This window comes from Prunus dulcis, chromosome 7 (genome assembly GCF_902201215.1).
Source record: "Prunus dulcis chromosome 7, ALMONDv2, whole genome shotgun sequence".
NCBI lineage: Eukaryota > Viridiplantae > Streptophyta > Magnoliopsida > Rosales > Rosaceae > Prunus > Prunus dulcis.
The window spans coordinates 9,817,285-9,888,193 of NC_047656.1; the positions used below are offsets into that span (position 1 = coordinate 9,817,285).

Consider the following 70,909-nt stretch of genomic DNA (forward strand, 5'->3'; position numbering starts at 1 on the left):
TAACCCCAAAATTATATTTAAAAACGGAAAGCAATCAGCTTTACCCCTTCCAGTGGACTTTTCAATCTCTATGAACTACATCCCTCTTTTCTCATCTAGCTTTCCATTTACAGCCCATATCCTTGCTTTCATTTCTATACAAAGCATTACTCATCTTCTATTCTGAAATTTTCTGCCGTGAAAACTATGATGACTGGCTACCAATATGGATCAATCGCTTTCCTTTTTGGGTTTTGGGCTGCTGCTCTGCTCCTCTCTTGAAGGCTTAATTCAAGGTTTAGTTTTCCTTGCTACTGTTTCCTATTTTTCTTAGTTTCTTCTTCTTGTTTTCGATGTTGGCATGTTGCTATCACTACTACATTTTACACTTTGCGCGACGAAGAGAATTTCGTCGCGCAAAATACATTGTAGTCCCACAAATTTTAACGCGACAGAAACTTCGTCGCGCAGAATCTGTCGCGCAAAGATCGTGAAAAAAGAAAGACTTTGCGCGACCAAGTCTTTTCATTGGTCGCGCAAAGTAACTTTGCGCGACGAAAAAATTTTGGTCGCTCAAAGTAACTTTGTGCGATGAAAAAATATTGGTCGCGCAAAGTAACTTTGCGCGACGAAAAACATTAGTAGCGCAAAACTTTGCGCGACGAATGTTTTTGGTCGAGCAAAGGTTTGCGCGACGGAAAATATTCGTTGCACATAGTTTTGCGCGACGAAATACATTGGTCGGCAAAGTCTAAAAAAATTTATAAAAAAATAAAAAATTCCCGCGTCCCATTTTTGGCACCCGCCCACATTTTAGAGTTTTGCTCGACGAATACTAACGTCGCGCAAATATTTGCGCGACCAAATATTTTTTGTGTTTTAAATTTTTTTAATGAAAATAAACTAATTTAATAGTTTGCGCTACAAAATATTTTGTCGCGCAAGGTTTTTGACTTTTTATTTTATTATTTCTTTAATATTAATTTCTTCAAATTTTTACTTTTTAAATGTAATTTAATTGTATGATTTTTTAAAAATCACTTTAATTTAAATTGATATTAATTTAATTATATTAATTTTTTCAAATTTTTACTTTTTAAATTTAATTTAATTGTAAGATTTTTCTTAATTACTTTAATTTAAATTGACATATTCAAAATAAAATTACACATGAAAAATAGTGATCAAATTATCCAATAAATATATATAATATTCAAAATGTACACATAAATTAACAAAGTACAATAATAAAATCCTAATACACCCCCTTGAGAATTAATAGAGGTGATTTTGACAGGGTTGCTAGGAGAGAAGAAAGACGACCTCCAATTGTTGATGAGGCCTCCATCTACAATCACGAAACCCTCGACATAATCGAACTTGTGGGTGGAGGTTGCCCGTGCAGAGAGATGAGGAATTCCTGATCTTTGGTAAAAGCCGAAAAGTTGGAATACAGTACTCGGATCCACCTCACCTGTTTGACAAGGGCAGCAAATAAAGCAATAATAAAAAAATAAAAATAAAAAAAAGGAAATAGAGAAAGAGACCATGTTAGTTAAAGAAGCAAAGAGGACACGTCAACAACATTGCCAGCTATAGAATACCCGTTTGAATAATGGGTTCAAAAAGCTCCAATTCATGGACCCATATTCGATCCCTTCGAAACCCCCTTTGGTAGGTCAAGCTCATCATACCTTGCTTTTGAGGACTTGTTTTTGTCCCACCATGGGAAGGTGGAACCCAACCAAAACCCATTTCTATTGAAACAACTAATTATAATAATATGAGGGGGAAGAGGGAAGAGAGAGAGAGAGATACCCTTTGGGGGGCAGGTTCGAGAGCAATTCTAGCCCTAGTGATGATTCCAAATTGCCCTAGCCCACCAAGAGAGTGAGTGAGAGTGAGAGATGAAGAGAGAGATGAGAGATTAAGTGAGAGGAGTGAGTGTGAGAGAAAGGGTGGGATTTGGGGAGAGGGAAAGAGAGAGGAGAGGTAAGAGTAGTGAAAGAAATTGAGGAAATGGTGGAGGAGTTATTTCAGTTTTTAAAAATCGTATCACTTTGCGCGACGAAACATATGTTGGTCCCGCAAAGTTTTGCGCGACGAATACAGGAATATTGGTCGCGCAAAGTCTAAAAAAATTATTTAAAAAAAAAAAATTCCCGCATCCCATTTTTGGTACCCGCCAAAATTTTTAACTTTTTGCACGACGAAAAATACTTATTGGTCGCGCAAAGTCTAAAACAATTATATAAAAAAATTCCCGCGTCCCATTTTTGGTACCCGCCCAAATTTTTGCGCGACGAAAAACAAAGTATATTGGTCTCGCAAAGTTTTGCGCGACGAATACAGGAGTATTGGTCGCGCAAAGTCTAAAAAATTATTTTAAAAAAAAAAAATTCCCGCATCCCATTTTTTGTACCCGCCAAAATTTTTAAATTGTTGCGCGACGAAAAAAACATATTGGTCGCGCAAAGTCTAAAACAATTATATAAAAAAATTCCCGCGTCCCATTTTTGGTACCCGCCCAAATTTTTGCGCGACGAAAAATATATATTGGTCGCGCAAAGTTTTGAGCGACAAAAAATATTGGTCGCGCAAAGTCTAAAGTTTTTTTTTTTAATTTTAAAAACCCGCGTCCCATTTTTGGTACTCGCCCAAATTTTTTGAGTTTTGCACGACGAACTGTTGGTCCCGCAAACTTTTGAGAGATGAAAAATTGGTTCGTAGCGCAATATTTTTTAAAATAATTGTTATGAATAATAAAATATAAAAATATTTTATTTTATGATTTAAAATATAATTAAGGTGAAATCTACTTAATAAATGTATATACTATTCAATTTCTTAAGTGTTATACGTACAAAATAAATAAATAAATAAATAAATATATATATATACACACACATCATTCAACGATCCAACCATAAGACTTGTTTGTATATACTTCAAGATCGTATACCCCAAAAATCGCAAAAAAAAAACATCCAAAAATCTAGTAATGGGACAAAACTTTTCGATAGTTATAAATGAAAAATCACGATTTAACGGTTATTTTAACTCCGATTTTGATGATTTTTTTTTACAGCTACACTCCTTGACCCTATATGAATACAATGACTGAATTTGATCTTCAATTTAAAACATTTGCACTAGTGGATGCCACAAAATCTTATGTTATATTTAACAAAAGTATAAATAAACTCTTAATTGTTAGTGAATATATTGTTTTGATGGCATATGCATTCTACGAAACTAGTTTCAACGATCCAACCATCAAACTTGTTTTTTTATATTTCGAGATCATATACGCCAAAAATCGGAAAAAATAAACATTCATAGATCAAGTAACGGGACAAAACTTTTCGACGGTTATAAATGAAAAATCATGATTTAACGGTTATTTAAACTCCGATTTTCATGATTTTTTACAGCTACACTCCTTGACCCTATATGAATACAATGACGGAATTTGATCTTCAATTTAAAATATTTACACTAGTGGATACCACAAAATCTTATGTTATATTTAATGAAAGTATAAATAAACTCTTAATTGTTAGTGAATATATTGTTTTGATGGCATACGCATTCTACGAAACTAGTTTCAACGATCCAACCATCAAACTTGTTTTTTTATACTTCGAGATCATATACGCCAAAAATCGGAAAAAAAAAAAACATTCATTGATCAAGTAACGGGACAAAACTTTTCGACGGTTATAAATGAAAAATCATGATTTAACGGTTATTTTAACTCCGATTTTCATGATTTTTTACAGGTACACTCCTTGACCTTATATGAATACAATGACTGAATTTGATCTTCAATTTAAAATATTTACACTAGTGGATACCACAAAATCTTATGTTATATTTAACGAAAATATAAATAAACTCTTAATTGTTAGTGAATATATTGTTTTGATGGCATACACATTCTATGAAACTAGTTTCAACGATCCAACCGTCAAACTTGTTTGTTTATACTTCGAGATCATATACGCCAAAAATCGGAAAAAATAAACATTTATTGATCAAGTAACGGGACAAAACTTTTCGATGGTTATAAATGAAAAATCATGATTTAATGGTTATTTTAACTCCGATTTTGATGATTTTTTACAGCTACACTCCTTGACCCTATATGAATACAATGACTGAATTTGATCTTCAATTAAAAATATTTACACTAGTGGATACCACAAAATCTTATGTTATATTTAACAAAAGTATAAATAAACTCTTAATTGTTAGTGAATATATTGTTTTGATGGCATATGCATTCAAAAAAACTAGTTTCAACGATCCAACCATCAAACTTGTTTGTTTATACTTCGAGATCATATATGCCAAAAATCGGAAAAAATAAACATTCAGAGATCAAGTAAGGGGACAAAACTTTTCGACGGTTATAAAGAAAAATCACGATTTAACGGTTATTTTAACTTCGATTTTGATGATTTTTTACTGCTACACTCCTTGACCCGATATGAATACAATGAAATAATTTGATCATCAATTTAAAATATATTTTTTGCTAACAAAAACCCAATCCAAACAACAAGAATATATTTTTCTAATAAAAATCCGATCCGATCTAAAATAATAAATTTAAAGCTACTTAATAAATATATATACCATTTAATTTCTTAAGTGTTATGCATACAAAATAAAAAATAAAAATAAATTGGTTTAGGTGACAAAATGTTTGGATTACATCATGCAAAGATTTTAAAAAATAAATTTTTTTATTTTATTTATTTTTATAAAGATTTTGAGCGACGAATTATTTTTCGTCGCGCAAAATTGGTCGCGCAAGACTTTGAGCGACGATGTATTGTCGTCGCGCAAAAGTTTGTCGCGCGAAGTGACTTTGAGCGACGAATTATTTGTCGTCGCGCAAAATTTGGTCGCGCAAGACTTTGAGCGACGATATATTGTCGTCGCGCAAAAGTTTGTCGCGCAAAGTGACTTTGCGCGACGAATTATTTTTCGTCGCGCAAAATTTGGTCGCGCAAGACTTTGAGCGACGAAGTTTCAAGTTTTGTCGCGCAAAGAGGCTTTGAGCGACGAATAGTTTTTCGTCGCGCAAAATTTGGTCGCGCAAAGGGTTTTTTTTACTAGTTGTTGGCAATCATCATCATTACTCTTCAATTAATTAGGTAGTGGGCTCTACCATTTTGGGCTCTACATTCTTGACTTTACAACAGACCCCCTTTTTTTTTTTTTGAGATATTTAGTGATATACTCATTCTTAGCACTAATATTATAAATAAACCCTACACTACTGAATTGCTATAAACAAACCCAAAAAAAATTCAAAAAATGACAGCTAGCCTTATTGAATTTAATATTGATTATTAAATTACTTTGATGCCCTATTAAGTGTTTTGGGTATTTTTATGAGATTTTGGGGTTGGACTTGTTTTAAGAAATTGATGGCAATTTTGTAATTTATAAGAAGTTAAAACCCTCTTTGTTATGTTGTAAATGCGTTTTGGGTGTGTTTCTAAAGTCCATTTCATATAGGGTATTTTTATAATTTGGGCCCCTATATTAGGTATAATAGTGAATCTCCCTTTTTTTTCTTTCTATCTCTCCTCCCTATCTCCATGCTCTCTCTCTTGCATCTTTCTCTCTCTCATCTCTCTCTCCTTCTGCTCCCATTTCTCTCTCTCTCTCTCTCTCTCTCTCTCTCTCTCTCTCTCTCTCTCTCTCTCTCTCTCTCTCTCCTTTTCCTTTGTTAATTTCAATTTGGGAATCTAGGGTTTCTGATTTTCATATTATAATTTCAGTTTTTTTAGATCTTAAAAATAGTTTGGATTTCAATACCAAACAAATTTTTAGATCTTAAAATCATTATTTGAAAACTCATGTTTTTAAAAAGAATCATAGTTTTTGAATTTACTTTTTTGAGTAGGATAACAAACAGGGCCTAAGGGTTTTTTTTTTTTGTTTTTTGTTTTTTTTGTTTTTTTGTTTTTTTTGGTGGTCCTTCGAGCTGATGATGGCATTGGAGGAATGGCCTAGGCAGGGTTGTGCTGTGTTAGTTTGTTTCTCTGCTTGTTTCGGCTTCAGTCTACCTCTCAACCAAAAGAACAAGGGGAAAAAAAAAATGATAGCTAAAGAAGAGGAGGTAAATCATTGACTATTTAGTCAAGTGATATTTAGTTTCTACTTTGTGGGAAGAAATTTTATATTCAATCGCATTGTATGGATGAAAGTTTAAGCTTATGCGTGTCTACGTAAATATTTTTTTTTTTTTTAAAAAGGAAATTGAAAATAACAAATTAACAACAAAAAAGGCCTTTTCTTTTTGTGGAGGCCAATGACTTAAGAAACTTGAAATTAATGGAGTAGCGCCAAATGGCTCTCTGCCAAACCCATGCTTGCACAATTGCATTCACAAGCATTAACCCTTCTCGTTAATATTATTTTTTCTTTGTTTTTCTTCGCTCTTTGCCAAATCTAGATCTTTGGTGTTCTTAGTTTTGCTCAATTCGTCAAACTTTCAATCCAATTCTTAGAGAAGAAAACTTTCAGGTTTGGATTCTTTGGCATTAGGCTTTGGGTCAAAATCAATTCATGTTGCTCTACTTTCGCTTGGCTAAAGCTATGTTCTATGTATGACTGCATTTCAAATGATTGTTGGGAGAATTTTATTTCTTTGTTTCTATGAGTTGAAATTATTGGTGATCTATGTCTGCTTTATTATGTAGTTTTGACGTCTAAACCCTAGATACCAAAGCTAATTGGCAAATTCAATGTCATGTACTTTAACTCACTGTCCAAGCCAGATTCTAGTGCCATTGAAATTCTAGTATAGGGCTGCCCTATGTCGTGGTCTCACCCAAGAATTACTCTATTTTCATTTTGAGCAAGTGATTTGTTGGCACACAAACAAATCTTATTAATTCCTTACTACTAGGTTACAAAAAGCTGTAGCCTGTTTAGCAGTAGTATAGATTATTGCATGAAGCCCTTATTTTATCAAACAGAAGTATATAACTGCAAAGTGGTAATGAAATTGCTGGCCAAATTTAATCTTCCATAGCCGGGGGAGCCGGGGGAATTACTTGCAGCTTGGGAGTGGAGCACCGCACAAGCACCGGTTATGGAAATACGTCGAGGAGTCAAAGCTCTGCAACTTCCCACCCACTGGAATCTGACCACACTTACCTGTTGTAGCTCACGTTCAGGTACTGCAAATCCCCTTGGGTCAGCCCCACCGGAATACTGCCTGCGATCTTGTTATGGTTGAGATCCAAGGAAGTCAAGCTCTTCGAAAACTTCACCTTTGACAGATCAAATTCCAGCAAGTTCCTCGACAGATCCACAATCTGGGTTGTCTTGTTCAATCCGAAGAGCATGGATGCATCACCTTCGAGCTTGTTCCGGGAGAAGTCTATGGTGCTGACGTCCAGTTTGGCTAATGAGGTTGGTATCTTGCCTGAGAGCTGGTTGTGGGAGAGATAGAGAGCTGAAAAACTGCCATGGAATTCTCCGAATGACTTTGGAATAGGACCTGTAAGCAAGCAAGGCTTTAAATATGGATGTTAACAGAAAATCGACACAAGATTAATTATACGAAAATTTGGAAGAGACCTGTGAGCTTGTTACGGTCTAGATGAAGAACCTCTAGGTTTGGAAGCTGAGAAAGTGAGCTGGGGATGGAGCCTGTGAGGTTATTGAATGAGAGTTCAAGAAAGGTGAGGTTCTTCAGTTGGCTGAGGAAGTCAGCGACAGAGCCGGAGATGTTGGTCCAGCTGAGGCGCAGTAACTTGAGGCTCTTGAGTTTTGCAATGGAGGGTTGGACTGGGCCAGTGAGATTGGGTTGCTTGTGGAACTGAAGGAGTTCAAGATATGGCAAGTCTCCGACCTGAGGCGGGATTTGACCGGAGAGTCCGCCGGAGAAGAGGGTGAAGGAGTTGACGCGGTTTGTGGTGGAGTCACAGGTGACAGAGTACCAGTCACAGCAGTCTCTCTTTGGTTTCCATGAGGACAAGATGTAGGGATTGTTGAAGGCTTTCTTGATTTGTAGGAGGACTTTCTTGTCTTTCGGGTTGCAGAGCTCTGAGAGAGCTGGGTTTAGGATGGTGGAGAAGAGTAGGGTTAAGCAGAGGAGGGTTGAGAGCTTGAGGTCCATTTTTTGGGTTTTGGATGAGAAATGTGATTGTGATTCAAAGAAGTGTTGCATATTTATAGGTATTGCATTGTGCTGATAAGTTATAATATTGACGAAAGGTTTTGGAGTTTGGTCACGTGGCCTAGGCCTTATAGGAGGCATTAATGGATATCACAGAAGTACCATGCCTTGCCCCATGTAGTACATTCAAGTTCTTAAATATCGAGGGTTTCGGAAATATCGGTGGTTCAAAAATTGGGAAATATCGATAATATCGCGATATGTTGACTATTTACAGCTGCCATTTGAATGAAAATATCGCTACCAAAATTATCGCAAAATTATCGATAAATTGACGATAAATGAATGGAAACATGCTAAAATATCGCTCCCCCAACAAAACGAGGCGAAATTATCTGTAAGTACATTCAAACATGTGGAATCCAATAGAACATGATTTGAATGGCCAATTTAATAGAGTCTCTCTCATTTACTAAAGGCTGAATTCAGCATAATATCCTCATATGATGTTACTATAATTCACTTATATATAACTACAATTGGAAAAATAAAAATGTGGAATCCATTTGAGTGGCCAAAGGTGGAGTGCCAAAACTGAGGGCCTAATATATATATATATATATATATATATATATATATATATATATATATATCCACTCAAGACAGTGAGCCAAATCTATAAAACTTTAGGTTTGCTGGCTGCAGCTTATGTTGTGCTGAGAACTTCAACAAGTCAAAAATGAGGGCTGTCATTCAATTGATTGTTGTTTGTACCCAATTTTAGTAAATGGTCTAATGGTCTGAAAGAATATTTTTAAAGAGAGCCGGGCCCAGTAGCACTTGTCTTTTTCTTTAAAAACAAAGGGTCATCATTCTGATGGGCTTTTTGGAAGAAACTAATGAAAAGGCCCAAAATTAGGAGGCCCATAGATTTATTTCGCACTAAAAGATAAAAATAGATAAACGTGTCTTCTAAGCCCTCGTGAGGGACTGAAGGGGATTATCACCATTAATGATGACTTGACCTCCTTCTTGCCCAGCAAGAAAGCAAGTCGTACATAAACCACCAAAACTAGAGAAAGATCAAGTTGCCAGCCAGATTTACGAGGGGATCAAATCAAAAGGACCTCGCAAAGAACCAACGGTTCCTGCCAGAAGCCTTCCATCATTCCCTCTATGAACCAGTTAAGACCAACGAACCAGCAGCTGACTTTCAACCACAAGCCAAGTGTCTTTTCGTAGTTTCCATCATTACGGGTTATGTCTTAGTCTATAAATAAAGAGGTTCCACCTCAAAAGAAGAGGACTCTCTCTCCAAAACCAGACGCAACGTCTCAAAAACTTGAAAAAGCTCAAGATAACAATCTGCCTTCCTTTCTAAATAACCAGTTGACAACTCCTGTGTTTATCTCTCTCGTCGCTCTGTCATCTTCATGGTATGATTTTCTTTCAAAGTGATCTATTTCAATTTATTAATCATCTAACTAGATTGAGAAATCTCCAATTTCTTCTTTTCCTACTACTTGTAATTTGAATTTGAAGATTGATTAGATGGATTAATTAAAGAAGGTTCTGCTCTTTATTTTCATTCACACTCAGACTGGTTGAAAATGGTAGGAATCATCTTAAAATATCCCATTTAATCACTTAAGAACGAACCACGGATCATTTAATATAAAATCGAATTCCCGCCTTCGTCCTTATAGAAAATTCAAAGAACCAACGTTCAGGCCTGAAAAGAAATCTGGGATCCGAATAGAATAGTGACAATAGAAGGAACAGGAGGTTGAACCATATCATTGGGCCCGAATTAACTATTAATAATCCAGCCCAAGGACGACTTAAATATTGAAACTGGTTGTTGAAACCCAAACAGGGTCTTACTAACCACGATCTTGGTCTCTTCCCTTTGCCTGCCCAGGTATCTCTCACCCTTGATAGGTTGATATACGCGAATGAAAGAATATTGAAGTCCTCTTAGTTGAGGCATAGAAAAGAATCAATCCATGCCAGTACCCCCCTTGGAACACAATGGCTTGAGAAGAAGTCTAGAAAAAGACGCGCGAAACTCACCAAAGTTCATCACAACACTTTTCCATACCAGGTCTATTGGGCTGGTCTCATACCCAATAGTGGCACGCCAACGCAATCACCACGAATCAGAGTCAAGAGGTATCGAGGAAAAAGGGCTCCAACCGAGCCCGCTAGTTTCTGGCAACCTAATTTAACTTTCGATTTTGTTGAGAGATTGAAAGAGTAATCCCTGCGAGCCAAGAGACATCCAATCGGGGCATTGGTGTTCATCCAACGAACTCTCCTTTCCTCCGAGCAAAGTTGACCTCCGCGGGCGGCGAAAAGGAACAACGAACGAGAAAAAAGGACCACCAATTGTATATCTCTAAATCTCAACTAATTTAATTGATTATATGGTATATGAAACCTTGGTATATATCCTGTGGCCTGCGATTTATGACTTAAAGCTTTCTTTCTGCAATGCTTTTGCATTTCTTTTAAGCAAAAGCATTTCTTTTAAGCTAATTAACCAAAATTCTTTTAGCTCTTGATTTTTCTTTGTCTTTTATTTCCTTAGGGTCCGTCTGGTAACGTTTTTGAAGAATGTTTTCTGAGAATATTTTCAAAGAATGAAAACAAGAAAACGAATTTGCATTTTCAGAGTTTGAGAATATGTCTATTAGTTTAATTAGAATACAGTCTCATAAAACAACAGTGAAAACGTGTATGGCAACATAACAATGAAAAATATATAATTTAACCCAAAAAATAGGATTTTTTTTTTTTTTTTAAGGGCTGAAATTATTATAAACAATAAAAAATATATAATGTAAAAAGTAAAAAATTCTAATGTTTTTTAAAGGTAAAATTATCCTATCTATGTTCTTTCTCTCTTTTTTTCCTTTTTTCTCCTTTTTCTTTCTTTCTTCCTCTTCTCTCCTTTATCTTTCTTCTTCCTTCCCAGGCCCCCTTTTTTTTTTTTTTTTTCCCTTTCTTCCTCCTCTCCTTTCTTTTCTTCTTCCTTCCCCAAGGCCCGTTTCTTTGCCTTTTTTTTCTTCCTCTTCTCATCCTCTCTTTTCTTCTTCCTTCCTAGGCCCATTTCTTTCTTTTTTTCTTTCTTCCTCTTCTCTCTTCTCTCCTTTCTCTTTTCTTCTTTCTTCCCAGATCCCACCTTGATGTATTGTATCTGTCCCTACTCTCTGTATAAAATAAAAAATAAAAACATTCATTTTTCTCTCTTCTTGGTTTCTCTATTTAGTAGTTTTCTTGCATCAATCAGGTGCTGGCAGTGCCGGCACGATTGACTGGAATGGGTAGACCAGTCTAAACTCAAGGTCAGTAGTGGCTGTTGATGACGATGGATTCGGATCAGAGGAGATGGTTTCTACAATGGTGCTCCTCAGTTGATTAGAGAAAGCGAGATAAGGACAAAATGAATTTTCGTATCTTCAGAAAACAAAAACGTTGAAATTGAAAACAACATTTTATCGTTTTCAACTTTTGTTCACAAAGTTGGATTTGTTTTCAGAAAACATTTTGTGAGGGAAAACGAAAACGATCATTAGCCCAAAAACAGGAAATGCAAACGAGAAATGGGCTCTAAAAACATTACCAAATGGCCCTTATCTTTTGTTTTCAGCCTAAAATAATTTACTACTCTCACAAAGTCACAACATAACAAATCAACAATATGTCATTTTATATGAAAGAACAAGTTAATAGTTCCAAGTAGGGATCATATGGCCCAAACGGAAATTTTTCAATTCAAGCTAGGCTTTTATGGGTTTTTATTTTTATTTTTCTGGGTTCAAAGGGATCAGCCCGGGCCTGCACATCTGGCCGAGATTGAGTGAGCTTTCCGGATCTTGCTGGTTTACCCACAGGCCTAGACGGCTTACCCATTGCTTTATTGCCTTATTTTCATCCCAAACATTTAAGTAAATATCTTGTTTTTTTACTTTAATTTATTTTTAAATCACTCCATTTACTTAAATTTACAATGTAAATATAGAAGTACCCCCATTTGGATTGAATTGAAAATACTAGAAAATCAAATTCCCAACAAGTCAAAATGTAAAAATCCGGTTTAGTGTAAGATACAGTTTATATACTAATATTGATACCTCAATAAGTCAATGTATACTTTCTATTAAAATCTCAAAAAATCTTGTTTAATTACTTAAGATCGGGGTTTATATTCCTAATTACATCTAAAGTGATTCATATAACCATGTTGAATTCTATTCAATCTGTACAAACAAGTTAATAGTTGCAAGAGCACATGGGCCTAACTTCGAGTTCTCAAGTGAGCAGAGAGACTGTACTGAGAGAGTCGTTAATAGCTCTCAAATCAATTACAGAGCTATTATTATGGCCAGATCGAACCCCTCAATACACCCATCAACATTCGGCCAATTTGGGCTCAGTTGGGCTTATGTCTTTTTCACACCCAATTTTTCTTAGTTTTGCTCAATGTCGTCAAACTTTCAATCCAATTCTTTGGTTAGAGAAGAAAACTTTCCGGTTTGGATTCTTTGGCATTATGGGTTTGGATCAAAATGATTTCCTATTGCCATACTTTGTTTGGTTAAAGCTATATTCTTTGCAGGCATGACTGCATTTTTAAGCTTTTTCAACTTTTAAATTGGTTCCTATGATTGTTGGGCAATCAAGCAGAGAATTTTATTTCTTTGTTTCTGTGAGTTGAAGTTGGTGATCTATACATGTTTGCTTTTATTATGATTGTTGACCCCTAAACCTTAGAAGTTCGATAAATGCTACATTTTTATTTTTTCATGGTCAGCCTGAGGCCAGATATGCTATAACTCACTGTCCAAGCCACTTTCTAGTGCTAGAAAAATTCTAGCATAGGACCACCCTATGCCGCAGTCTCACCCAAGAATTACTCCTAGGGTTATTGGTGCAAAACCCGACTCAAGTACATTTTGCGACCACATAAACTAAATAAAGTGTTCTATTGAAAGTGCGGAAAGTGTTCATTTTTTTTTCAAACGAAAGGAGGTTATTATTCTTTATTTTGCAAATTTTCTAACATTAAAGTAATGAAACGCTTGATTATAGATATGATATGGTACTAATAGAACACTTTATTATAAGTTGAGCAGATAGCTAATTCTTTTCTAGCTACCAAAGATTCATGAAGGACAAATCATGACTTCGTGATGGCAACAAGTGCTGCAGACTTATGTTGCCAGTTAAAAGTGGCCTCTTTATATCTTCTAGCAGTCTATCTTTACGGGAAAAGAAAACCTCCATCGAACCTTTCACCGTTCTTTTTCTTTTTTAAGGAAAAACAAAAAGCAGCAGAAGATGAAGGTATTGCTCAGACTCTTCTGAACAAAGCATTAGTGGTTCAGCACAATATGCTTCAAGTTAATAACAAAGTGTCTTAGCTGCAGTGGTGGAGCTAGCTTTATTTCTCTTGGGGACAACGATATAAATTTATTACATTGAGGGCAAAAATAGGAGAAAAACTTCGCTATACCGGGATACCACCGTGGCCAACGTGAGGCTCCGCCCCTGTTTAGATAAATTATGTTATCTCCAGACCTAACCTAACCAAGAAATAATTCTTGTATATAACATATTTCTCACAAAAACCGGTCTCTTTTGATCATGGGACGTGGTTATTATGAGAATGATGTTGTGTGCATACACCCGTTGCATGTAACATGTTTTGCAAACGAACTGAGAAGGGTCCCTGAAATTTCTGTTTAATCAACGGAAGAAAAGTAACATTCTCAGTCAGAGATTTATACATTTATTAAAGAGAATAAAAGAAGAGAATAATGGGCAAAGGCATCTTTGTGTGCAAGGTGACTTGCCCTTAAGCTTTCTTTCTGCAATGCTTTTGCGCTTCTTTTAAGCCCACCACAACTGCTTTAGCTCTTTAATTTTCTTTTTCTTTTTTTTCTTTTTTGCTTTTTTTTTTTTTTTTTCCTCTTGCTTTGCTTTGCTTTGTCTTAGCTTTGCAGGAAGAAGAAGAGAACTGCCACAACAGTCCAAGTGATGCACTTTGAATAAACCTACAAGAATGCCCTGGTCATGAATGCTGAAATCTTCAAAACAAGGAAGGTAAAGGGAAATCTGGGTTGTTCCTTATGAAGTTTGACAATTTTATAAAAGAACCCAAAAAAAAAAAAAAAAAAGGGGAAAGAATCTAGGAAAGTGAAGTTGCACTGTCACTACGTTTTGAACTTTGAAGTCTAAAAGACAATCTTTGTCCACTCAAGTAGGGCATCTATATCTCTTTCCAGAAATATGGAATTTTGGACAACTAATCAACCCTCTTGTTTTTCTTTACAGTTTTTGAGTGGCATTACTTGGTCCATTACAAAAATTAATGCATAAAGAAATAGTAAATACCTTCACTCACACTTCCTGGCTCCATGCATCAGTTATTCTCAATCAAATCATGCCTTCAAATATAACAAATTCCTTTTTAATTCAATGACAGCAGCCAAAAAGGCAACGCCAAACTGGTAGTGGAGGTGGCAGATGCCCAAAAAATGAAGGATTATCTTATCTAACTTGATTGTAGTGGGTGGCTCTTAAAACCAGAGAAACAGAACTCAGAGCACTGTACCTTAAGCCTTAAGAATCAGAACCTCCTGTCTAATCTCAAAGATCTCAAGTTCCTCATAATCACAACAATAAAGCCGGTAAAAGTGCATTTTCAAGGTTGGGAATTTCTTTCTGAGGCAGCAATCCTTGGCATTGAAGTGTTTCTTGTATGTTAAAGGCGAGAGGAACCTCAAAATCTATATTTGAATAATAGAGTTCATCTTTTGCAGCATACCTGCCATAATTATTACTGATGTAAAAACTTTTTTCAGGGGCTAGAGCTTCTGGAGCTCTGAAGGATACTTAACCACCGCTCCAATCATATTCCAACTAAGCAAGATACAAGAGGGGAACAGAAGACTTGTTGAAAACGTTGCTGCTACCGAATATATTACAGCAGACGTTTCATTTCCAGAAGAGAAGCATTTAGTCTTGGACCAATGAAGTCACAAGCAGCACCTAACCAAGAGGACTACAAATTGAAGGACACGAAACCCCATCTTGGGGAACGCTGGCCATATGGAGGAATACGCGGTGGGGGAGGGTGGATTAGCAGCGAAAGAGCTACAAGCACTTATGACCTTGTTGAGCAGATGTTTTATCTGTATGTCAGAGTTGTAAAAGCCAAAGATCTTCCAACAAACCCTGTGACAGGAGTCTGTGATCCATATGTAGGAGTGAAGCTGGGGAACTATAAGGGCAAAACACAGCATTTTGAGAAGAAAACAAACCCTGAATGGAACCAAGTGTTCGCTTTTTCAAAAGAGAAGATTCAAGCTTCCATACTTGAAGTTTATGTCAAAGACAAAGCGATGGTGGCAAGAGATGACTATGTGGGGAAGGTGGTGTTTGACATGAATGAAGTGCCAACTAGAGTTCCACCAGATAGTCCTTTGGCACCTCAATGGTATAGATTAGAAGACCGGCAAGGCGATACTAAGGTTAGAGGAGAGGTTATGCTTGCAGTTTGGATGGGTACACAGGCTGATGAAGCTTTCCCAGAAGCCTGGCACTCAGATGCTGCTTCAGTTCATGGAGAGGGAGTTTTCAGCATTCGGTCCAAGGTTTATGTCTCACCAAAGCTGTGGTATCTCAGAGTTAATGTCATTGAAGCTCAGGATGTGCAGCCACATGATAGAAGCCAACCACCACAAGCTTATGTCAAGGCTCATGTTGGAAATCAAACACTTAAAACAAAGATATGTCCAACAAGGACAGCCAATCCCATGTGGAACGAAGATTTGATGTTTGTAGCAGCAGAACCTTTTGAAGAACATCTTGTACTTACAGTTGAAAATAAAGTGAGTGCCGCAAAAGATGAAAAGGTGGGAAAAATAAGCCTTCCCCTGACCATCTTTGAAAGGCGCTTGGATCACAGGGCAGTCCATTCTCGTTGGTTCAACCTCGAAAAATTTGGTTTCGGTGCGCTGGAGGGAGACAAGAGGCATGAACTCAAGTTTTCAACCAGGGTCCATCTCAGAGTCTGTCTTGAGGGTGCTTACCACGTACTAGATGAATCGACCTTGTACATAAGCGATGTGAGGCCTACTGCTAGGGAGCTATGGAAGCAGCCAATTGGGATTCTTGAAGTCGGGATCTTAAGCGCTCAAGGGCTTCTTCCAATGAAGAACAAGGATGGTAAAGCAACAACAGATGCTTACTGTGTAGCCAAGTATGGGCAGAAATGGGTGAGGACCAGAACAATCATTGAAAGCTTCAATCCCAAGTGGAATGAACAATATACATGGGAGGTCTACGACCCTTGCACGGTGATCACATTGGGAGTTTTTGACAACTGCCACCTCGGTGGAAATGAGAAACCAACTTCTGGCAGTGGAGGTAAAAATGATTCAAGAATTGGCAAGGTAAGAATCCGGCTATCAACCCTGGAAATGGATCGGATTTACACAAACTCTTATCCCCTTCTTGTTCTACAACCAAGCGGATTAAAAAAGATGGGGGAACTCCAATTAGCAGTAAGATTTACCTGTCTCTCACTAGCTAATATAATTTACCTCTATGGCCACCCCTTACTGCCAAAAATGCATTATCTGCATCCATTCACTGTAAACCAGTTAGACAGTTTGAGATATCAGGCAATGAACATTGTGGCTGTGAGACTTGGCAGAGCTGAACCACAACTAAGGAAAGAGGTTGTGGAGTACATGCTAGATGTAGATTCCCACATGTGGAGCATGAGAAGAAGCAAAGCTAACTTTTTCAGAATTGTCTCTCTATTCTCTGGCCTAATCTCCATGAGCAGGTGGCTTGGCGAAGTTCGTCACTGGAAAAACCCAATCACTACAGTTTTAGTCCATTTCCTGTTTTTCCTACTTATCTGCTACCCGGAACTGATCCTGCCAACTATCTTCCTCTATATGTTTCTCATCGGATTATGGAATTTTCGTTTCCGTCCAAGGCATCCACCTCACATGGACACTAAACTTTCATGGGCAGAGGCAGTTCACCCGGATGAAATGGATGAAGAGTTTGACACCTTCCCTACTTCGAAGGCTCAAGATGTGGTGCGGATGAGATACGACAGACTACGGAGCGTGGCAGGAAGAATTCAGACAGTGGTTGGAGACATTGCAACTCAGGGGGAGAGGTTCCAGGCTGTGCTCAGTTGGAGAGATCCAAGAGCAAGTAGCTTGTTTGTATTTTTGTGTCTTATTGCTGCTGTGGTGCTCTATGTGACACCTTTTAAGTTGATTGCTCTGGTTGCTGGGATGGTTTGGCTAAGGCATCCTAGATTCCGAAGCAAGCTACCTTCAGTACCAAGCAATTTCTTCCGAAGGCTGCCATCTCGTGCCGATAGCATGCTCTGAGAATCATATACAAGGGGGGTAGATAACCAAATAATAGAGCATGCTAATTCCTACATCCGGACTCTTTCTATCTATTTGAGTAACATGGCTTTCTAGTATTTATCATTTGATTTGATTGTTCTGTAACATCTGTGTTTAGAAATTAAATTCCCTGAAAATAAGGCAAAATTTATCCTGTGTTGCCATCTTCAGGATTTCCAGTTCTGCGTAGCCAACCAAAAAAAAATCTAGATGTAAATTTGCGGTTTTAATTTGCACCAATGTAACATGCCAAGAAATATTCACAAGAAACTAACTGGTGTTGGCTTCCATATTGCTTTAGGCGTGTATCTGGAAATTGATTTGACGATGACTAGACATAACATGAAGATATGTTCAGGATTTTCGTTACTCTTTTTGGAAAATTAATTTAAAGTTTTACAAAAAAGCATTCATTCTGAGCTTACGTTACTCGAGTGGATGGGAAATGACCACAAACATTGACAAAGGCCAAGATCTGTTTATGATTATATCAACTGAACCACGAAAGTCTTACCATAAATCAAAATGGCCAAATGCAAGTAAAACCAATCAACACAAAATTTTGGATATTCTGGTAAAATGAAAATACAGTCACTGATAATCTGCGATAATGGTCTAAAACACGAGCTCATGAGGCTTCATGCCTGACTTAAGAGAGAATCTCGCCGCCAAGTATGCCTTCAAGTCTGGGACAGCCTCAATGGACTTTATCAATGAAGCATCAACACTCTTCTGATCATCCTTCTTTCCTTGCGGGATCACATTCTTTTCCTACAATTTGTTGGGAAAATATTAATTATAAAGAATCAAAAATTCCAATAGAGGCCGGCACGATGATGGACATTATTCTCCACTAATTTACATACTTCCCAACAGCAAACTTGAACATAACAAGTAGAAGAAATCAAGCTAGTAGCTAACAGATGAGTGTTTTGCATGGATAAAAGCAAATGAAAATGTTTGAGAGAAACCAAAAGTATCAATAAGGGGGAGGAGCGAAACAATTTCAAGGGGAACCTATAAATAACAGAAAATCTGTATGAGAATAGTACTTTATTTCATGGTATTTGAAGCCATGATAAAAATAAGACACAAAATTAGAAAACCATGATGGCACTGCCATACAGAACGACTTTAAATTCCATGCAGACAGTAGTTATAATGGAAGAGGAGTACAAGTGAAGAAACAATCAATCTAACCTCTTTCTCTGCCTCAAAAAATTCTCCCTCCCCCTTCTTCTTCTTCTTTTCAACTTCCTTTGCAAAATATTTGTCATCAAACTTTTCTACATTCACCCCAGAAATGTCAACCTTGGTGGAAGTGCCAATCACATAGGCCTGATTCACACGTCTCAAAGGAACACCATTAATTTTGAAGGGCCCTGCAATGGCATAAAACCAGCTATCAAGTTAGAAATACACTTAAACATGTTCTGTCAAGGAGCAGGCAGGCACCAGAAACTGGAAACCCATTCCCCACCACTACAATTAAAAGGAAAATAATGGTTTAAAAATGAGCAAATCCACAAAAGCACTCAACTTAAACACAACAATGAACAAATCTTTTGATAAGAAAAAATTAACAAATCACTGGATAAACCAATGCCAAACCTATGTTTATAACAGTTAAAAGCATAAAAGTACCATGTAACTTAGATATTATATGACAATTCACAAATTGATACACTCACAACTCTCTATGCTGTTACAGAAGGGAAATTCCTTTAATGTTCATGCCTTTCTCTTTCCCCAAAAATATTCCCCTTTCATGTAATCGATCATTATTTCCCAAGAAGAATTTCGTCTTCCGACATAGTTTCAAATTCATATGCACAAAATTAGCATCACCTTATCCACTACCCTATTTGAACATACCCCACTCAAAGCCCCCAACCTACAAAATATCCGATTCAACAAGAGAGGGCACAAGCTCAGTGTGCATTGGAGGGGGATGGTTTGCAATAACTTACAACAAAAGGAACCATCTTTGTTGGGACAAATTTACTGGTACTGCTATACAACATGGTTGTTGGCATTTGGCAGAAATCAGGATTGATTTTATCAAACTCATCATTGAGAAAATGAAGAAATATGCTATTACTAACCTATTAAAGTAACATAAAATAAAAATAAAAGTTATAAAATTCATTTGAAACTTCCAGAACCATTCAACTAAAACCAAAAACAAACCAAACCATAAACACAACAGAAAATGTTTAAAAGAGAAATGGAAGTGCAAGCTCACCAGTAACAAGAAGCAACCCAGATGGGAGCTGCTTAAGAAAAACAACTCTCTTGCCCTTAAACCTTCCAGCCAATATAATCAACACAGTCCCTGGTGTAATACTAGCCCTGTATAAAAACAACCAAATCAGAAAGAAAAAAAAAATAAAAAACAAATCAAACCCATTTTCTCTACTTTGAAAAAAATGAGAGTAAAAAAAAAAAAAAAACCTGAGCTTGGTGGGCTTAGCCTTGCGCTTGTTGACAAGCGGCTTCTTGACGTCATCGGCAGGATAGAACTTGGGCGGCTTCTGGGGTTGGGTCACAGCCGCTGGCTTCGCATCATGGCGTGGGAAAACGCCGCCGTTTTTGGCCTTGATGGCCCAAAGACCACGCTTGTGGTACATCTTGGACCTCGAGAACTTACCCACCCCACGAACCAGATCTGGGTTTCGGGTCTTCCTGGGGTTTCTTGCTTTTGCCGCCATTGCGAGCTCGCACAGTCTCTGTCTGAAACCTACGGCTTGCGAAGTTGCGATAGAGAAAGTGTAGCAGGGTTGAAGGAAAACCCTAATTGCGGTTTTATTTATTTTTTGAGTTGTTTTTTATTGGGCTGGTTGAAAGATGGATTGGGTTGGGCTCTGTATCAATCTCACAAGCCCTAAAGTTAGCAGATCTGAGAAATTTCGCGGCAGGCCATTTGGGACCAATTTTTGGGCCTTTTATGTTTTTGTGCCAATTTTTTTTCTTTTTGAATACAACCTATAGTCTAAACTACAAGAGGATTTCTCACACACGCACTACTAAGTTTGACCTATCATACTTTAACACTTTCTTGCCTATGTGTCAATATTCTTTGCGAAATTTATAATAAAAATCATTTCGCACATTGAATGTATATATAAACATTAAACCTATAAATTGAAGAAAAAATCCAAAAATAGTCAATTGCAATATTTTTTAATTTGAATGATGTGTGAAATATCATTATTATTCTCGCATTATGATATTAGAGAAAGGAAAAAAAACCATTGATGACATTGTTGTAATTTTCAAGTTTTTTAAGGCTTGTATGGTATATTTAGTCCCTTAAAAGTCAAATGAGTTTTTTCTAAAATTTGAGTATTATAAGATTTTTTATTTTTATTTTGGGCCCTATTTATAGACTTACATGTGAAAAGCCGTAATTTTTTCTTAGCGAAGCCTATATGTCAATATAATTCTTCAACCTAAACAACTACTCGGTCAGTAATTTCATCATCTTAGAATAACAATTCAATCTACTTAGTCAAGTGGTCTAGCCTGTGAAAAAGGAATTGACTTGTAAATAAGTGATCTCAAATTCGAACCCATATAGCATACCTCCGGACTCTTGTAGTTTAAACTATAGCTTGTATTAAATAAATAAAAAAAGAATTAAAATAAAATAAAATAAAAGGCTTTTTTTTGTTTGCTTAACCCAAGAACACAAGGCATCCATGCAGCATCACTAAGTCCACCTGGACCATTGAGTTTCAACTTTAAATTTCAACACATTCCTGCCTCTCTTATGTGTCTTCTTCTCACGAACTCATCGAAACACATAAGCACCAAGCAGACCTTCTTCTTCTTCTTCTTCCAGTCGTCAAATTTTCTTCTTTCTTTTTCTCTTGCCACTATTCTTGGTCAGAATTGGCTGCTAAAACCACATCTCTCTTCTGAATTAATTTCCACACCCAAGAAAAATTAAGCAACGAGACTCAAAGAGGGAGAGACAGTAAATTCTACAACTGCTTGGAATTTAATCTATTTTAAATTGTCTATCTATACATCTCTCTAGAGAGCTAGGAAAGAGGTAAAAGGGACATCATTTCAAATTAAGATGACATTAGTTAATTAATAATAGCTAATTAAGAGACAAAGAGACATTGGAGCCAGCCAGCCATGATCGTTGATATGAATTATGACTGATCTTGTCGAGGACGACCCATCCAGAGAGAACTGAGAGCTCTGAGACGATGGAAGTACTCAGCCATTGCCAGCAAACACCTAGCTGCTTGACGGGTCGTCAGGATTTGTTGCAGCCTGTGAATCGTCTGATGCCTCAGATTATCAGCCTGTAAGTTCCATTTTATTTAATTAGATCCTATTATAATGTGATATAGAGTAACGTTACGTGATATAATTCGTTCACTTATATTGTAACACGTAAACTAATTATACAATATAAACTAATTATATAATATAATAATATCATGCGCAGTATAAAAAATTCAACCTAGGCTCCATGAGATTAACCCTAAGAAGTTTAGTTTTACCTAGGGAGATAAGTTTGACTTTGTGGTGTTTAATAAGGGATTGATTGTCAAATTGGTTAACTAGCTAAAGCGTAAAAAAAGTCATTATTTAGAAAGTTAATGAATGTGGGTAAGAAAGTTTGCAATGAATTTTGACTATAAGGGGTGGCAGAGGGGACCGGGAAAATAGATAGAGCCAAAGCCATCTTCCTTGAGTAAGTATATAATTTGTCAATGACTTGACTTCTTGGCCTTTTCAATATGCTGACCACGTTTTCTACCGATATATCTGAGACTGCATATGCATACATGCTCGGCATTTTGAAAATAAATATGTATATTTAAATGACGGCATTAGAATTAGTGAGGTTCATGCATTCAGATTTCAGACAAAAGCAAGGAATTTAATTAGGCTATATAATATTGGTCATTACCAATATAGTACGCTAATTTAACGGGTGTCGGTTGTCAAAATTAAGATCTATTAACTTTTAATTGTATCACAAAGTCAACTAATTTAACGGATACTGATTGTCAAAACTAAGATCTATTAACTTTTAATTGTATTATAAAATCAACGAATTAAAAAGAACCGACATCATTATCAACATATTAAGTTGTCAACTATTTGGCAGTGTTGCCTAAGACTATATCCAATAAAATGATTCAAACTCTGAAATCATATCACCTTTACAAATCTAGGACCTTTGATTTTCAAAAAGTTGAGTTCAATTTGAATAAGAGCCTAGGCTAGTTGCTCAAATCATAATGGCATTGCTCTCATTTTCGTGGGTTTGGAAGAAATAGGCAATGTATATGTTGGCTAGCTATTATCTCTAGAACATTGGGTCAAAAGGAAGTTATGGTGCAGGGACTACGTGGTGCTTCTAAGTCAAACGGTTACGACCATGACATCACACACAGATATGGGCCTAGAAATCTCTTTGGATGGAGATGGGTGTTAGTGGACACCAGCAATATGGGTTACTGCCACGTGTCCGGTTTGGAGGTCACCAGCTATCACAGGTGTAGAGGAAACTTTGGCTAGCTAGCTCTCTCACTAGCTGTACTTTTTTATAATAAAAAAATAATTGAAAAATTAGGGTTGGTCGACCTTGATCCTTGGTTCTTGCCTCCCATAGTAGGTGAAAACGTTGAAAAATACAAGCTACAACTACAAACTAATTATACTAAAAGCTAATTAGCGCATAAAAATGCTATATTTTCGTATAAATTATCATATTATATATTGTTAGATAGCCTAATATGTATTTTATATTTTACGGATTTACAGTCTGACAATATAAAATTTTCTATGCCGGATAGAAAAACATTACCTATATATATTGTTCGGAGACGTACGTGTATTAAATATGTGTTTCTAACTTTTGAACTTAATGGTATGGGGCTAGTTTTATTGGAAACCTAAGGAGCAATAGGAGGCAGGGATTGAATGCAAAAAGGTCCCTTTCAAGAAATAATAATACATGAAGCGACAACCTCTCATGAGAAAGAGGCATGCAGATAAATAGATTCCATGTACCCACCAGCCACCTCATGAGAGTGAGACATGGAGTGGTTCATGTGGTGTTGGGGGTAGGTTTTCCCAACCAAAACAGGACCAGATATTCCTTTTCTTGGGGGCCCCACTTACAAGATCATCGTGAGGGGACCACCATCAAGATCGGACGGTCTAACACTGCATGCCTCATCAGCATGCAAATTACTATATAAAAAAGAAATTTATGTCGTAATTTAAGATGAAAAAATATATATGTACCTGTCTAACGAAGCCTTCAAGGGTGGAGAGCTTGTTCATGGCTATAGCCATCTGTCCCATGTAGTTGGCCATGTTAGGAGGGCAGCTCAATGAATCGGAGGTTATGGTGTCTGAGAGAGACTGGTTGAGAGCTTCAAGCCCTTGGGAGAGAGCCTCTTCAGCTTCCTGTGTAGATTGTCGTAGCCCACAAATACCCAATAGTTGCTGCTCCGTTAATGGCTCAATTTGGTTCAGAATAATCTGATTTATCAACAACAACAAAAACCCAATAATTAATGTTAATAATCTCTCCAATATTAATCGTTTAAAACATTATGTTTGTACAAGTGATAGTCTAAAATACTCTAAATTAACATAATCTACGGGAAGTCTGGTTCGAACATGAATGCAAAGTGGGACAGACACACTGTCCTGTCCAACTAACCTAACTCACACATCTACTAATTGATTAAATGTTGTAAATATCATGCATGCAAATACCCAACTTTCTTGATTCTGGTTTTTTGCTTAATTATTTGCAAGAAACCAAAGATAAAGATGAAGACAGAAACAAGATAGAGAAAGAAATCAAAAGAGGAAGACACCCGTGTAACTCTCTTTCTTGGCTCTCTCATTCTCAGAGGCCAAAATTTGCATTAACAGACATGACTTTAGGGGGGTTGACACCTAACTCTACCTTTTAGTGGAAACCCTTCACGTTGCCTTTCGTCATTCATGATATTCACAATGAGAGAAATGAGATCGATTAATATTCTTTGCTACTGCCACCCACAAGTACTTAGATGTACATGTACCCATGAGTCCATGAAGACATGACCCACATGCATATATTTTACTTCTCATTTTGATCATAATATATACTCCTTGTACTATAGTATCTCATCATACCCCTTCACATGTATACATCATTGTTATCTCTCTCTCCCTCTCTTGGAGCTTGTGATGAATTCTTACTAACACAAAAACATATATGATTAAGCAAATAATTAACTTTTTTTTTTGTTTTATGTAATTTAGCTCAAATTCCAAACAAAATTTTGAATATGGTGTTCTTCTGAGAGAAAGATTATATATAACCGCCACGTACAATGATTTTTTACTAAGCTCTCGTAATGTACTCTTGTCATTTTCTTCTCACACATTTAGTGTTGTACTTCTTTTTCCATGAAATTTGACTATTTTCTAAGAAGCAAATTATGAAATAACAATAACTAATAATTATAAAGAGATGTGTATAAATCTAGGATTAATTAGAGGGGCATGCACCTTGATGACCTCAGAGGGCCGAAATCCACCCATCCACATGAAGCATCGCTCAGCTGGAGTCTTCCACATGCCAGAGACAATGTGAAACACATCTGTCTTGGCAACCATGCTTTTGAGGTTCATCACTTCATCGTAGTGTGCTAAGCAATTGTCCACAAACAGCCGCAGCTCATTCTCCGGTAGATGCTCTTGCACCGCTGCTCGAAGCTCGCACATGAGACGATGGTGCTCCTCCTGCCACCTTGCATACTCTATGTCGAAAACTGCCGCGTCTAGGAAAAAAGGCAGACAGAAGAAAGAGAAAAAATGGGTTTCGGGCTTTCAAGGTTTATTTTGAGAGATGGCTGAATCTAAGAAAGAAAAGAATATAGAATAATTTTTTTATTAAATGTTATTATTACCTGAGCTAATGCTGTTCATACCAAGAGGAAGGCCTTGTTGATCTCCTCCTACAATACCTCCTCCAAAGAACATGCCCTAATAAAACAAAACCCAAGTCTTAAAAGGATGGTTCCGGAAAAAAATCAACCAGAAAATACCCAATTAATTAAGAGCAAGTGTTTCTTTCAATCATGCATAAAATAAAATAAAAAGAAGTTATAATCACCTGAGATCTAGCTCTCTGCAGCTCTTGCTCCAGCTGAGTAAGCTTAATCCTACTTGTCTCTAACTGCTGAACATAAGCCTGTCAAAGCACACCAACCAAAAAAAAAAAAAGGTGTAAGGATTTAAAGAAGAAAAGTTAAAATGAGTTGCAAACTTTCAGTGGATTGAGTACCTTTTTTCTAAGCCTGCTTTTCCTGGCTGCCTCTCTATTCTGAGCAAGCCTTCTCAGTGTCTGCACACAAATAATCATAGCAAACGTTGGAAATCGTTGTCGTAGAGAGAAGAAAGAGAGAAGAAGTGCAAGTCTTTTGCCATAAAAAAGTGAACCTTAGGGTCTGGTGTTTTGGGTCCTTCTTGCTCTGAACTTGATGTAGTTGGACCCTTGCGGTTTCCCTCACGCTGCCACAACATTCAAAGTAACACACAACGCAACAGATAAATTAGTCAAAACAAATTCATATAATTTTGATAGAAAATACATGGCTCTACTAATGTCCAGACGTCCGCATAGGAAAAAAATGATAATTTTTATTTTATTAAAAATTATATATATATATATATATATATATATATATATATATATATATATATATATATATATACCTTGATAGCTTTGGCAGGTTCTTGAGGGCGAGACGAAGGAGCAGGAGCAGAAGCATCATTGCGAGGGTTGGCCAACTCCATGGACGGCTCTGATGGTCTCTTTGAACCACTCGTTGCTGCAGGAGAAACTAATCCCGTACCAGCTGCCTATATACCAAACCCAAACGAACCCATTTTAGAAGAGATATTCAAAAGCTTAATTTCAATGTGCTAGTTAGCTAGCTTTATAAAATAAATATAAATAAAATATATAGTCTTAAACCGACCAACAAGAAATCAATTAAAATACTATGGTATTATACAATGCAAATAATTAAAATAACGGTTAGAGTAAGATACTTTGGTTGATGGTGGCTCTACGTGCATAGGCTGCGATGGGAAAATATTCAAAGTTGGAGGCCTCATTCCAGATAAGGAGTTATTTTGATGATCTGCACACAAAAATTCCAAATAGTAGACATTAATATTGATCTAAATATGTACATAAGAGAAATAGCTAGAGAGAGAGAGAGAGAGAGAGAGGAAGGACCCAGAGAGAGAGAGGTCTCTATAGTAATGATTAAAGGAGGACCAAAATGAGTTTGGAACTTTGAATTAATATGGTCTCATATTATTAGTTTCTTTTCTTTTCTTTCTTTTTTTTTTTTTTTTCGAGGAAAATGGAAAACCCATACACACAATGGTCCTATCTAGCCAGTACCCTTTTTGTTTTTTCAGTACATGTGGGATTTGTAGCAAGGAAGTCATGATCAGGCAGAGGGGGTTTGTTACATGTTTGTCAGGGTCCAAGCAACTCCAAAGAAGAAGAAACAAAAAATCAAAAAGAAAAGGAGAGACAGGTGGTATTTCATGGAAATTTCTGAATTTCCTTGTGTTTATGCCTTTTTTCTCTGGTAGCTAGGATCTGGTCAAACAAAGTACTGGGCAGAGAGAGAGAGAGAGAGAGAGAGAGAGAGAGAAGTGGCAGATAATTTTGTTGAACATGCTTTTGCTGTGACCCAAAACAATATTTTCCAAGTAAAATCTCAAAAGGACTGAGGACTGAGAGCAGGACGCAGGCCAAGAAAAGAAGCAAAATATATTATTCTCTTTGTGATTCTCTCTTTCTCTCTGAATCAAAGGGTAGAGAGAGAGAGAGAGAGAGAGAGAGAGAGAGAAGGAGAAATGAAACAACAGAGGTGCTTACGTCGTTGGGTGTCCTGATGAAGATGATGGGTGGTAGTAGTAGTAGCAGTTGAGGATGAGTTGTGATGGTCTTGTGACTGTCCATCAAGGTAGAGGAAAAGGGCTTGATCTAATTCTCCCAAATCATAAGCTCCACTGTCTTTGCTTCTGATCACACAAAATTATAATTAATCAAGAAACATAAAATTATAAGATCATGGGAAGATGATGATGGTGAATACATGAAGTTCCCAGCAGGAATATTGGAGGATGATGACTGCATCATGCCATACTGAATCTGCTGCTGCTGCTGATGTTGATGATGATGATGGTCTTGTATTTGATGGTGTTGTTGTTGATGATGATGATGATGATGTTGTTGTTGTTGTTGTTGTTGTTCAAGTTGGTTGTTTCCTTGAATACTGGAAGCCATGAAAGCAGAAGAAGTTCTTGCAGAAGCCAAGAGCCTCGTCTCCAATAATATTTGCTCTCCTTTCTCTTCTTCCTCGTCTTCTGCAAAATTAAAACCCCTTGAAAACCCCATTAATGGCAAAACCGCCTTCTGTTTCCTGCTAACAAGATCATCCTCCCCATAGAGAGAGAGAGAGAGAGAGAGAGAGAGAGAGAGAGAGAGAGAGCGAGAGCGAGTCGGTTATGAGTTGAAGAGAGCTTGCAAGCTGTTGCGCTGATAATTAAAGAGAGAGAGAGAGAGAGAGAGAGAGAGAGAGAGAGAGAGAGTGAGAACAAAAGAATGGAATTCAATGTAAAGAAACAAAAGAGACAAGCCTTTTTTTCCTCTCAACCTCTCTCTCTCTCTTCTCTCTTCTCTCTCTTCCTCTCTTTAAGAAGTAGACGACTTTATTTTCTGCTGTAAACCAAATATTCAGATAAAGCGGTTCTTAAGATATCCACTCTGACTCTCTCTCTCTCTTGATATCAAAACCAGAGAAGACCTGGGGGAGAATCCGCTTTTTATTTGTTTGTTTATAATTTCTTATATGGAAAACCGCTTACGGCTTCCTTGTCCAAGAGGACCAAGCCTCCTCTTAGTCCGTTCAACCTATATGAAATGACCAAATTGCCTTGACCATATAATCCATTTCAACTTCTACTGTTCACATTTTTGTTTTAAACTAGACGTAGTTGGGTCATGGGTAAGGCGGCTTTTTGTCAAAATAATCAAAATAATACATTTGGAAATTCATTAAATATAAGCTACTTATTAATTATATATGCTGCAATTTTTGTCCGTTTTAATTTTCATTTTAACATGTTAGTTTATTGCCATGTTAAAATTACTGTATTTCATCTAATGAAGTTTCTCTTGATTAAAAAAAAAATGTTTATGTTAATTTCGTTCAAGAATGTATGGGTACTAGAAAGTTAAACTTATTCAATCAAATGATTAATCATTGTCTTTGGACTAAAAGTAAAAGTCATGCTATATGCTTGACATTTTACCAAGATGATGATGACCACCTACTATTTCATAGAGTGGGAAATTGTGGAGAGATTGTACTTTCCCTTAATGGAAAGCATGTAAATTTGGGTTCCACTTAGTTCAAAAGTGAAAATTTTTTTGTGGCTAAAATCTAAATTTAGTTAGATTGTATAGGTATTCTTCAAATTTTGTTTACCTAAGAATATTTCTCTTTTGGGAATTCATAGTATAACACCCTTCAAGGTTCTAAATTAATTGTTAGTTTTTATGAGTATACCATTCCCATGCTTTACGAGCCATGCATATGTTTCAAAAATGGAAATAAAATATAAAGAAATTCAAATTCCATTTATTTTTTTTATGTTTTCTTTACCAAAAAGCAATATAATTTACTCTTCATTTCCTAAAAGTCATGAAATGGACCGCATTAAGACTACAAGTCAATTTCCTTGTTTTTAAGTAGCACTAGCCTCTCATGCATGTGCCAAATGGTTTTTTTTTTTTTTTTTTTTTATTATTATTTAAAAATTAAGAAAAAATAATATGGATAGTTATGTTCCATAAAAATAAGACTTATTATCTAATTTTGTTTTTAATTTTAATTTTTTTAATATAAAAAAATGTGAATTTACCATATTATCTTTATTTAATTAATATTTTTAATTCTTAATGTTTGAATTAACCAAGGGCATTTTCTGGTATTTTGAATGTTTCACCATTCTCTGCCTTTTGCTTTATATATATAGATTATATGAATTTTTTTTAATTAGTATGAAACATATTAGCTTCTAAATTAAATTGTGTATGCGAAAAACCAAAAATATAAGCATGTGCCGGCATCACCATGAAAAGAAAGACGGATATACTATAAGGATTCATTTGGTACACCGTATAGAGTCTGGATAGGAGTATATAGTACATGTCAGCGTTTAGTGTCAACTTGTATTATTTAATTACCCGACTATTTTAAACAAATTGGGCTTTTAATACTCTCTTTACCTGACTAACTAATACAACTCACACACCCCGGTTTAGAACTTATATATTGATATGTGAATATGACTTATATTGATATGCGAATTATGATAAGCTTATGAATTTTGCCTTCAAAACTCATAAGCTTATAGTTCGAAACAATTACTTACTGATATTTTCTTCTAAAATTCGAAAAAATAAGTACGACATGGGATCATTTTCATAGGACTTGAAATTTGCAAATTACCAGCTCTTCCAAAAAACATTAGGGAGGTTATTGGGGATATAGGATGGAGGACTACCTTCATTTTGAAAATATTTTTTGTGGGAAACACTACATCATGAACGAATGGTTCTATTATTAATGACATCGAGGCCTTTTGTATAAAAATCTCACACCTACAGAATATGCAGGTGGTTAAGTTGGGGACAGTATCAATGTTGCTAGTAATGGGTCGTAGGTCCATTCCTTTAAAATTTAACATGATATCAGAGTGGGGCGGTCGACTGGGTCCGCATGAACCCGAATCAAACAAAACCATGAATGTTCCTGAATTGAAGAAAATAAAAGTTACTAATATGTTAAGATTTCAAAAGGATGGACCCATGGCCCACTACTAGCAACATCGATATTGTCCCCAACTTAACCACATGCATATTCGACATGTGTGAGATTATTTTTATACTAAAGGTCTCGATGTCATTAGTAGTGAAACCATTTATCATATGTTGTATTTTATTTTCTCTACTTTTCGATGTCGAACCACCACATAGTGGGACACAAGTGGAGCCAAGTTCACATCGGATTCAATCATTCAAGCCCAACACGTGAGCACTACATATTGAATAAGGATAAGGGTAAGGGTCGAGTAATTCAGACCCAATCAATCAGCTCGCTTTGATACCATGTTAAATTTAAAAGAGACAGGTCAGCAGCCCCTTACTAGCAACACCGATATTGTCCCAAATTTAACCACCTACATAGCCCAGTGGGCGTGCGGTTTTCTCACAAAAGGCCTAGGTGTCATTAGTAGTGGAATCATTTATTATATGTTGTATTTTATTTTGTCAAGTTTTCGTTGTAGGAATTCATATTTTTCAACAAGAAGTGTGTTTGTTTAACAATCAAAGTGCTTCTTGGAAAAGATATTATAAGTATTTCGTGTTTCTCCAAAAAGTACTTCCAAGTAACCCAAAAATATTTTTCAGTTTTTTGGTCAAACGATACGAGAAACGCTTTTGGTTAGTAACTCATAAATGCAATTTTGTGTGTGTAATTTTCTTTGTAAAAAACTTGTGTTTGGTTTGTGCAAACAAATTCATGGGACATAAGTTCCCACTTCTTTTCAAATGGATGAGAAATAGATATCTATTTCTCATGTTTGATCATGTTGGGAAAGCAACCATGAAATCTTTTTTTTTTTTTTTTTTCATGTTTGTTTTGTGTAGAAATTGTTAATAAAATTTGTTTAATTTTCAATTATACCCCTAAGTTAGGAAAACGTAATTAATAATTTTCTTGATTTGTTTAATTTTATATGGGCAAATTGGTCATAAATAATGTAATTAATGATTGACTTGATTTCTCATGGGAAAGGAAAATGAAACCCAAGCTGGATATGAAGGGTTTCATTTTACATTTTCCCAAACCTAGACTCACAAAACATAGAAAAGGAAATTATTTCTCATTTCCAAACCCTTTTTCCCGCGAACTAAAGGCCTAAGAGGTGCAACGTTTTCAAAGAGCGTTGCGTCTTTTACGTTCAATAAAATTTATCACCGTTGTACAAAAAAAGAGAGAAGAATAACTAGTTTAGCATGCAATAAAACTATCTTTGAAAAATCCAATTTTTTTGCAGTGCGGTTGCTTTGCGATCTCCCAGTTTGTTGTCTGTCCTTGCCACTGAGTTGTATGCATTGAAATTTGGGATTTCCTTTGCGATTGATGCCTTCTTCTTCCCCTTGATGATTGAGACTAACTCTTTATCTGCAACCCAATTGATTCTTAAGGATGAGGTATGTTATGCGGCGAAAGGGGTCTTCGTGGAGGACATTGGTTGCCTCTTGGCTTTAGCGTCTTCATGTTCTGTTCGTTATGTTCCCCAGACTGCTAATGGTGTTGATGATGGCACTGCTCGTTTTAGTCTTAGTCAAGAGGATCTATCTTTTTAGTTTGATGAGCCACCCCTTTGGTTGCAGGACTGTCTTTGTGAGGACTCTCCTGATAGTGCCAGTGATGTTTTGACTCTTATGTAGTATATGGAGTGTGTGACACTCTTTCTTCCTCTGAGGTTTTAGTCCTTACTAGTTTGGTGCAAGATTAGTTTGGTCAATGTGCAGGGCATTTTAGTAATCAAATTAATTTGGATTCTGATTCATGAAAATTAGTAAACAATAACAATAGGAATCAACCCCATTCCTTTGCTAATTCCATATGTTTAGTAAACAGTTTAATGAGAATGATTCTTCCCATACCGATTCAGTAGTTCTCCAATTCCTAAATTCTCTGATTCCTTACTTTCTCCATTACTGATACGTAAACATGCCCTGAGAGGGATTCAACCCCTAATTCATATTTTGACAATTACAAACCCCTAATACATATTTTTTTTTTTTGGATCTTTCTTATTGAAAGGGTGATAACATATTAAACTCACACTCACTACACGAACGCTAGGACTCGAACACAGGACCTTTCATAGAGAAGTAATTGCTCAAAACCACTACACTAGTGAGTCCTTTGAACCCCTAATTCATCTTAATTATAACATAATATTTCAACTTTTTTTCATCACCACATGCTCCAATGACTTTAATGGGGGATAGTTTTGAAATGCACATAACTCTTCTTTTCTTTTTTTATTATTACATTTTGTTTTGGGGGATTATCACTACTTTTAGTAAGAAAACAAAAGTGTGATATAATATATATATATATATATATATATATATATTCCAAAACAGAAGTGTGATCTATTGATGGAAAAAATTGAAAATTTTCTTCTATATACTTTTCTCCACTTTTAATCATCCATGTCCAAACTTTAAGAAGTATGATAATTTTCCTCTATCGCTCATATATTCTCCATTTCTTTTAATCAATCCAAATACATTGTAATTATTTTCTTTGCGGCATTTGGACCAATATTATATTTGGCATATGATACAAAACAATGACCAAGATCTTCCCACTCTCAGTTTGATTTTGGTGGTTTTAATAACAATATTACTTATCCAAATGCCGTTAGTAGTTGTTTAAAGGCCACACGTAATATTTTATGCATTAGTCGTAAAATTTATAAGACTTATATACTCATGTAAAAAATAAAAATAAAATTTCACATACTTTATTTCTACTAAATAGCTTCCATACACTTATTCATTATTCTCTCAGAGCACATTCTCAAATTTTTTGAAAAATAAAGATAAACTAGTGAGAACTGCTAAGAAAAGTGGAATTATGAGGTTTTATATAAGGTTAATTTTGCTAGACTAATTTAAAAAGGATTTTCCCCAAATGAATCAATTTGAAGATCATGTTTGAGGTATAATTCGAAAGATATGCTCGAAGGCCACACAGAAACAGTGGTTGTGGTATTATATTTATATTGAATTAGTAGTACATCAAATAACAATTATAAGGGTCTAGATAAGGACACAACACAACCAAGATATGTACATGGTACACGTGAGATAATGATGATACAAGATAAGCTTCTAGGGAGGCTTAAAACTAACATTTGTCTATCACACCCTAGCAAGCTGACAGGGCAGCACAGGACATGAAGCTTGGCAACAAGGAGCTGAAACGATTTGAAGAGAGGCCTTTAGTGAAGATGTCTTCAACTTGATCATGAGTAGATAGATAACCAACTTCCAGTTCCTTGTGCACAACTTTTTCATGGACATACTGATAGTCAACTTCAACATGACGAGTTTAAGAGTGAAAAACAGGGTTGGAGGCCAGAGAGATGGCACTGATGTTTTCATACCAAAGTTTAGGAGAAGCCATAGAAAGATGAAGATCACGAAACCAAGAAATGGCAACAGCAGTATAGGCCAATTGTCGGTACTCAACTTCAATGCTAGAACAAGATACACCGTCTTGTTTCTTGGAACTTCAATAAACCAAATTGGACCCAATATGAACACAGTAATCACCAGTAGAGCGACGGTCATCCTGGTCGCCAGCATAATCAACGTCTGAATAGGTTGTAAGAGAAAGAGGACTTGACTTGACCTGACTTGTACAACAATCCGTGAGAGATGGTGCCTTGGAGGTAGCGTAAGATGCCTTTCACTGCGAGCCAATGAACAGTAGTAGGCTGATGTAGAAATTGGCACACCTGATTAACAGCAAAGGCAATGTCAAGATGGATGAGAGCGATACATTGCAATGCACCCACAACAGTACGATACTAAGTACAATCCTCCAAAGGTTCACCATCATGAAGACTGAAACGACAGCAACTGACAGCTGAAGAGGACTCGAGTTTAGACTCATGTAAATTGGTGCGATGAAGAAGGTCCAGAACATATTTAGTTTATGTGAGAGAAAGACTAGCCGAAGTTCGGTTGACTTCCATGCCCAAGAAATAATTAACATGGGCCAAATCTTTCATAGAGAACAAACGACCCAAATCAGTAATAAGGCTAGTGATACGCTCAAGAGCATTACATGTAATCAAGATATAGTCAACTTATATTACCAAGTAAATACGAACAGAACCATCAATCAAAGTAAAGATTGAGGAGTTTGTAACAGAAGCAACAAAACCCAAATGCTCCAAATGAGTGGAAAAGCAATGAAACTAATCCCATGGTGCTTGCTTGAGGCCGTAAAGAGAGCATTGTAACTTGCAAACATTGTGAGGAAATTGGGAGTCCACAAAACCCACTGGCTACTTCATATAAACATCCTTGGTAATATACCCATGCGGAAAGGCATTCTAGACATCCAACTGGCGAACAACCCAATTAAATTAAACAGATAAAGTCAAGATTAAACGATAGTAGAATGATTAACAACCGGGCTAAAGGTTTCACAGTAGTCTAGTCCTTCTTGTTGATAAAAGCCATTAGCCACTAAACGGGATTTGTATCGCTGAATAAAGCCATCCAAATTGTGCTTAATGCAAAAAAACCCATTTATTAGGCAGAACATTCATATAAGAAGTGGGCGGCACTGAAACCCTAGTACCAGCTCACTGCAAGGTGTTGAACTCCTTAGTTATAGCACGTCTCCACTCAACCTGTTTATTTGCTTGACTAAAATACATATGTTCAACAATATCATTAGATAAATCTGCATGTAAAGCATGATTAGTATAGCGTGAATTAGGTTTGTGAACACTAACTTTCGCCCGAGTAATCATGGAGTGAGTATTGGAATCCCTTATCAAAGAAGGCACATGAGGGAGAGATGTGGATGAGGTGTGAGACACAACCAGTGGAGCAGTAGAAACAAGTTCAGCAGGGGGCTGGAAATTGAGTATGTGGTGGTGAGGATCTCTGTGATTAGTAAAGAGTTGGGGAGGCCGAGAGGTAGGCAAAACGGGAGGTGTGGTTTGTGGAGATGTTAGAGGTTGAGATGAAATATTAAGGTAACTTGGTGAAGAGGTAAGGGATTAGGAAGAAATGCAGTAGGCTAAGGATACATTGTGGTGGGGCCCAAGATAATTGAGTAGTGAGTAACAATAAGTGGTGGAAATTGGACTAGAGCATGAGAGGACTTCTCCTAATCTTGTAGAGAAACAATCCTCTTAAAGGAAAAATTGTTTCATAAAAAAGAACATGTTGTGAAAGAAAGACTCTTTGTGTATATAAATTTAAGAACCAATAACCTTTTTTTATTGAGAGAATAACCCAAGGAAACACATTTAACATATCGAAATTAAAGTTTAGTATTGTCATAAAGATGAAGATAAGGAAAACATGCACACTCAAAAGTTTTAAGAATGTTATATTGAGGGTCTTTATTAAAGAAAATGTGACATGAGCTTTGATAATTTAAAATTTTGGATGGAAGTCAATTAATAAAATAGATAGCAGTGTGCATGGCCTCAGCCTAGTGAGTAAGAGTAGAGGCATGAGCCAAAAGAGTTTGTTTAATGATGATGAATGCCATGTTGGTGAAGATTTGTTTAAATATTCACCGCCACAATCCGATTGAAATTCTTTTATTTTAGAGGAGAACATGTTTTCAACAAGGGTTTGAAATTTGACAAAGTGAAAAAAAGACTTCATATTTTAATTTGATGGGATATATCCAAGAATATCATAAGTAATCATCAAAGAACAAAACGTAATAAGCAAATCTGGAAACATATTTAGTAGAAGAAAACCATATATATATCATAATGAATTAATTGTAGAGGAGACGAAGAAACAAATTGAGAAGAAACCATGGTAATTTAATACTTTTGCCCAAAGGGCATGAATGACAAAAAGTTTGCTTATGCATAGAGCCAGAGACATGCACTTTATTCTTTGAAATTTAAAAAAAAAATTTAAGATAGATGAGGACGGATGACTTAAGCGTGAATGCCAAATGGTGTCAGCAACACGAGTACCAACTAACAAAACATGATAGAGACCTAAGCATGAATGCCAGAAATGTATTTTTATTGGATGAAACCGAAAAAGGATAAAGACCGTTCTCACTCTTGCCTCATAAAATAGTCCTCCCCGTCTCCAAGTTCTGGATTAAAAAGAAAAATGGATGAAAGGTAAGAAAACATTGATTGTCACAAGAAAAATGGTTAACAGACAAAAGATGACTAGAAGAATCAGAACTTTGTAAAATATTTTTAAGGGAAAATAATTTATGAGGAGTAGAAATGGAGGAATGACCAATATTACTAATATGTAAACATGTTCCATAGAGCACACCACTAACTTGATCGTGCCCACGATATTTACTGGAAAGAGAGAGATTACTTAAATCAGAAGTAACATGCGAGTTTGTACCAGTATCCAAAAGCCAAGGTTAAGCTGCAGAGGAAGAGGCATTATGAGCAGCCATGATAGTGAGATGTTGACGAGGAACATGCCCTTTATAAGCCAGATTCAAATGATTATAGCAAATAATTATAGAGTGGCCAAGCTGACCACAAATTTGGCACTGAGCCCTCACATAACCAGAAGAAGAACCATCATGATAAAAAGATGCACCTTCAAGAGCCGAAGAGCCAAAGAAAGCGAGATTGTCAGCAATGGCATTAACATGATCCAAAAAATTAGATATGGAGGAATTGCTACTTACGATGTGTAGGAGTTCACTTCAAAGATGCCGCATGCAATTCTGATATTGAGAGGCGTAACGCTTCTCAAGAGCTACCCAAGTAGCACAAGTAGACACATAACTAGCCACGGTAGCGAGAATGGAGTGACTAAGAGAACCATTGATCCATAAGAGAACTAACTGATCCTTTTGGATCTAGTCGTCATAAGAAGGGCTGATATTTTCGATTGGGTTGCCTTTGTCATCAAGAAGGAAAGTAGTATGACAAGTAGAGGAACCGTAAATAAAATAGATGAGGTGGCGACTCTTAAGAAGATGGATGAGGCCATGAGAAAGACAAGGGATCAAGAAAAAAAAAATTTTAATCAAAGGCTCTGATTACCATGAAAGATATGCTCGAAGGCCATAAAGAAACAATGGATGTGGAATTATATTTATATTGAATGAGTAGTACATCATATAACAATTACAAGAGTCCAAATAAATGACACAACACTACCAAGATAAGTACTTGGAGATTACAAGTGGGATAATAATGATACAAGATAAGCTTCTAGGGAGGCTTAGCGGCTAATGTTTGTCTATCATAATCCCTGTTGTCACAACAATTGAACCAATGGTAAGAAAATAATAGAACACTGATAAGAGTTTTCACATTTTTTTTTCTTAATCAAAAGATATATTTTCATTCAACAAGGAAACATAAAACAAGAAATATTGGAACCAAACACAGTGTTTCGATGAAACCTCATTAAAACCTTGCTTTCCAATAGAGGAAAATCTAGTCAAGGGAAAAGAGTACCATAACATTGGTTAAAACAAAAAATACAACCAGTTACTTAGTTTCTCTATCTTGCATTAGCAGATGCAGAAGTCAATTAGGACAACCATTCATCCAACATGAGTTATGTCAATCCCCCCAAGCCCCACTTTGCCAATGCATCAGCAACATGATTTCCTTGTTTTGATTGGAAGATCACGTCCACTATACTCAACAACAACACAAGTCTTCTAATATTATCCATTAGATTTCCAAATTACTCTATACTATAATCAAAGCCTTAAGGAGAGCCACCACTTTCTGTGAATCAGATATAAGTACATTTCATAGTTCCCTCGATGAGACTAGGATCAGCCATTCACAAATAACGGCTAGTTCCGTACCCAGCACATCCAACCCATTTGGCCCTTCATAAGCATATACACAAATGAATGGTCCATAATGACCACGAACCTACCCTCCCAATCCTCTATATCGACCCCTCTTATCTAAGGCCCTATCAGTATTATGAACAAGAACTGAACTGGGCGGTTTCATTGTACACAACGAGGCTCCCTTATTAGCTTGGTCTTGGCATTACGCCACTTAAACTGTCCATGTAACTCTATCGTTGTCACCATTTCCCCCAACCAACTCCCTAGTTTTCAATGAATAAAGTAATTTTGAAGCTGCAAAGCACACTAACAAATAGCAAGTAAAAAGTTCCAGCTCATTCTTCAACAACACTTTGCAAGCCTCGTCGACAAGGTCCCGAAAGAAGCCCTTAAACAACCAAACAATTCTCTAGTGGTAGAATAAGACACACCCCCTGTACAACCTCTCTTAAACATGAGATCACTCTACACTTTCATATAAGTCAGAACTTCATAATGAATTGAGAAACACTTACACACTTGAGTTGATTTGTCTCATTTGATTCCCAAATGAGACCAATGACTCCTCCTTATACAAGCCTTATGTTCCTTCTTTTCGACCAGGTAGGCCGATAAAATGAGTTGTTGGTCCTGCTTTGTTAAGTGCAAACAACATTGCTTCCCATTGTAATTGCCATTGTAGCACATGTGTGGCCCAGCCCATAAGGGCCATGCAGACTTGACGTCATCCCCATCTTCGAACGGTAGAAAAAAGTATATTTCCTTAGCCCAAATACAATCCTAACCCTTTAAACAGACTGAATAACAAGGGATGCCTTCCCTTCTGGTTCACCACCCCTTAAGGTGTGGGAAGTCCCAGAAATGCCCAGATGCTACCGTTGAGAGTCATTTTGAAAGTATTACCTAAATTCTTACGAATCAATATGATAAACCCTATAAAAGAGATAAGTAAGGTAACACTTATGGCTCTTGTATAAAAGGGATCCTTTAAGACCACCTGAGCTGAAAATTTGAGTTACAAAAGCCTAGCGACAAAGAACAAATAGAATTTGTCACCACCAAGCCACAAATTTGGCATGAATGGAAAGTGAATAGATGATGCGTCCAAGATCTGATTCTAATCAAACGATTGTTCGGCCGAGCAAGGAACGTCCTCACGGCCTTAGTTATTTCACTACCTCGGATTCAAGGCTTTATGTAAACAACCAAGTGATGTGAAGTGTGTGTAAATGTATATTGAATGAGAAAGTAAAAGGAATTTAAATGAAATGCCATTAATTAAAGTGCGTAAAGTAAATGACGGAAATTAAGTGCAGAAAGTAAAGAATTTAAAGACAATTTTGTAATGTGAATTACGTAAAATAAATAATTGAAATGTGAATGCATGAATTAAAATGCGTAAAGTAAACTAGATTAATAAGAACAATAAAGATTAAACTAAGACTTGAATGGAAAAACAAGAACGAGAATGTATGCTAGACTAGTGCATTGAAATGTAGAGACGTAATTGAAATCTACGAGAACTCTGGTGAAAAAATAATAATTAGGCTATGGGTCAAGAATTGAAAAGAATGTAAAATGACAAGTTGTGTGTTGCATAGCGTGTCCTTCTCTCTTTTGCAGCTTGATATTTATAGGGGTTTTGGTACGACCCAATTTTGTTAGTAATCAAGGCCTTAAAACGGGTTATAATTTCCTCCTTGATAAATAACATTAACTTTGGCTGATTGCATCAATTGCCTTGGTTGACTCAAAGTGCATTAAATCCCTCGACTCATGCTTGTGGTTTAATATGAATAATAACGTTGGCATGTGTAGAAATCCTCCTAAAGATGTTCTTTCCTCATTTAAGCCTTGGCTAATATTCAACATTCGTCCATAGATAACTTCTTAATGGTAGATGTCTAACGCATTCAGCTGTATTTAAGCTTTCGGCTACTTTTAGACATTCAATCGCTTTTAGATTTTGGGCTTCTAGCCATACCTATTGACTTATGGGCTCTTCGGCGTAGCTTGGATCCAAATGTGATCCATTTGTCGGATCTTGGGCCTAGCATGGCCACTAGACTCAAACACCTTGTAAGAAACATCTAGATACAAAGCTACCCACAATCAGAGCTCTTGCTACCAAGAATGTGAGCTCTTGAAAATCTTTTTAATTTTATTTGGAGCCACTTATACAATATAAAAAAAAGTTTTGAGCTCAAAGTGGTGATAGTGTTGCGTCGCATGGCTCAATGCCGATTGTTTTTGAGCTCATGGCATGAAGGCAATGACATGGTTGGGCATTGTGCCATGAGACGCAGCATAATTGGGGGATGTGCACTAACTTGTTGATGACGCATTAAGAGAACGGCATCATTCTATAGTTTGTTGCACATGATCTTGACACATGGCATCATCTTGTGGTTAGGCTGTTTAAACCGATTGAGAGATCAACGCTTAAGATCATTTTCGAAACTTTTATAATCGCACAAGTTTGGATGGAAAGACAAAGGGTTTGCTTGTGCAAATTTCTCACGGGAGAATATTTGTAAGAGATTCTTCGCCCTTCGAGCTTCCTTCTCTCTCTTCTTCCTTGATTCCTACAAAAAAGACTAGAGTAAATAAACCACACCACGTGGGTGTTGGCCAAAGGCCCTTCGATACCTAAGTCAGTCAAATGATCTTGAGAAAAATGCGGAGGTAAGAGAAAGGTCGGAGTTTTCTCTACAGTACGAGAGAACCGGGCGACCGGAGCAGTGTGTGGTGATGGCCGGAGCCGTGTGGGGGAGAGAGAGAGAGGGATTCGGCTAGGGTTTTGAGTATGAGTTTAGAATTACCTCATGTGTGTTGTGTAGCCATGTACATATAGACTCCTTGTTTGACTAGGGTTAGGAGAATAATTCTTATTTAATTAGGATTATTCTTGCCCAAAAAGATTATATGAATTAATCAAAGACATTTGCTGGAAATTGGTTCCTTGATTTAGGGAGATATTCCTATCTTAAATCAAAGATAATTACCTAATTAAAGATTTAATTATTTGAACTAAGGAATATCCTTTTTTCACGTGTCACCTTCTTATTGGTCGCCGAAATATTTGCTCCCACAGAGTTCGAGCGTTTTTTATTTATTATGATACTGCAACGTCGTTGAATCATGACCATCCATGTAAGATCCCGCATCAACCAACGGAGAGGGGGTGATGTGTCTTATATGTGCACACCCGCATCCATCTAGCACGAGGCCTTTTGGGAGCTCACTGGCTTCGGAGTCGTAGGAACTCCGAAGTTAAGCGAGTTGGGGGCTAGAGCAATCCCAGGATGGGTGACCCACTGGGAAGTTGCTCGTGAGCTCCCAGAAACAAAACCGTGCGGGCAGAGAGGGTGGCCCAAAGCGGACAATATCGTGCTACGGCGGAGCCGATCTCGGGATGTGACAATTTGGTATCAGAGCCACTCTGCCGTGTGGTGCGAGTGTGCCGACGTGGACGTCGGGCCCTTAAGGGGGGTGGATTGTAAGATCCCACATCAACCAACGGAGAGGGGGTGATGTGCCTTATATGTGCACACCCGCATCCATCTAGCACGAGGCCTTTTGGGAGCTCACTGGCTTCGGAGTTGTAGGAACTCCGAAGTTAAGCGAGTTGGGGGCTAGAGCAATCCCAGGATGGGTGACCCACTAGGAAGTTTCTCGTGAGCTCCCAGAAACAAAACCGTGCGGGCAGAGAGGGGGGCCCAAAGCGGACAATATCGTGCTAAGGCGGAGTTGATCCCGGAATGTGACAATCCATCTCTTTCTTCTTGCAATGATTTGGACCATCTAATTGAACAAACAACATGGGATATATGGTTGTTTTGCATTTCATTTTTGGTGACATTATGCGAATTAATTTGAATCCTAGTCATTTAATTCTAGCCGTTGAATTAATTTGAATCCTTTTAATTAGTAAATAATTCTATATTTAATTAACAAATAATTTAAGCATGGGACATCTTTCAACTTTAAAAATAAAGGTATCATTAGATCAAAATTGTTATATTGAGGTTAGTTGTATGAAGTTTCTAGGCTTCTGCCATATGTACTCTCTATATGTTTCAAGTATTTCTAGATTACTTGTAACCGAAAATATAATCACATTAATCTCTCTAGCCTTATGTTTCACTTTTTCCTTTGTTACAACGGGAATCAAATCTAAGACTACCCTTTCACCTCACACCCTCCTTCCTCGCTTGACCCTAAACTCATGGAGCTGCACTCTCTCTACTTACGTTCATTAAATTTTGAAGACCCTTGTTATTTATATCTCCAAGTATATAAATAAGGCTTAAATATGTTACTTAGTTTCTAATATTTGTTATCAAAGTCAAAACAATGATCTAATAGAGTCCACTCATTTGAAGCATGAGATCATATATTCTAGTATGAAAAGTTTAGCTCACGTTTTTGACAATTGAAATGTATTAAACTTAAATTGTACCCATACGTACGTGGCATCAAATGTTTTAACATATAAAGGATTACATGCAGCATGTTAGATCACCTATATATGTAGAGCTGGACATTTCCACTGATGAACCGGCCAAACTGGTGGAACCGGATCGGTTGGGTTGGTTTGGTCTAATTTTTATTTTTTGTAAATTCATGTTATGAAAGGAACTGAACCGATCATAGCATTTTTTTATTTTGCTGATTTTTTGCAATGTGAAGTTCTCAAGATGGGGACTCTATGTTTTATAAACATATGGGCTTTGAATATTTGCTTCTTATTATGTAGACTATCATTATCAAGGAAGTTGTAGGGTTTTTGGTGTATGTATAGATAAATAGAGAGGGGCAAGGAAAAACACACACACACACAAAACCCCCCTTTGACCTAAAGCATAAGGGTTTGAATACCTTTTCATTTAATTATATATTTGTTTTGTTCTTGCCGGAACCCCACTCTAACCCTAATTCCTAATCTTTTTAATTCCTAATCTTTAATTTCTTTTGGCCATGGTTCAACCCTTCCTCTCGAAACAGACAACTTGATGAATGATGACGTATATAAAAATAAAAAGGAAAAATACAAAAAACTTATGGATTAGGTGGATCAGATCACGTCGACGAATTAGTAAACAATTAATAATTATAATTGTGATTGTGATGTGTTCTTAATAATTAAGGCCATCAATTGAAGTAGCTAGGGTTTCTACCAAATCCTTTTCATTGGCTGAGTCGACATTTCCAACCTGAAAATGACATTAAAATGCCAAATAAACCCCAATTTCATTAAAAACATGTGTGCCAACACTTGAAGCATTCATGATCAACATTTTGACATGACACATATGCCATTGACTCTCATTGTTTATAGCAATTAATCTGTGAGTTTAATTATAATGAAATCCTCAAGTTGACAAATGTGAACCGGCACGTACGAGTTTATAGTTGAGGAACTTAAGGCATGCATTATGAAAATAATTAAGTAATCTACCAAGAAATCTAGCTATATATTTTATTTGTTGACGTGTGAATTTTTTTTTTTATAACAGTTGCTAATTTACTAGTTAATTACCAACCGGGTAATAATTTGTATTTGGAGTTAATTATTGACCTAGTTGCAATAATTCACCTGCATTTGAATGGTCAATATATAGTACTAGTTAATTATATGGATTAAGAAAAAAAAAATTATATTAGTCCATCTCCCTTTAACTACCATATTCCACTCCACTACTACTGGTTTTGTTATGTTATCTTGAGACCTCTCCTTTGTCAGTTTACTTACCACCATATATTTCCAAAATTTTAAGTTTTTTATTCTAATGAGAAGCAACTCTGCAATATAATGAGGGCTACTACAATAGTTAAACTTGGCAAAATTACACTTTTCTTCTTTATAGTTTGAATAATTGGTTCGAGTGGAAAATGGTACTAACTTGCAGACCAGTTGCCTCAAGTTCAAACCTTCATAGTATCTTGATAGTGTGTGTGTATGTGTGTGAGAATATCCTTCCCGTTGTAGTTTAGACTATCACCTATATTAAAAAAACATTGTAGGTTCTATATCTAAAAGACACATTAAATTTAACAAAATCTACCGTACCAATTATGGTCAAGAGATTTAGCGACACAAGAATTAAAACTGTTGTACTAACAAGACAACATTTCCCAATTATATATTTATCTAGGTTCCACAATTATATATCTGTTTAATTAATTGCTCTTTTGAGAATATGCTCGCGTAATTATTTACCACGATAATGATAATTGACATGGAAAAAATTAATGATTGAGACAATATGATCAAATTCAATGAATCGAGAGATATATTATTTTGAAAGAAAAAAATCCTATATATCTATGCACTCCATGAAGAATAGGAATACATATTTGGTTGACTCTTTTTATTAGAAATGTGTATAGGTCAACTACGCACATCTTGTTAGTTGGGTTTGTGTCCTACAAACACCATTACAACAAACAAAACAAAAACAAACAAAAAACTTTTTTATTATAAATGGTCCCTGAAGTTTGCGAAATTATCGTCTTTCGTCCCTAACCTTTTTTTGTGACATTAATGGTCCTTGTTACCCTCCACACATCAAAATGGTCTTTATCATTAGCTTCCATCAAATTTTCTATTAAATTACTGACGTGGCACATGTGTGGAACCCATACATCTAATGACATATAGCCACGTGACTTTAAATAAAATATAAAATATTTTAAAACTTAAATCCATAAATAAATAAAAACAAAAAGACATGCACCATCCCTCTGTGTTCTCCCTCTACGAGTAGAGAAAGAGAAAGAGAAGGGAGGAAGAGGAGGAAGAGAGAGAGAGGCAAAGAGTGGGTCTGTGAGGGGGGGAGACGTTAACTGAGGGAGAATGCAAAGGGAATGGTGCAGGTCTTCTAGTTTTTGTTTTTTTGGATTTTAAGTTTTAAAATATTTAAAATATATTTTATTTTATTTAAAGTCATGTGGCTGTATACCATTGGATGTGTGGACCCCACACATGTGCTACATCATCAATTTAACAAAAAATTTGATGGAAGCTAACGATAGGGATTATTTTGATGCGTGGAGGGTAACCTTAGGGACCATTTAGTGTCACAAAAAAAATGTTGATGACAAAAAGTGATAATTTGGCAAACCTCATAAATCATTTATAATAAAAAGCTATAAAATAAAATAAAAAAAATTATGTTGGGAAATTAATGAGCCATCAGATTGTGTTAGAAAATATAAATGTGGAAGTTGGACATATTCAGCAGAGATGCAAATGTAGTTGTTTATCAATATCATTTATAATTAATCAAAGGGTATGGTGGCCGAATCTTGTTGCCCTCGAATAGGGAATGTTCCTTAATGGAGCAATTAATTATTCAAATCATTTGAAACCAACTTTTCTTCAAAAAAAACTTTACAATAAACAAAGTCAAATAGCAATATGCGTCTTTCTTTTATGAAAATCAAATTGCATTGTTTATATTTGATCAGATTCATGTATGTGTTACACTTTTGGGGTACATTCAGTTGGGTTTTCCAACTATTTAAAGTATTAGATTCTGCCAAGTTTGATCAAGTGTGCCTAATATATGCAGTAACCAATCATAACGGGTCTTCTGTTGTGTTGTTGATATCATCTATCAGACCATCACTCTTGGCCATGGGTAGTTTCAATTAGATGAGCCTTTTTTCCCCCCTCATCTCCTATAGGAGTTAGTTGATTATCCATTTTATTCGAAATTTACTACGCATAGCGCATTGTGATGTTGACGCTAAGAAAATTATGTATGACTTCCGTATACTTGTGGGTTTCAAAAAAGTATGTATTAGTACTAAATGCAATATATTCACGCGTATACAAAATTACCTTATGGTGTGTTTACTAATTAAGAATTGAAATTCTTATAGGAATTGAATTCAATCTATATAGAATTTATGTGTTCACTTTACATCAAAAAATTTAAAAATATATAGAACTCACACAAAATTAGGAGCATTGAGTAAAATCTGTAGTGTACGGATTGTCTTTTGGTTCGAAATTGTAAGTTGTGAGGAATCTCAAGGGGCATCTTTTGAAGACCAAAATTTCATGCATTAATTTTTGTGTGGGGAAATGGTGGGGGAGGTAAAAAGATTTTTGCTAAATTTAGCAATGGCTTTTGAGACTTTTGCTTTGTTTCGATCAATGGGAAGGATAGTATCATATGGATCCTTAATTTTAGGGAGAAGGCCGATATGGGCTTCATAATTGCACCCAAATCATTTTTCCTAAGTGGGCCCAGAAGCGACCTTTTTCCAGTTTCTAAATATAGTAAATATCTGTGGTTGGTTTTGCATTGTTCTGCAATTTCCTATGATTTCTGTTTCAGCTGTCAACCACGTTGAATGGCAGGTTTATCCTTTCTGTTTGGCTTTACACAAATTCCCAGTTCAGATTTCAGAAGATCCACTTCTCACTTGGCTTCTTAACTGCCTTTTGATAGAAAACCATGTTTGTCTTCAATTTATAAAATGACTATAATCCTCCTGCAATTTGATTGAAACATACCCAATTAATCCGGATTCCTGTTTGGCATAAATCTAATTGACTATAACATATTGTTAGTGCTTTTGGACATATTCAACATAAATTGGCTAAATTTGGTTTGTTTAAAGAAGTTTCGTTGATTTGGGTTGAGGTGGATCTTAATTTTATTTAAGACGTCCTTTTGTATTATTCGTTGGATTGAGATCAATTTCATGTCCTCCGTTGTATCTCTTGATTTTCAATAAATGTGTCATCGTGGTGTCAAAATTTTACTAAAAAAAGCTTTTAGTGCTTTCTTTGTAGATATGTAGCTCAAGTATTTAATGTGAACAATCAAAAAATCAAATTTGAGGAGCCCGGAAAGCAATTTTGGGGATTCAATAAAATCATTTTACACGTACATCAGCAAGGAGTTATGTCTCGCACAAAGATATATGGGCCACATAGGTCAACCCAAGCTCATTACACGGGTCCAAATTAAAGAAAATGTATGAATTTCTAAATTTCATACCAGTTTCACATTGCGGTTTCCTTATAATTTATAAAATGTATCGAGGCAAGTCCTTCCATTTGATCCATATACATATTGAGACTGCGAGATGGATTTTCCGTCTCTCAAGACACTACTACAAAAAACACTTTGCGAGACGAAATAAGTTTGTTGCGCAAAGTACAATTTCGTCGTGCATGATCCGTCTTGCAAAACTCGTGAAGAAAGGGTTTGCGCGACAAAAAATATTATTCGTTGCGCAAAGTTTTGTGCGACGACAAATATTGGTCACGCAAAGTTTTGCGCGACGAAGAATATTGGTCGAGCAAAGTTTTGCGCGACAAAAAATATTGGTCGCGTAAAGGCTAAAAAAAAATTATCGTGTCCCATTTTTTGTACCCGCCCAAATTTTTAAAGTTTTGCGCGACGAAATATTTTCTCGCCCAAGGTTTTCGAATTTTTGTTTTAATATTAATTTAATTAAATTAATTTTTTTGATTTTTGATTTTTTAAATTTAATTTAATTGTATAATTTTTTTTAATTACATTAATTTAAATTGACATATTCAAAATAGTGATCAAATTATCCAATATATATATTATTCATAATTCCTTTTCTGCTTCCTCCTTCAATGAACTCCCTCTTTTTGGATTCTTTTCAATGATCACACGTCTTATTTTTCACTTGAGAATATGCACAAAGATTGGCAAGTTCTTCTGATCACTTGCTGCTGTATTCACTGGGATAGTAAGAATTTTTTGCAAGTTAAAGATATCATTCTTATGCTCCACCACCAGGTCTGCTACATCCATTATACCTGTTAAACCATTCATGAGATGTTTGTAGGTTATGTTCCAGCCTTTGTTATCTCCAGTGACAGACTTCAGCTCGTGTATTTTGTACAGGTCGTCTAGTTTTTCTGAACAAATGTTGTAAACCGCGTATCCTTCTCGTATAGGTGACTTGGATTTAGGTTAGGGCCTGAGCTCGTATCTGACCCTGTAGCTGGGCAATCTCCGAGAGAGGATCTGCACACTTAGAACAATATCAGAACCAGGGTGAACTAGGGTTGATCCCAGTTGAGCCCTCTCCGACGGTTAAGTCAAAAACTGATTTAAGTATGGGGAGAATGGATGTAGTGTTTACACAATGTGGATCTTTTTAGGTCAAGAACTTATTATCTTTGTCTAGAGATAAGTGAGGGATACTTATAGAGGGGAAAATGAGAGGCCAAGATATTTAAGGAAGAGATCTTTTACCCCTATCCTCATAACCCGTATCACATTCAATGTTCTGTCCTTGATCACCATATTACTAGACAAGGGTCAAGTGGCAAACTGACATGCGATCAAGGATGAGAGATGCATTAAATGATCCATCTCCATCACCAGCCTGTTCACTCGGAGGCCAACGGTCAGGTCGACACATGGTTGGGGATGGGATGTGCACTTAATCAACCCTTCTTGCTTGCTAGGCTGTCTATCTCAGGGGCGAAGTTATGGACCTGACAGGAGCCTTGTCGGGTCTACTGGTCCGTAACACGCTTCTGGTTAGAATGCTGAGCCTAGTGGTCGGGTAAATATTCGATTACCTGAGCACTGGCCGACTCCTTGAGCTGCATTCCGACTGGGAAGATCGGTGAAGACACCCCCTGAATCGTATATGATCGGGTCAGTATACAAGTGACCTAGTCTGCTATGGCTATATGGCAATTTACAATAGGCTCGGCTCGTAGTGATGGTATGAGCTATCAACAAATGTGTAGATCTTTAGTGGTCTGATACTTGGATTTCATATAGTGTATACAGAGTTTGGCGGTGTAAGACTATTGCGATAAATGAGTCTGGCGGTGTAAGACAGTTACTTTGAATTTCTTATAATATTTGCTTTTCGTTAATTTATAGTGGGTTCGTGAAGATTGCATGGAATAGTTCCAATTGCCATTAACCATTTATACTTTTCCAGTTATACCGCATGGTGTGTTCGTGAACGCCAGTTATACTTTTCCAATTGCCATTAACCATTTCCTGCGGTAGAAATAGTTCCACCACCTATGAATATGGTTCCAAGTCAGCCACTGCATGGAATTCCTCACAGCAGTGGCAAATTCCAAAGCATGAAACAGCTAATAAAAATACATCTAATACATGGAGGAGTAATGCCACCTCTGCAGGTTTCAACGCACCTGAACTATATAACTAAAATAGCTTTCAGTGGTCGACTAGTGGCTAGGTAAAAAAAAAAAATAGTGTTGAGAAGAAAGAGTAATAAAAGTCTATGCAAATTGATCTGAATCTATAATAAAAGTTCATACAAAAGTATGGAAGTCTATAATAAAAGTTTATACAAGTTTATTAAAAATTCTGGTAAAACCTATAGGAGTTATACAATTCTAGGAAATCTGTCACTTAAAAAAAATCTTTCAAAATCTTATACAATCCTAATTGAATACACCCCCCTAATAAGGGAGTCGATTTTGTCTAGTTAAGGTTGCCTTTTTTTTTTTACTAATTTATTTGGATAAATTTACTCCTCCAATTTCGCAGCTTTCGCTTATTAGCCCTTGCACAATAGCGGCGCCAATTTTCTTGTACGGAAGAAGCTGCCAAATTATGCCAATGCTCTAATTGAAAATCCTCTAAGTGACGGAGCTCCGTTCTAAAATGCCACCAGAACTTAGCAACAATGGTCTTCAAGTCCTTAGCCCTTATAGCAAATGCTTCAACTTCTGTTTGGGACTTAAGAATTCTAGTCGACATGGGTAATTCAGAAGAGGGGGTAGATTTTAATGCCCAAATTAAAAGTTCTTCTCCATAAAAATCACCTTTCTCAAGCCACTTCGTGTTTGAGGAAGTAATTGTAATTCCACCCTTACTACTAGGTGTAGGTGGGTAGCTCCATGCGGTGCCTTGTGTGATGAACATCATCTTCTCAAGTGGTTCCCCCTCTGGAACAATGTAGCTGCCCTCGTTGTAGGTCTCCAGCTTCAGATGCTCGCTGATTGCTTTCAACACTTTTTCATCCATACTTTCAAGCATCGACACCTACCAATCAATATCATATACGTTAATTAGATTGTTATTGTCAAACGGATTTCCCATTTTGCTGATTTTTAAGAAGGATTCTGTAATACATATTTCACTTTGTCACGGGGTCATTTTGCAATAGATTTCAATGATCCGAATCATCTAACTTTTACTGTTCCGCATAAGAGTATTTTAGTGTTCAATGTTTGGAAACAATGTGTTCGTCTATTTACTCAATCATAGTTAGATGATTAAATAACTTAAGATTTTCAGCCTTTTTTTAAAAATGATCTTTTGAGCACAAGTAGGTGACACGTATAATTGAACCGCATTAAGAACTGAACCCGCTGGCAATCCCTTTGAATCTCGTCACAAGAAATCTACAGGCACGCACAAATATATCTTCATGCAATTAATTGCTTTTGAATTTGCTAGTGAATTAGCATAATACTCACTTTCTTTAGTGATGTCAAGCGGAGAAGGCTCATGATACCTCTTCTATGTCTCAAGGGAAGAACAGCGAGGATATTCTCCACATCAACATCTTTGTTTTCTTGAAGGTGTCGTTGTACGTTTTCTACGATTACCGTCCTGAGATGTTTTTCTGTTCGGCCTGAAACCATCTTCAGATCCTTAGGGAGGTCATTTTTAGATAACCATAAATCGATCTCTGGACTTATCAGCTGCATCTTCCGTCTGAATATACGCTCATCTGATCTTATTTTCTCCAACTGCACACTTAATGTCTATTCCAAACAAAATGTAGGTTCAGTGCTTCATTGTATGAACTACCAGAAAACACACAAGCATTCATGCTAAATTAACATAAAGATTCAGCACCAAACCAATGGTTACCTGCAAAGTTGCATTGAGATATATTAAGAATAGCATCATGCCGCTTAAAAGTGTGAAAACAGCAAAGACGTTTTCCCACTGGTTGCTACCGCTGGGCTCGAGGTTTTGCCCTAAAGAACTGAAAAAGTGGAAGGGAGCAATATGTTAGACGCAAAAGTTCGGTGTAATACTAGGAACACCTACTGATTACAACAATTTTTAGACACCAGTTGGTGTTTAGAAGTTGATGTATCCATATAATGTTATAAAAAAAAAAAAAAAAATCAAGAGCGGAGTTTTGCAAACCTCAGATTTCGTAAACCCCACCAAAAGCATTGCAATAACTTCTTCGAAAAGTTTGTTGATCTCAGCATATCAGATTGAACAGCGCCAAGAAATATACCGAAATCGAAGAGTGTTGCATTTGGTGGATTTGTAGGGCATAAAACATTTAGAAGCGTGACATTTCTAAATATATTATCATTACAATCAAAATTAGCAGATCCACATCCATTTTCGCGACATCCATATTCCCAACAAGTTCTCTCTCGTTGAATAGCGAAAAAATACCATATGCCTCCAAGTATCTATATGATCAACGAGGTAGTTAATGATCAAACTTCATGGAACATTCAGAAGGTATGAATAAAAAATTATCAACTCCATGAAAGGTAGAAAAACTAACATTAATGAATCTTAAAGAAAAAGCCTCAAATTTATGAAATCAAGGTAATTAGCATCAAAACATAAATTAGGTCCTAAAGTTGGTGCCTAACGCTTGCTCAATAGACGTGTGTCAATCTCATATTGAAAGTCAAGCATATTATGGCAGAGAAATCGAAACAAAGCATCCCCTCACCTTACACTAGTGATTAGTGATTCTTAATATTTCTTATAATTCATAGATACATTGTTGGATCATTCATTTACAGGGAACCTAAACGCTTTTGGAGAAAACCAACCTAATTAACCATTGATAAATCACATTAATAGTCTAAAGTTGAAATGATTTAAAAGAGTATGAAACTTACATGGCCAGCAAGGATGAATGGAAAAAAGTTGAATACAGCTTTAACCAATATTCCTACTCGAGTCTGTATATTAGGAGTATTGCCGGATAGATAGATGCGAAGAACTCTTGGTACATATTGAAATAGAATAAGAGAGTTCATAAACATCCTTATGAAAGATCTTGAGCCTCTTCTTTTTGTAAAAAATATGAAAAATACTACCTGCGTGTACAATGCAATATTTGTTTTAGCCAACAGTTCAATATAGTGTGGAAATACTTTTCCTACTTTCAAAAATACATGTCAAATATTGAAAGAAACTGGAAAATAATTCAGTCCAAGAAATTCTGGTCTTACCTGTGGAACGGGGAGAACAGCAAAAGTGTCAATTACAATGCATGAAAGCAAAATCTTCTTAGCTGATTTAACTCTTTCCAAACGAAATGTGGCACCATTTATTGATATCTTGGACGTGACGTTGAGTTGATAAATTTGAAAAATAATATCGACAAGATAAAAGAGATCTGCAACAGATCGTAAAGCAAGAGCTATTTTCTTCAGGTTTTTGTCCAACTCCAGACACTTCATGTCCTCGTTGATGACAGGAGTGTAGAAGAACAAAGGATCCATCAAAACAGCAAACACACATGATAATACAAATATCTTGTTCCATATTGGAAGGAGAGGTCCAAGAAACTCCTTTGATATTTTTAATATCTTCTTCCATATTGAAAGGAGACGGTCGAGGATTTCTTCTTTTAATGACCTCCGGCGTGCCGGTGCACTGTGTGTGAGAATCGGTCTCGGCCTCACCTCCTCTATTAAGTCCCATCCTGGATCCTCAATTAAATCCCAGTCAGGTTGAACACTGAAAAAGACACAAGGAACATAAAATTGCACACACGTCGTCAAAAGAAACATTAGCTCTTACATGATTAGTACGTACTACTCCATCTTTGAGTCATTTGATTGACCACATTTTCCTCTGAGTTTTATCATGTTTCTTAGCATATTTTAGGTGGTCAAACAATTAGGATTATTTTGATCATTGAAATAAAATTCGTAGTGCACCTTAAAAAGTATCCTTTAAATAAAATAATTTAAAAATCTCTTAATAAAAAAGGACTTTATTTAAATGTCAAAATGATCCTTCTATCATATATATATATAGAGAGAGATGTTACTCACCCTCTAAAATTCAATTGACATAAAACGAACCAAAACAAATAGTTAGAACCCAATAAACACGTGGGCCTTCCATTCAATACATATAGGCTTGGGCCCTTGGACCACGTTACAACAATTATTTGTATTTCTGGCTTTTTTATTTTTATTTTAAGGATATTATTATAAAAGCGAGTAAATATGATACAAATAATATTTAGTAAATTTACAGTTAAGCTTTTGAAATGATTACATGTATATGAATTACTTTGAAAAGCCACTGCAAATACCAAGTCATATTGTTTGATAAAAATTTATTTAAAGGGCAAAAATGAAATATGTCAAAGAAAGAAACTAATTACCTTAACACAATTGTTTCATCACATGAGTTGACCATATCTGAAGCTTGTTAATCATGCAATATCCTCCGAAGTCTGAACTATTAACAAGAATAGTAGGGAGCTTGCTAAACTAGCATACTGCAAAAACCAAATAAAAAAACACTGAAATTTAGAGTAAGTGTGAAGCTCTGTGAACCTGGGATTGAAGAGATGATCCATTTAAAGAAAGAATTTAACTTACAATAATTGAAGCTCATAACAGTGGCAGTAAGCTTCTAGGGGTACAAGGTGGATGTGAGAGAGAGAGAGAGAGAGAGAGAAGAATAGAAGATGCAGAAAATGAATCTAGCAAGTCCCCTTGGAACCTCATGAGGAGAGGTAGGGAGAGTGAGAGAGGCACAGAACTGAGGATTTGAGCTCAAAAAATGGTTTATCAAAACGAAAAAAGTAGAGTAAAAGAGTTGACAATGGGCCATGCTTTTTTCTAAGTCTTTGTCTTCTTCTATCATATACAAATACCATCTTATAGTACTTACTGCTTTTGCATTATTTCCTGATCCACACTCAGACCTTTGCGCAAGTTGGAAATAATAATATTAACCACACTGTCTGGATCAAACACGCGATGTGTGTTGGGATCTGACTTAAATAGACCCATTTATTCTTAAATTTAATAGATAAATTTGATAAAACAGAGGATAGAACCTTTATTTCTAACGAAATTGAAGTTAGAAGACGACCGTAACAATTTTGGAAATTGATGAACTAAAATATAAATCGGATTAAATCATACAAGTTATACTGTAGCAATGGCAAAAGCACATACATAGACTGAAAATGCAATTTGGCAAATAATAATTTTACACACAAAAAATAAATAAATAGCCAAAGTAGGTCAATTTGGATTTCAAGCAGAACCACCCTCCAAATTATCTGCCAATAGAATGTCGTCTATTCCATCAATAAGATAGCTTAAAGAAATTTTCTTCTTCATCATTGTTTTCATATAGCTATGTGTCTATTTTTCAACTCAAATACTTAACATTAATAATTTAACTTTTGAAAATAATGGCGTTACATTATTAAGTCGTCAACTTCGCAATTTGTAATTTTTTTTTTTTTCATGTTACATTATTAATTCGTTAACTTCTCTGCATCAACCAAACATGTAACAGGAACTTACCATGGCCTTCATGATTCACTGTTAAGTGGACAACGATATATAATTAACATTTTAAGAACATTAGTTGTGATTTTTTTATAGAAAAAAACTGAAGATATGATCATTTGATCTTGCTTCAAGGATTATGTATTGCAAGGACCAATTTTAACAAAAGAACTGTTTTAATTTTAGGGAGGAGAATAGAGCTCTCCTGAAATGTAGGATGCTAAAAAATGGTGAGCCAAAATAAGGAGGTGTTCATGGAGCTGAAATTTGCCCTTCAACTCTCTATTTTTACCGAGGACCGCCCTTTACGGCAATGTGCTTAATTTGCTTCATAACAACTCCATATAAAAGGCCTTAGAAGGTTCACCTTTGAATCAAGACATCTTGAATCAACATTCAACAACTCTCTCTCTCTCTCTCTCTCTCTCTCTCTCTCTCTCTCTCTCTCTCTCTCTCTCTCTCTCTCTCTCATAGGCGTGCAAGTACACACACACACAATTCAAGATGGAGCGATCCGGACGTATGTTTTCAACTGTCTTCATCCTCGTCCTGCTCTTTGTGGCTATTGGTATTTTTCTCTTTCCTCATTTTAATTCTATCTTTATATTTGTATAGTGGTATATTTCTTTCCAATATTGAAAGACGTTTCAAGTTTGAATCCACCTTCTCTCGTTAATTTATCGATGCATCTTTGGCAGGGACGGGTCCAATGGTTGCTGAGGGCAAGGCGGCAACAAAGGAGAATTCGAGGACTTGTGAGTCTCTGAGCACGAAATTCAAGGGACTTTGCTTCCGATCAAGCAACTGTGCAGATACTTGCAAAAAAGAGGGCTTCCTGGAAGGCAAATGTGCTGGCTTCAGGCTGAGATGTACATGCACTAAGAAATGTTAGTGATATAACACACTAACTTATTTTGGTGCATAGGATTGAGAAGAATGAAAATTTATATTGCCCTTTTTTTTGTTTTGTTTAAGAGAATAAATGATTAACCCTAATATAAATTTTGGGGTTGTGTTCTTGTTTTTGTTTTTATGCGCTAACCAGGCGTGAGTTATTTTGTAATCAATAAAATAAAAAAAATAATATTGTTCATTTCTTAATGCAATGATACTTTTTTTTTTCCTTGTTAATACACAAATGTGATCTTTCTAGCATTACTCTCATTTTTTTACCAATGCATTAAATGTTGATTATGCTAACATAAAGTAATATTATTAGAGCAAGTTCAGCGCGCACCCAAAACCAGGCAAAAGGCTACCTTCGCCAGCCCAAACGACCTCCAGCGCGCAAACAACAGCCCAGGCAAGGCCTGGGTCCCACCAGCCTGGGCAAGCCTAAGGGCAAATCTTGCCTGGGCTTCAGCCCGAAGGCACTGATGTCAGCGGTGATGTCACGCTGACGTCATCGAGCAAAAATAAATTCGAAAAAATCGAAAAAAATTCAATTTTTTATATAAAAAAATACTAAAAAATTATGGATGTTTTTCTTATAAATACATAACAATTTTATTCACTTTCCCTATAAATACATAACAAGTTTATATTTTGTTGCATATTCTTTTTTTTTTCTTGCCCTTGCCCTAGCCTTTTGGGATGGAACCAAAAAAGGCAAGGCTGCCACTATTCACATGAATAGTGGCAGCCGTTGCTTGCCCTTGCCCTTGCCTTAGCCCTTATGGGTGGAGATGCTCTTAGGCTCTCTCTCCGTGTATACATGCTTAGGCATGAGCTCAAGTTGTAGGTATACAGCTACATAAACTCTACGCATTCATTTTGGTTAGAAGTTCAATTTTCTAAAGCGTTAACTAGATATCTTTGTTAATTAACTTTTTTCATAGTGTACCTTCAGTTTAGTGCTATATACTTGTAGCTTACCTCTCTGCATTTGCTTTGTGTTATATGGCCACATTTGAATCAGAGTAAAATTAGACTACATTTCTGATTATATTATATGGCATGTACTGGAATTACTTTTATAAATATATCAACTAGTAATTTTTTTATACAAGCGATATTTTATTTTAATTTCATCTAAATTCAAGAATAAAGATTTAATCTCAAATGCAGAATAAGGCCGTGTTCTAGCCAACTTAACTAAGCCCTAAATGCTTCAAACTTCCGAATGACTTCAATACAAGATGGGCTGAGATATAGAATTGGTCAGGGAGTGTGCTAAAAGTGCAGGAGAGATTGAAAAACCTTTGGGTCTGGCTAAAGCCTAGCCAGCCCAAAACCATGTTATTCCCCTAATTTCTATAGTTTCAGCCCAAACGACCAATCTACAGTTGTGTTCAGGGAGGTAGGGTTTAAATTGGTCATTGCAATACATCTCCATTAATGCAATAGGATCCAAATTATGATGTGAGAAGTGATTTGTACATGTCATGTCAACTTAAGTTTTTATCCCAGTGAATATGAATTACGTTACTATTCGAAAGTTTCAGCTTTTACTAACTAAAGTTTATTTTCGTTTCAACTTTGTACCCATATCCTGTGAGATGAGATCCCTAATGCCCTGGGATCTATTTGGGATCCATTGGAGATAAGAAAACACAGAGAGAAAAAAAAAAAACTCAGGGAAACAAATTGGGTTCTATATTTATATAGCATCTTCTAAACATATAAAACAAAAGACGTAGAAAAGTATTGGTTACACAGGCTGTAAAGAAAAAATAAAGCACACAAGGGTCCCCCCCACCCACCTACCTAGAACTCAGAAAAGGCCATAGAATTCAAAGAATCAATGCCCATTTTTCCTCATAGGCCTTCTGATATTGGTCCTAGTTTTCTCAAAACTGTTGTGGAATATTAGACAGGCTCCGGTAAAGAGGGTGAAAATGCTCGACTTTTAACATTTTTTACTTTAAACACCAGGTAACTTTTCTCAACCATTATGCAGCTTTACACCATCTTATAAAAACTATTTCATTGTCGTGTGTAAATGTTCACAAGTTAAGAGCATTTTCCCATGCATCCGAAGTTCGATTCTCTCTTTTTAGTATCGCTTGTATGAAAGAAAAAACAAGAGTGGAAATGTTTCAGGATCATTTGCAACTCGTAATATTTGTTCTTTAAGCAAAGCATTTACTAAGCACTGTATTCAAAGGAAAGGAGATTAAAAAAATAATAATAAAAGATTAAGAAAAATCCATAATTGCAGGAGCAATCTTTGTCTGTCCCCCGATTACTTGAATTTTCTATTGGAGTAAAATAGAATCAAAGTTGAATTAAACCAACTGTCCCTGTTTTTCCCTAATCATTTGTGTCACTGTCCAAACACACCATAGACCACATGCATTTATATTGGTTCTGCTATATATAATATGCAGACGTAGGTAGTTGCATATATTATTAAATCGCTGTCCCCAAATTCCAGATGACCATATAATAAATTCTGAAACAGATCTACGTCCACAAAATCACAACAAACCAGAGAGAGATGTTGAAATTTAATAAGACCACATTTTGTGGTTAGCCATCCAAAGTGAAGTTAGGTAGCCTATATACATCGTTGGGAAAAAAGTACTACTTTAGTTGGAAATGGCAAAAGCATACTCATTATGCATCATTCCCTATTGGAATGAAAATATATATATATATATACATATATCTATGCAAAACATTCAAGTTTGGCAATTACCATTGATGGTTCATAATCATCTCTTGTCAAATTGTCACCAATTTCACCAAACTGTCAATTTGAACCACACACTCAACTCTACACATGATACCATAACAAACATCCTCACCCCTAACATGTCAATTACTTTGGCAAAAACGGAATATTCTCTATACCAAAAGATCATGTGTGAAAAAAAGAATATGTAGCCCATCAAGCTATCACAAGAAAGGCACCAAAAGTAAAAGCTCAACCTGATGAACTTAAACCAAAAGATGAGTTGAAAGAAAAATACTACAGATGTAATTAAGAACATAATGGTTCAGCATTCCAATCACAGCCTACAAAATTACAAATGAACATGAGCTAGTCGCCTTAAATTAAAGTTTTAAACAGAAATCCTATTGATGGCATAATCAACTGACAATTTTAAAAAACTACCACCTTCAAGGCAAGGTCATACATACATCATACCAGAACATGTTCTCCATGTTCATTGCTGCTGAGCATTCAAAACAAAATGGCTCAATGAGGTACAGCATCTTCTTCATTAACTTAACACGAAATGGCGGAAAATAGAATGTCGTGCCACGCAAAAGGCAACTGAAGATAAAAGTCTTCCTCACAACATGCAGTCAGTTCTAGCCGGCAACCTCCTGAAGAAATTCAGCGGCACAGAAGGAAGCTTATGACGGAATCTTGGGTGCCTCAACACATAGAATCCAGCGAGAAGAGCCACAACCTGGAATGGTGTAACATACAAAACAATGGCAGCAATCAGACAGAAAAGCACAAACAGTGATGTTGCTCTCGGGTCTCTCCAACTTAGCAAAGATTGCAGCCTCTCCCCTTGAGTAGCCAAGTCACCAACCACTGTCTGGATTCTCCCAGCAATACTCCTCAACCTATCATATCTCATCCTTACTATGTCAGAAGGCCGTGAAGTAGGGAATGTATCAAATTCTTCATCAAGTTCATCAGGATGTGCAGAATCTGCGTGAGACAGACGAGTGTCCATGTGAGGAGGATGCCTTGGTCTCCATCTATAATACCAAACTCCAATCAAGAAGAGGTAGAGGAAAATTGTAGGTAATATGAGCTCTGGGTACATGACCAGAATTATAAACAAGATGTGGATGAGTACAGTTGTAATGGGGTTTTTCCAAGTACAGATCTGATCAAACCATTTTCCAACAGCAATTACCCCACCCAAAACATTCATAATCCTGAAAAAGTTAGCTTTGCTTCTTCGCATACTCCACATGTGAGAGCCCACATCCAGCATATACTCTACCACTTCTTTCCTCAGTGGTGGTTCAGCACGGCTCAGCCTCATTGATACAATCTGAGTGGCCTGGTGCCTCAAGCTATCGAGCTGGCTTACAGTTAATGGATGAATATAGTGCATTTTTGGCAACAGTGGCTGGGAGTACATGTGCATCATGTTAAGCAAAGAAGAGCAAGTGAACCTCACAGCCATATGAATTTCACCCATCTTCTTTACACCATTTGGGTGCAGAACTAAAAGTGGGTAAGAGTGTGTGTACACCCGATCAGTTTCAAGGGTGGAGAGACGAATCCTTACCTTTCCAATTCTTGCATCCCTGGCCCCTCCAGCCTTATCTCCCCCATGCAAATGACAGTTATCAAATACCCCAATAGTTATGACAGTACAAGGATCAAAAACTTCCCATGTATATTGCTCATTCCACCTGGGAGTAAAGCTATCAATAATGGTTCTTGTTCGAACCCACTTCTGCCCGTATTTCGCCACACAATAAGCATCTGTTGTACCCCTCCCATCTTTCGTCTTCATTGGCATCAACCCCTGAGCATTCAGAATTCCCACTTCAAGAACCCCAATGCTGGACTTCCACAGCGGTTTTGCTGTTGGTCGAAGATCACTACTATAGTGTGTTGATTCATCAAGGACATGGTAACCACCTTCCAGACAGATCCTCATATGAATTCTGCTTGCAAACTTAATTTCCTTCTTCTTTTCCCCTTCTACAATAACATGTTTCTCAAGATTGTGCCAACTAGTGTTCACAGGTTTATGATCATACCTTCGGGTCACATACTGCAGGGGAATTGCACACCTTCCTAGAACTTCATCTTTATTAGGCGCTACTCTGTCCTCCACACTCAAAATCAGGGGCTCCTCAAATGGTTCTGATGCTACGAACATTAAATCTTCATTCCACATAGGATTTATACTCCTGCTTGGAGAAATCCTAGTTCTCAAAGCCTGATTTCCCAGGATAGCCTTCACAAAAACTTCAGGATACCTACCTTTATCACTCGGTTGCAAATCCTGAGCTTCAATCACATTAACCCTCAAATACCAAAGCTTAGGAGAGAGATACACCTTTGACCGAATATTTGAAAGACTGTCAGCCCCACTAACTGTAGCAGCATCTGAATGCCATGCTTCAGGAAAAGCTTCATCTGCTTGGGTGCCCATCCAAACAGCCAACATTAGCTCTCCCCTAACCTTGTCCCCCTTCCTATCCTCCAATCTATACCATTGCGGTGCTAGAGGACTATCAGGAGGTACCCGTTTTGGAATCTCATTCAGGTCAAAAGAAACACGACCCATGAAATCATCCTTCACAACATCCTTGTCCTTCACAATGACCTCAAGAACCGAAGCCTGAATCCGATCTTTCGAGAATGCAAAAACCTGGTTCCACTCCGGATTCGACTTCTTCTCAAAATGTCGAGTGGCACCCTTATAATTTCCAAGCCTAACTTCAACATAAGGGTCACAACTACCAGTAACATCTTTCGCAGGCAAGTCCTTTGCCTTGACAACCCGGACATAGAGATACTGCATCTGCTCAACAAGGTCATAGGTGCTCGTGAGCTTATCACCAGAGATCCTCCCCCCACCGAGGTGGGGTTTGGTCTCCTTCAAAGCAAAGTCTTCTGGGGGTGGTCTCTGCATCTTGTGGGTTCAAAAACAGAGAGACCCAAATGGCAAAGATTGAAGTTGAAGTTGAACGGTTGGATAGAATAAGATTAACTGTTTTTGAATTTATTCAAAAGTTCCAGGAACCTAAAACATCGGAAAAAATAGTTTAATAGCCGTTAGTTATAAGGAAAACCAAAAGCCAAGCCACCTAAATCTCGGAATATTCATTAAACAAAACCGCACCATCTAAACTAAATTAATAACACGAAACAGGGTGTTATTGTTAACTACAAATTGACATATCCATTACTCAAAAAGAAAAGCCAACTGAAACTAACAGTACAAAACATTTCATAAATAACACTAAATCAGAAAGAATAACTTAGATCTTTAAATATTGGATGAATACATAACAGAATATAAAAGGTCCAAGTTTTAAGAGTAACCTTCGTAGCGGCGGAGAAACCCAAGCTTCAGATCTGAAACAACAAACAACCCAAAGTTACAAAACACAAATAGCAGAGTGCGAGACTCGATGTGTTTTTATATATTGTGTTTGGCTACTGAGAAAAATGACGAAAAGCAGGAAAAATTGAACATGCTTTGATACTAATAATTTTCCTTTTCTGCGACCACCGAAAGCAAACATATCTATGACTAAATCCAAAACGTTACTTTCCTATTCGGAACTTAAAATTTGCAGTCGCCAAAAAAATTTCTTTTGTTTTCATAAGCTTTCCCAGAAAAAAAAAAAAAAACAAAAAATACAAACAAACAAACTGAGAGCAAGAAAATGAAGAAAACAGAAAAATAAACAAAAGTGTGAAGACAACATAAAGCATCAGAAAGAACCCTAACAATGTCGGGGCAGGGGAATGCTAAGCGGTTCAGAGAGAGAGAGTTTACCTCTTGAGAAGGAAGAAGACTCAGCAGGGCTTCAAAGAAAAAACCCAAAACCCAAAAAAGCTCATCTTTTCAAACAAACCAAGAGGAAAAGGAAAATAAATGAAACGCTCCTCCTCAGATTGAAGCGGTGGAAATGGGTATCATTGGGTTTGGTGAGGCTGAAAAATCAAGAAGATAAGGATGAACTAAGAAGAAGCAATGTTTTGCATTCTAGAGAGAGAGAGACTGTAGAGAGGTAGAGAGAGAAAAGTTGAGCGCTTTTGCTTTTGGGTGGGATCTGTTGAATATGTGAGAGATATACAGAGGGAGACTAGTCAGTCTTTTTTCTCTTTCCTTTTTTTTTTTTTTTTTTTTCTTCTTCTTTTGCTTTTTCTCACTCTGTGTAGGGTCTGCGGCTCACTGAGTGTCTGGTGGGCTTGATGAGGTTGGAAAATGTACTGGTCAAGCATGTGTAGGAGACTGTTGTCGGTCTTCGCACGTGTGACACCATTTGTTTGTGATGGAAATTGGAATAAGAAGGGTCATGCTGCACAACACTACGGAATTACAGCAGCTTAATGTCTTTTTTTCTGTTTTTATAGAGCACTAGATCAGTTATAAAAAAAATATATATATATACCTAATTGGTTGTTAGAGTGATTTGTCATTTGGGATTATGCAATTATGTGTCACATTCAATGCACAAGTGCGTTGTTTTATCAACGGCCAAATTATAATCTTTTTAATCTTTTAACTCGATAGTTAAAAAGTATATTACATCGGTTCATTAATCGCACTACAAAAAGACTCCAAAAATTACTATCTGTCATTTCACATTAGTGTAATTATATGGTGCATTCAATGCACGATGCGTTATTTTATCAACAGTCAAATTTTAATCTTTTAACTCGAGAATTAAAAAATATAATACACAACTCGAGAGTTAAAAAGTATAATACACCGGTACATTGGTTGTACAGCCAAAAGACTCATAACATTAACATATTGAGAACGGGTTAAAGGTTGATGGGGGGTCTTTTCATAATGTGTCTTTGGATGCTCTGTTGGACTATTTAACCATGTGGGGAGTGGGATCTCTATGTTGTGATTAGACTAGTTGGCAATCGGTGAGTTTTAGTTCAGGTGGAGTTTGTTTGGGCCCGGTGGAGTTTCCTATGGGCTTTTTTTACAGTTTGAGGAGAATTAGGTTGTTGTTTGCATATCTTAACAAGTTTGGTAAATATATTAATTTTCATTTTGACAAAGTCAGTTTGGATTTTTTTTATTTTTTGGTTGGTAAATATAAGAGTGTATAAAAGCTAGCACTGAAAACATAAGAGACATGAATAAATACGTAATTTTTTTATAAAAATACTCACGCTTGAACAACTCAATTTGGATTTAATAGCAATAAATTTGGTCACAATAGTTAATGAAATATTGAATGCAAGAGCAAATGCATTTTAAAAATACTTGGACCATTTGAGTTACATTGAATGGGATTCATTCATTCAATTTCTACTTGGATGTTGATTGCTCCATGGATTTTTCAATAGGAAAAAGTATATATATTAAAAAGTCAAGCATGGAGGAGCCATTTCTCTATCAAAGTGGGTGGACCATGGAGCCTAATGAATGAGCATATATCTCTTGGGCCATGTATTGTAGCTTGCACGTGTCTCTCAGCTAACATGGTTGTACAGAACTTGATGAAGCCGTGGGTCATGGAAAGTTCCCCCTTATTATAAAGACAAAAGGGCTTGTAATGGTTAGTCATGTCCAAGGTGTCTTCCACGACCAGAAGCTCATATTCCTTTGCTTTTGTTGGACACCAGCACATGACACAGCTGCGCTGAAGTCGTTTGGACAATTATATGCGTGTCAATGGAGGAGGGGCACAGGGCATGCATGACCTTGCCAAGGGCACCCTTTGCAATGGCCAACGAAACAAGGCTTTGAGTCGGGTTGCAGAGCCAGGAAAATGTACGGATGCATAAGATTGCACTTTCTATTTCTTGGTTTTATATGTATTCGAAATAGTTAAGATTGTCATGTTGATGATTTTATTCGAAATAATAAAATTATAATTTGATTAGTGTTATTGATGTGTGTGCGCGCTTTGATATTATAATTTGATCAGTGTGTATTGATGTTATATTATGGTTTGTTTTGGGTATTAATGTGTTACTAGTTAATATTGGCATGCTTACATGTTCATTGGTGATGATTGATTTATTAAACTTTTATATGCATGCGATACGTAAACATAAAAATTATATTAAGAATTTCATTATGTTATGAGATTTGGTTAGATTTGTTGGGATGAAAAATAAATTATGGAAATGAGGGTAATGGAAAGGATATTTTATGTAGTTTAGTCAAATTATTGGTGACAGGACTCACTCCGAATTCCTTGAAATCCGTAATGAACCTTGTGATTTTTCCGACATCTAATTGATGCCAGGCCTACTTACTAAAAACATCATTTTCTCCGAAACAAAGGAAAAGGGGTCGAGACTCCTACCTAAATTTTGGCAGAGTTTCCCTTGAAAAATGAACTTTACCAAAAATTTTTCACCTATGAAAAACAACATAAAATAATAGTTCAACTGCCAGCATACACAATGCAATAGCACACATATTACAAAATAGGCCTCCGGCCTTAAATTTAACCCCACACGGGCAATATCAAAGCAGTCTAAGAATCTCCAGTTAAACAACCAAAGTAAAAGTTTCAAAGCAAATGGACAACAAGTGTCCTACAATTAAGTAGAGGCACGAGAATAGAAAGACTCAACTTGGTTGTTCGGATGACGTCAAGCTACTGCCTAGGGGGCGCAAAATAGAAAATTGTGAGTGGACAAAAACAAAGTTTTAACATAATTGAAAACAAACATACTAACCCCCATCGTTTTGGAAAGTGATGCCAAAAACATGCAACAAAAACCATTTATATACATAACTAAATTTAAAATCAAGATATCCTATAATCCCAATATAGCATATAACATAAACTCAAACTGGACCTTTTTCTCTTCCCATACCACTATCTTCCAAAATGCATGCTCGTAGGCACAACAAGCGAGGAAGGATCTTCACCAGTAGATAAGAATAAAAGTGTGTATATATATATCCACTACTAAACTTATATCGGGGAAACAATCCAACGGGGATTGTTTGAATAGACCATATGGAAGAATCCTCAATAAATATGTAACTTGGGAACGAGCCGTCTAACTAGGGGACTGGACTCTTAGATACGCACAGCAGAATCCTCAATACTCATGTTGCTGAACTAAATCCTACTCTCACATACTGCCAAGCCAAAGGCCTACGAAACCCCCCCTAAGGGTGCCCGGTTTCCGACATATTCAAGTATCCATTGTTTCCAAGTATCCATATCCAAGTATCCAAGTGTTGGGGAGGTACATATGGTGGTGCTATCAACACTCCAATATAACATATCCCACATCCCAACTCATATACCATGACCATATCCAATTTCCCAAATAAACCCAATGTACCCAATTCCATATACATAGACATCCGGACAATAGTAGCCTCCATAACTCCATACCCAAATTATTATATATAATATAGATACCAAACTCCCACAACGATACAAAACCAAAGTTACAACAATAGAATAATTTCATAGTCTCAATAGTCAAAATAATCAAATATATAAATGCATGACATTCCATTTTTGAAAATAATGATCATTTAAAAACAAAGTACACTCACAGATAATCCAAAGTTGCTTGACCCTAAGAAGGTCTCGCCTATTGAGCTTGTGGAGCTTGAGTACTTATTTTAAAAAACACGAGGACTTAATAAAATAAAGCACTTTGAACAAGAACTTTAAATCAAATTCTTAACTTTCCCGGGACTCAAAGTGTGTACGCCTAACAGGGAGTTTTTAAAGCCAAACTAACGCTTTTTGAAAGGTGAAACGATCTCGAAAGACTCACGATCAACCGAGTGGTCAAACTTCCCAACTTGGTCAACCAGGGCCCCTATGATTTTTCATCTGAAAGTTCCTACGAGATCCTAGAGGTACTAAGAACAACATGTTTGAAATTGAAAGCGATCGAACGATCCGAACCTATCGAATCCAGATATCGTATAATAGGTGCAATATATGTTTGACTTTTAAATGGTAACCAATTCCAAATCTAAGCATACCATCGTGCTCAAGACAACAAGAGGAGTGTTTAGAACACAATAGGCCGACACCGAGTGGCTCACGCGCCGCCACTGGCCACCAACAAGGCGTGGGTGTCTTGAGAAAATTCTGGCGACGGAAAATTTTCAAAACACCTTACAATAGCTATACTAAAAGGACAAGTACAACTAGAGGAGCATTTTTGGTTCTTGGACAATGGCCAAAAACTTGCCGAAACTAGCTGAATCGAAGCTAGAACAGTGCGGATTTGGCCAGAACTTCTTTGCCTTAAACTGGCAATGGCAGCCACCATTGCTGTCGTGCAACCTAGAGGAAAGTAAGAGGGGGTAGAGAGCTACCTAATCCAAGTGGTGGTGTGACCTGACATGGCCGAAAACGTCACTTGCGATGAGAGAGGTTTCTACCAAAACTTCCAGTCGATACTGTCGACTATCCCAGTAGTTTCGACCTACGAAAAGTACTGGGTTGGGTAGAGGAGAGAGAGAGGGTAGACTTTGGAACTTGAATCTTTGGATTTGGTCACCTGACAGTGACGATCTCGCCGGTCAAAGTTTCAATGTCGCGGGAGTGAGAGAGAAAGTGTGGGGGAGAGAGAGAGAACGCATTTGGAGGGGGGATCCAACTTCAAAAAAATTACAATTGTGCCATCGTACTTCCGTTGACCAAAACCCACAACTTCTTCTTTAAAACTCATATTTAGTCCCACTACGTTTTTACAAACTCATGAGAGCGAGCTCTATGCAATGGTGGCATTCAAATCCCAAAATCCTTATAGATCGAAAAGTGACTAAAGTGACCCTACCTCCAAGGGCAAATTTGTAAATTCAGAATTGAATAAAACGGTTAAATTGGGTCGGGGTGTTACAATTGGTAACGTACCAAGTCTTATGAAAGCCCAAAGTCCACATGGCTTTTATCGGGTAATTCGAGACTGGCAACAAAGAGTTAGGTAAGATGACTAACAAAAAAGGGAAATAATGGGAATATTGAGAAGGGTCTTAATTAATATAAATGGACATTGAGACCAAGTGGTATAAGCATGGTATGTGACGTGCAAGGTCTATTTGTTCAGTTATATGAATTAACGGGAATAGACGAAGAGTTCACATTACACTCATGCATTATTATTAATATTGTATGATTGCATGTCACTTTATTTAATTTTGTCAATTTACTATGGTAAGAGCATTCACAATGGGCTTCCCATTGTTGAAGATGTAAAGCATCTTCAGCAACAGTTTCCTAGCTCTCTTTTTCAATTTACTCCTAGGGAAGCAAATGGTGTTGCACACCGACTTGCTCGTTTTGGTTTGCATAATGTGGACAACTTTATTTGGTTTGAGGTGCCCCCTGATCTTATTCAGGACGCCCTATTGTGTGATGTGTTAAGTCGGGGTCAGGCACATTGTCCCCTCCGTTGTCATTCCTCACTTTATCAATAAAGTTTCCCTCGTTCCGTCGAGGTTCTCAAAAAAAAAAAAAAAAAAAAAAAAAAAAAATCACATCCTTAGATAAAATTTAGGGAGGAAGTAAGAAAATCCACCTCTAACCATGCTCCCTATCCAACTCCTAAAATAGGAAGACCTCTATGAGCTCTTAAATCTTAGAAGAGAGAAAGGGCTCCTAGTGACTCCCTATAATTAAATGTTGCTTTACTTTAATGTTACTTTAAGTATATATTTAATATTAACTATTATTTTTCTGTATAAAAGGGAGCATTTATGCTAAACTTAAAAAGAAATAAATCATTTATGATTCCCTAAATTGGGGTGTATGGTTGAAGTTGAAATTTTATAAGGAGCTCCTAAAATAATTTTCTAGTGCTTTTGGCTAAATTTTAACTAGCTCATTCTCTAAGGTTTATGTCCCTACTGAGCGATGATTTGCTCACTCATCACCCTTTATAAGTTTCAAATAAATTAGTGGGTAAGGCAATGACTAAACCACTTGGGGTTGAATTAGATGCGAGTGATATATCTTTATTTATTTATTTATAATTCGAGGTTTTTGTTGCATCTTGAGTCAGGGCGTGTTAATTTGTATATGAAAATATATACCAACTTGGGGGGCCTCGTGAGCTGAAAAAGAGGAGAGAAGAAAGAAAAAACATGTAAAAATAGGAATTACATAAGCTTGTAGCTAAAAGTGTCAAATGGATCGTGTCGTGATGGCCCTTCCATTTATGAAAATTATTAAGTCCAATCCTAGCCCATATAGGACCGGGCCAGGTTCGTGTCGGGCCATTAGACGAGCCAATATGGGCCCACTCCTAGCTCAACTTATGTATTGCATTTTTTTATTTTTTATTTTGTAATTTTTTTTACAATTTCATTTCAGTCTTTTGAAAATTATTTATATACTAACAAGATTTATTTGTTAGAAAAAGAGTCCACTGACTTTACTTGAAGTACATTTAAATAGAAAAAGACTAGACTACTATTCAAGTTTACAAGATTAAAACTTTAAAAAGAAAATTATTATTTTATTTATAAAGAAAACATTGAACTTTAAAATATATTATTAACAAAAATAGGCATAAATTTAAGATATGAATATAATAATATTATGACTAAAACATAAATAATTTAATAAATATGCTTAAACTGGGCTGGCATGGTTCGTAACGGGTCTCTAGTTGGCCTAGCCTATTGGGCCGAATTACCTTGCCCTGGCTCGTCTAAAGATACAAGTCGTGTTGTGTAGGGCCTTACTTAATTGGGTCGAACCCGTGTCGTGCTTTAGTCGGCCCAATTCGGTTTACACCTCTATTCACTGTCAAAGAAAAGTTTCCGACATTAATAATAAAAAATTATCAAACAGTTACTCTTCAATATTTACTGAATAAGAAACTGTGAGAAGTCTAATATCCTAGCGTAATTCCCACTAGTTCCAATCCATCTCCACTTATAAGGAACATGTTACCAATTGTATTTGTGCTCAAAACTGGATGACCAATAGTGGGCCAAAACTTAAAGATGTGATCTGCCTCCGGTAAAGGTTTCCCTTCGATGGTAAAAGGCTATATGCAAGGAGAGAATGAAAAGGAGTAGGTTAGACCTAAGACATCGGTGTGGTACCAGCTGAAAGCCCTCCAATGCTAAAGTTAGACGAAAGAGTAAAAAGTTAATTACTAACAAAGCGAGGGCATAAATTTCAAGTTGCAATTACCCTTTGCCCTGGGGAAAATGGACCTTATTTATAGAGGTATGGGGGTGTTTACTTGGCGCAAACTTTTGATGTGGGACTAGTGGGGATAGCATGGGAGGCTACCACGTGTCCTAACGAATACACCAGTGAGGAACTTAAGAAACCCCTGTAAGATACCTTCCGGGAGGCTAGATCTGCATGGGGTGCCGAGGGCACCTGCCAACCTTCGAGTGCGAACCTGCTCGACTAGGCCTACTAGTACGGAATCGGTAGTGGATGCCGAGGGCACCTGCCAATTATGAGGCAGGGCCGGCCAACGTGGGCTTCTGGGCCTCGTTTGGTGTTGTGTTCTTTCCACATGTCATGGGATGAGAGGTCGATTGTATATGGTACAAACAAATTGAATTGAACCCGTCAGAGACATTAAAGCTGTAGGTGAGAAAGGGTATGAGAATTTCTTCTTCAAGTTTTCCTGCAATGATAAATTGAAATAAATACATAATAAACAAAAAATTTTGAGAAATAGAAACACCCTTAGTAAGAAAACAAATTAAATAAAGAAAAGTAACTTGACCTATCAGCCACAAAGCATATGATACACAGCTACACAAAGATCACATGGATCCTAACAAAATACTCCCAAAATGTTTGTGTGATATTGATGCTTCGTGGTTATTTTGTTGGCCACGATTATGGAGAAAATTAACATGTGTCGACCAAATGTTAATCTCTATGCCTTTGTAGAAGTTGAAAAGCGTAGTCACTCTGTCAATCTCTGATCTGAAAATAAAAAATATTCCCGAATCAGGTGCGTTAATTGAAAGAAATAAATAAAAAGACTGAAAATTTGGTTAAAATACATTACTATTATATTTATAAAAAAAATTATAATAATCTTACAAGTGTACAAGATATAAATAAAAGTTTATCACTCTAAACTAATCTAACTTCTCTGGTTTTGGCTTTGTCTTGCCCACTAATTTATTTGAAAAATAAAATAGGCGAGGGATGAGAAGACTACCGCTCAGTGAGTAGGTTATGTAATATGCCAGTCAAGCAATGTCATTTTACACACTCTAAAAAAAATATAATAAAAAGATACACAATCCAAGTCATATCACATCATTACTTCATATCTTGGTTACCCTTCACAAATTGTACCCAGTACGTGATCCATATCGGCATTACTGCCCTATGTCCCCATCTGGTACATTTATTCTTCGAATACCCAGTTACTGAAGTTCTCATGCTCCATGAATAATGCATACTTCACAAAAACTCCTATTGAGGCCCAAACAATTCATGGTTG

At 36.5% G+C, this 70,909-nt stretch overlaps 6 protein-coding genes and 1 pseudogene across 10 annotated transcripts; 2 read left to right on the forward strand and 5 right to left on the reverse strand.

The window, feature by feature from the left end:
- Window positions 1-6,867: 6,867 nt before the first annotated feature.
- LOC117633694 lies at window positions 6,868-8,136 on the reverse strand (annotated as a pseudogene).
- Window positions 8,137-14,649: 6,513 nt separating this feature from the next.
- LOC117633695 (FT-interacting protein 1) lies at window positions 14,650-17,840 on the forward strand. Of its 2 annotated transcripts, none has more exons than XM_034367404.1 (2): window positions 14,650-14,903; window positions 14,998-17,840. In XM_034367404.1, the coding sequence occupies exon 2, from the start codon at window positions 15,166-15,168 to the stop codon at window positions 17,551-17,553; it is 2,388 nt and encodes a 795-aa protein (XP_034223295.1). In that variant the 5' UTR covers window positions 14,650-14,903; window positions 14,998-15,165; the 3' UTR covers window positions 17,554-17,840. The 2 variants fall into 2 exon arrangements, with proteins under 2 accessions (XP_034223295.1, XP_034223296.1); XM_034367405.1 differs by having other exon boundaries at window positions 14,650-14,892.
- A 173-nt stretch (window positions 17,841-18,013) lies between these two features.
- LOC117633696 (60S ribosomal protein L6-like) lies at window positions 18,014-20,367 on the reverse strand. The gene is made up of 4 exons (XM_034367407.1): window positions 20,029-20,367; window positions 19,820-19,926; window positions 18,775-18,956; window positions 18,014-18,345 (listed from the first exon to the last, which is right to left on the reverse strand). Exons 1-4 carry the CDS (start codon window positions 20,283-20,285, stop codon window positions 18,190-18,192), a joined length of 702 nt encoding a protein of 233 aa, XP_034223298.1. The 5' UTR covers window positions 20,286-20,367; the 3' UTR covers window positions 18,014-18,189.
- Window positions 20,368-21,558: 1,191 nt separating this feature from the next.
- Window positions 21,559-28,358, reverse strand: LOC117634233 (bZIP transcription factor TGA10). 3 transcript variants are annotated; one of them, XM_034368219.1, is made up of 11 exons: window positions 27,735-28,358; window positions 27,515-27,657; window positions 26,668-26,759; window positions 26,329-26,475; window positions 26,053-26,124; window positions 25,898-25,957; window positions 25,727-25,804; window positions 25,521-25,596; window positions 25,120-25,391; window positions 23,854-24,093; window positions 21,559-21,893 (listed from the first exon to the last, which is right to left on the reverse strand). In XM_034368219.1, the coding sequence occupies exons 1-11, from the start codon at window positions 28,034-28,036 to the stop codon at window positions 21,738-21,740; spliced, it is 1,638 nt and encodes a 545-aa protein (XP_034224110.1). In that variant the 5' UTR covers window positions 28,037-28,358; the 3' UTR covers window positions 21,559-21,737. The 3 variants fall into 3 exon arrangements, with proteins under 3 accessions (XP_034224110.1, XP_034224111.1, XP_034224109.1); XM_034368220.1 differs by having other exon boundaries at window positions 27,515-27,660; window positions 27,786-28,357; XM_034368218.1 differs by having other exon boundaries at window positions 27,515-27,660; window positions 27,735-28,356.
- Window positions 28,359-49,619: 21,261 nt separating this feature from the next.
- On the reverse strand, window positions 49,620-54,089 carry LOC117634847 (cyclic nucleotide-gated ion channel 1-like). 2 transcript variants are annotated; one of them, XM_034369104.1, is made up of 8 exons: window positions 53,923-54,089; window positions 53,703-53,819; window positions 52,534-53,044; window positions 52,198-52,398; window positions 51,473-51,753; window positions 51,188-51,305; window positions 50,788-51,078; window positions 49,620-50,350 (listed from the first exon to the last, which is right to left on the reverse strand). In XM_034369104.1, exons 2-8 carry the CDS (start codon window positions 53,735-53,737, stop codon window positions 49,814-49,816), a joined length of 1,974 nt encoding a protein of 657 aa, XP_034224995.1. In that variant the 5' UTR covers window positions 53,738-53,819; window positions 53,923-54,089; the 3' UTR covers window positions 49,620-49,813. The 2 variants fall into 2 exon arrangements, with proteins under 2 accessions (XP_034224995.1, XP_034224994.1); XM_034369103.1 differs by having other exon boundaries at window positions 53,703-53,843.
- A 1,183-nt stretch (window positions 54,090-55,272) lies between these two features.
- On the forward strand, window positions 55,273-55,955 carry LOC117634910 (defensin Ec-AMP-D1-like). Its single transcript, XM_034369189.1, has 2 exons — window positions 55,273-55,417; window positions 55,548-55,955. Exons 1-2 carry the CDS (start codon window positions 55,354-55,356, stop codon window positions 55,739-55,741), a joined length of 258 nt encoding a protein of 85 aa, XP_034225080.1. The 5' UTR covers window positions 55,273-55,353; the 3' UTR covers window positions 55,742-55,955.
- A 2,755-nt stretch (window positions 55,956-58,710) lies between these two features.
- On the reverse strand, window positions 58,711-62,640 carry LOC117633907 (FT-interacting protein 3). The gene is made up of 3 exons (XM_034367755.1): window positions 62,289-62,640; window positions 61,829-61,861; window positions 58,711-61,526 (listed from the first exon to the last, which is right to left on the reverse strand). Exon 3 carries the CDS (start codon window positions 61,413-61,415, stop codon window positions 59,091-59,093), a length of 2,325 nt encoding a protein of 774 aa, XP_034223646.1. The 5' UTR covers window positions 61,416-61,526; window positions 61,829-61,861; window positions 62,289-62,640; the 3' UTR covers window positions 58,711-59,090.
- Between the last annotated feature and the right edge of the window lie 8,269 nt (window positions 62,641-70,909).

What these genes read in the sequence shown, in the direction of transcription:
- LOC117633695 (XM_034367404.1), top strand. Translation starts at nt 15,166, where the DNA reads ATGAAGTCACAAGCAGCACCTAACCAAGAGGACTACAAATTGAAGGAC.
- LOC117633696 (XM_034367407.1), bottom strand. Translation starts at nt 20,285, where the DNA reads ATGGCGGCAAAAGCAAGAAACCCCAGGAAGACCCGAAACCCAGATCTG. An exon ending in GCTAAGCCCACCAAGCTCAG is followed by an intron (nt 19,927 to 20,028) that starts GTTTTTTTTTTT and finishes GTTTTTATACAG; the next exon opens with GGCTAGTATTACACCAGGGA. An exon ending in TTTTTGAGGCAGAGAAAGAG is followed by an intron (nt 18,346 to 18,774) that starts GTTAGATTGATT and finishes AACAAATTGTAG; the next exon opens with GAAAAGAATGTGATCCCGCA.
- LOC117634233 (XM_034368218.1), bottom strand. Translation starts at nt 28,036, where the DNA reads ATGGGGTTTTCAAGGGGTTTTAATTTTGCAGAAGACGAGGAAGAAGAG. An exon ending in CCAAAACACCAGACCCTAAG is followed by an intron (nt 25,958 to 26,052) that starts GTTCACTTTTTT and finishes ATTTGTGTGCAG; the next exon opens with ACACTGAGAAGGCTTGCTCA. An exon ending in TGCAGAGAGCTAGATCTCAG is followed by an intron (nt 25,597 to 25,726) that starts GTGATTATAACT and finishes TTGTTTTATTAG; the next exon opens with GGCATGTTCTTTGGAGGAGG.
- LOC117634847 (XM_034369104.1), bottom strand. Translation starts at nt 53,737, where the DNA reads ATGGTCAACTCATGTGATGAAACAATTGTGTTAAG. An exon ending in TGGGGTTTACGAAATCTGAG is followed by an intron (nt 51,306 to 51,472) that starts GTTTGCAAAACT and finishes CCACTTTTTCAG; the next exon opens with TTCTTTAGGGCAAAACCTCG. An exon ending in GCTTGACATCACTAAAGAAA is followed by an intron (nt 50,351 to 50,787) that starts GTGAGTATTATG and finishes ATTGATTGGTAG; the next exon opens with GTGTCGATGCTTGAAAGTAT.
- LOC117634910 (XM_034369189.1), top strand. Translation starts at nt 55,354, where the DNA reads ATGGAGCGATCCGGACGTATGTTTTCAACTGTCTTCATCCTCGTCCTG. An exon ending in CCTGCTCTTTGTGGCTATTG is followed by an intron (nt 55,418 to 55,547) that starts GTATTTTTCTCT and finishes CATCTTTGGCAG; the next exon opens with GGACGGGTCCAATGGTTGCT.
- LOC117633907 (XM_034367755.1), bottom strand. Translation starts at nt 61,415, where the DNA reads ATGCAGAGACCACCCCCAGAAGACTTTGCTTTGAAGGAGACCAAACCC.